At 36.3% G+C, this 72,089-nt stretch overlaps 4 protein-coding genes across 8 annotated transcripts; 3 read left to right on the top strand and 1 right to left on the bottom strand.

Annotated features, from left to right (window-relative positions):
- Positions 1-1,436: 1,436 nt before the first annotated feature.
- LOC138909280 (uncharacterized) lies at positions 1,437-3,531 on the bottom strand. Its single transcript, XM_070200465.1, has 7 exons — positions 3,358-3,531; positions 2,972-3,311; positions 2,784-2,866; positions 2,572-2,699; positions 2,277-2,514; positions 2,070-2,208; positions 1,437-1,891 (listed from the first exon to the last, which is right to left on the bottom strand). Exons 1-7 carry the CDS (start codon positions 3,529-3,531, stop codon positions 1,437-1,439), a joined length of 1,557 nt encoding a protein of 518 aa, XP_070056566.1.
- A 14,618-nt stretch (positions 3,532-18,149) lies between these two features.
- LOC104105302 (serine/threonine protein phosphatase 2A regulatory subunit B''beta-like) lies at positions 18,150-34,406 on the top strand. 3 transcript variants are annotated; one of them, XM_009613572.4, is made up of 13 exons: positions 18,150-18,651; positions 24,828-25,070; positions 25,162-25,267; positions 26,924-27,023; positions 27,887-27,992; positions 28,197-28,287; positions 29,324-29,465; positions 30,130-30,277; positions 30,407-30,516; positions 31,967-32,123; positions 32,789-32,914; positions 33,008-33,170; positions 33,886-34,406. In XM_009613572.4, the coding sequence occupies exons 1-12, from the start codon at positions 18,502-18,504 to the stop codon at positions 33,146-33,148; spliced, it is 1,620 nt and encodes a 539-aa protein (XP_009611867.1). In that variant the 5' UTR covers positions 18,150-18,501; the 3' UTR covers positions 33,149-33,170; positions 33,886-34,406. The 3 variants fall into 3 exon arrangements, with proteins under 3 accessions (XP_009611867.1, XP_009611875.1, XP_009611860.1); XM_009613580.4 differs by having other exon boundaries at positions 33,784-34,406; XM_009613565.4 differs by having other exon boundaries at positions 18,151-18,651; positions 33,882-34,406.
- Positions 34,407-35,208: 802 nt separating this feature from the next.
- On the top strand, positions 35,209-43,245 carry LOC104105323 (diphthine--ammonia ligase). 2 transcript variants are annotated; one of them, XM_033658471.2, is made up of 12 exons: positions 35,209-35,521; positions 35,675-35,746; positions 38,014-38,093; positions 38,396-38,633; positions 38,734-38,766; positions 39,816-39,898; positions 39,974-40,046; positions 40,488-40,833; positions 40,988-41,319; positions 41,508-41,845; positions 42,343-42,697; positions 42,876-43,245. In XM_033658471.2, exons 1-12 carry the CDS (start codon positions 35,444-35,446, stop codon positions 43,089-43,091), a joined length of 2,244 nt encoding a protein of 747 aa, XP_033514362.1. In that variant the 5' UTR covers positions 35,209-35,443; the 3' UTR covers positions 43,092-43,245. The 2 variants fall into 2 exon arrangements, with proteins under 2 accessions (XP_033514362.1, XP_009611889.1); XM_009613594.4 differs by having other exon boundaries at positions 35,213-35,521; positions 38,408-38,633.
- A 1,516-nt stretch (positions 43,246-44,761) lies between these two features.
- On the top strand, positions 44,762-47,699 carry LOC104105336 (transcription initiation factor TFIID subunit 9). 2 transcript variants are annotated; one of them, XM_009613601.4, is made up of 3 exons: positions 44,762-44,889; positions 45,495-45,809; positions 47,224-47,699. In XM_009613601.4, exons 2-3 carry the CDS (start codon positions 45,549-45,551, stop codon positions 47,512-47,514), a joined length of 552 nt encoding a protein of 183 aa, XP_009611896.1. In that variant the 5' UTR covers positions 44,762-44,889; positions 45,495-45,548; the 3' UTR covers positions 47,515-47,699. The 2 variants fall into 2 exon arrangements, with proteins under 2 accessions (XP_009611896.1, XP_070055671.1); XM_070199570.1 differs by having other exon boundaries at positions 44,766-44,889; positions 45,532-45,809.
- The last annotated feature ends 24,390 nt before the right edge of the window (positions 47,700-72,089 follow it).

Raw genomic sequence — 72,089 nt, 5'->3', positions numbered from 1 at the left:
TAAATTTTCGGGGGAAAATACAGATAATACACTACTTACACAGTTAAATAGTGGCTGAAATTGCTGCCTAAAAAATAGCACAAATGCTGAAATACTAAGTGGTAACACTAAAGAGATGAATCTGCCCAAAAAATTTCAATTCAAAACACATAGCATCATAGAGTAAAGGTGTTAATTATAGTCACCTAAAAGCAACCTGCCTTAACAAAAATATAGATTGACATCTTAACAGCATACCAAAATAATAGCAGTCTGCCTTAACAAAATAACAACATTCAATACACCACTTAACAGCAGTTCCAAAATAACCTAACAGCAGTTCAAAAATAACTTAACAGTCACAATAATAACATTCAACACATAACTACATATAGTTATTCTTGGATGGCTGGGATGATGAGCTTGCTTGACTTAGATTAGAATGAGATGCAGCAGTTCTGGAATGGGATGCAACAGTTCTTTCAAGTTGTCTTCTAGTAATGACTACTCTACCATTCCATTTTACTCCACTTGTTGGCTTGTAGGCACATTCATGAATATCTGTTGAGGAACTCTTTTTACCACCATGAGAAACCACTCTTGGTTTACCTCCACCAGACTGCCAAAACAACAAAGTGTTTAGTAAAGTAGTTAAATCAAACAAGACATAAACTTAAGTTTGAAGAACTTACAGAAAAACTTGTGAACCCACTGCTTGATTGAAACAGTCCAAACCCAGAACTTCTAGTTCCTCTTCCACTACTTTTACCAGTTCCTCTTCCTCTTTCAGGGGCAGAAGTAGTTGAAGTTGAAGGTGTATTACTTCCTCTATCTCTACCAGTTCCTCTTCCTCTGCCAGCAGTAGCAGGGGCAGAAATAGTTAAAGCTGAAGTGTATTTCTTCCTCTACCTCTACCAGTTCCTCTTCTCCTTCCTCCACTTCTTCCTCTATAAGAAGCATTTGCAGGAGTAGAATCTGCAGGCCTTGGTTTCTTGGGGCAACTCATTTTGTTGTGTCCATAGCCACCACAGTTTGAACATGTCATCTCCATACCCCTTCTTGAAAGCTTTCCAGACTTAGGATGCTCAGTTTCTTCTCTTCTTTTCTTCTTTGGTCTGCCAGGCATCTTTTTAATTGGCGGGGGTTCAATTGGTGGATTGGTAGATGTTGGCCACATCTGCATGTTTGGCACAGTCTGGATAAATGTTGAATATGCCTTCAGATAAGTGGATTTGTGGTACCAGTGGGATATGTAGTTAATTGGCTCAATGTTCTTGAAGTGCATAGAAGCAATTGCATGAACACAAGGGATACCCTTCAGCATCCATGACCTGCAGGTACAAGTCTGGACTTGCATATTCACACAGTGCTTCAATACCAATCTTAATAAGTTATCCTCAACCTCATAGCCATATTCACCATTTCATTTGATTGTACACCTCATAGACTGGGCCATGTTATCCTGGTACACTTTCATAGTAATTGGGTGATATATCACATATCCATGTATCTGCAAACTCCCTCAACTTTCCTATTCTCTCCATTATCTTCACTCTGATTTCCTCCAACATTGTGATGACTGTCTTGTGTCTAGCAGCAAGTATCCAAGCATTAAAGGTCTCACGTATATTACTGTCAATTATTTCACATTTCCTGTCATAGTTGAAGTATGCTTTGCACCAGGTTTCCTTGTTATACCTCAAGAGGCTCTCACATATCCCATTCCTAAGCATATTCATGTTGTCCAGGTGGAAATTCAATTCTGCCACACATGATGCTCTAGCACACCTCCAGAAGTTGTTTCTCCTCTCTAATCCTCTCCAATCTTTGGACCAGTTTGCTAATATATGTCTGGCACACCACCTATGTTCACTTTCAGGCAACACTTCTGATACAACTTTAAGCAATCCATCTAACATAAGAAGAATATATTAGTGGCCAACAAAAATAGAAATAAAAAAAATTAAATATTGACAGCAATGAAATCGCCTTTTGCATATCAGACATGATAGTGAGATCCCTTCCGTCTTGAAGCTCTAAGTCACGAGTCACACATTTCAGAGGCCATATCTAAGTGAAACTATTCTCACACTCTACAATGGCCCAAGCAATAGGGAACATCTGATTGTTGCCACCCTTTGATACTGCTACAAGCAGTTGACCCTTACAAATGCCTTTCAAAAAGCATCCATCAAGGCCAATTATCCTTCTACAACCTTCAGACCATCCCTTTTTATAGCATAGAAGCACACATAAAATGAATTGAAGACAAGATTGCCTTCACCTTGATCATCTACCTCCACAACACAAGTTATACCTGGATTTGTCTGTAACATAATATCTCTATAATCGTAGAGTCTTTTGAACTCAACATGCACATCACATATTATCTCCTTCAGAATTTTTGCTCTAGCTCTATGAAAAGTAGACCTACCAACATACATGTCCAGTTCATCCTTAATGAGTTTCTTCAGCTCCCAAACTTTCATATTTGGTTGAGACATAATCTTATCCCTGTAATGCTTTGCAAGGTATCTAGAGTTGCAAAACTTGTTTTTATTTGTTCTGTAACACTTGTGAACAGGTCAATACTTTTTTACCTTAAAATTATTGGATATGCCATCTTTGCTTGCAGCCAACAGCCATGGACATTTTGGGTGCATGCATTTTACCCTCACCCTACCAGGTTCATTAATATACTTTTCAAGTTGAACTCCTTTCTGAATTGCATACTTAGTAACAACCAACCTAAAATCATCAACACTCTAAAAAATCAGCCCCAACTCCCAGGTTATTTTCTTGACAGTTTGATCAAATATCAGGGCTTTTTTCCTCCTCTTGGCAGCCATTGTCTCATTATGTTCTTCATCAAATTCATCTTCAGCATCTGAAGGAAAGCTTTCAGCATCAGAAGACCCAAAATAAGGCTCATTTGTCCCTACTAAGCCTATGTACCTATTTTGCTTGCTACCAGTTCACAATTCATCAAAACCAATATCAACTCCTGTTTCACCTAGGTTATTATCACCCTTATCTTTTGGCCTTTCACTCTTTTTCCTCCTATATTTCCTCAGTTCATCCCTACACTCTACAAATTCTTCATGAACATCAGATCCATAATCATTATCATCAGGAACATGTAAGTCTACTCCATCACTCTCATCACTATCATGATTATCAAAGTCTGAATCATTCTCATTGTCATCCTCACCCTCATCGTAATCATCTGATTCACTATCTACGTCACTCTCTTGTTCTCTTGAAGGTGAAGGAGGAGGAGCAAGTGCATGAGCAGGAGCAAGAGCAGGGGGCAGGTTCACTATCTTCTTCTTCTAAGATTACTGTGTTCTTAAAAGCTCCACTATTACTCCCACCAACCCATTTACTAGCCTCATTTATGTCAACAACATTTAAAGGGACAACATGAGTTACATAAATATCTAAGGCATCCCCATCTTCCAGTTCATTACAAATGTCTAATATATCCTTGTCTATGAGAATATTTACCAATTTATCTGTCCTATCCATTGGACAAATATACAGCTTAGCCATATTTTCAAATTACATTAACTTAGTGTAGTTCATCAGTTCAATAAAAGACAACAAATCCATATCTACATCTAAAGTCAATATTTGACTACCCCTACATAACGAGCAAAGTTACCAGGAACTAAGACCCCGTCATGGTACCACTTGAGTATAATCAATTTAAAAGATATTTTTCTGCAAACAAACAAGGGGACAAATAAATCGACTGCCACATGCTACAACCAGTGAAAATAAAAAAAATATAGAAATATAAAAGTAGAGACAAAGACAAGAGCATATCACATTGTTCAAAGCAATGGTATTACAATAATCACTTAAACCCTAACTTTACACACGATTTACAAACACAAAGTAAGAGCCCGTTTGGATTAGCTGATTGTAAATAGCTGATAAGCTTGAAGTACTGGAAAAAAATTTTAAGTGCTGAAACTGATTTTTAAAATAAGCATTCACGTGTTTGGATAGAAGTGTTGAAACTGATAATAAGTAGTTAATGTGTTTGATAAAAAAATGATGATAAGCTATTCTTTTGTTAAAATATCTAAAATACCCTTGAATGTTTTTCAAAAGATTACAAATTAAAAAAAATTATAAAGAAAATAATTAACAAGAAATATGGAATGAAGAGAAAGTCAAGAAATTTATTTTGGAAAAAGTATTTTGTGAATTAGAAAATATTATTAAGAATAAATTAGTAAAAGTGTTGGTCAAACTAAAAAGTACTTATAAACTGAAAAGCCATAAGTTGGGGTGAGCAACTTATGACTTATGGCTGATTTTAGCTTATAAGCACTTGGCTTATAAGCACTTTGGATGTTTACCAAACGCGTAAATAAGCCAAAAGGTGCTTATAAGCCAATTTGACCGACTTATAAGCTTAGCCAAACACCCTCTAAATCTTTTTATAAAAAATTCTCTGTAAAGGCAACAACACGACAACTTCACAGAAATATCGACAATGACAAAAGATTCCTCTTTTAAAAAGTCCGAAAACCCTAAAGCAAATAGAAGCAATTTCCAAAAAAATATAGGTTCAACCCACCTACTGCTAAAACAAATGGGTAATGCAAAGAGAAGAAAATTACTAACCTAAAATCGCATAAATCCACCTCCCATACAAGATGAAAGCCTCGCTTGAGATAGTCTCAGGAATCGCCTTCACCAGAGCTCCTTCGAGATGTATCGAGAAATGAGAGTTAATTTGGGGTAAATTAGTTTTAACCTTTTTTTTAGCGAAGGGTAGTTGATTAATAAATATAAGGGGTTAAAAATAAGTGGGTCATGTTTATAAACTAGATTCAAACACGTGAAATACACGGATGAACTTTTAATGGGACCTGGTCAAAAGAGGTGTGTACTAGATACACTGTAGAAAGATTGCGTGTGTAATAATATTATCGTCCACAGAAAGTGTGTAAGGGGGATTTGGGGCACAGGTCAGGTGGCAACTTATGTATTTTGCCTTTTACATTTAATAAAGTCAAACTAGCCGCTACTAGTCATTATCTAGCCGTTTAAGCAATACCTATATAAACATGGTCTTTGAAGAGTTAATATGGAAGTACCGGTAACAAGGCCCCGGCTATACCTCAAAACACAGTATATGAGAAACAAAATATACATGACCTCGAAATGAAGTAGGGCTCACCAAGTCAGCTGAAGAAAGTGTACCGCTATCACAGATCAATGTCGCCTGATGTGGATCCACCTACATTCATTAAAGATGCAGCGCCCCCGGCAAAAGGGAGGCCCCCGGCAAAAGGGACATTAGTACTATCGAATAATACTAGTATGTAAAGCTAAAAGTCCTCTTTCAAAATAGAATGACCATATAAGAAAAGACAACACATAGAAACAGCAAGTCACAATCAACAATATCCAAATGTCCAGTTAAAACATAATAATTTTCAAAATACGAACTTCATATACAATTTTTGTTGGGAGATCATTAGCACCGATATACCACCGTCTTTGTTAGCACGAAGTCCGATCACGCCCGATCGGCTAGGCCATCTCCCCACGAACAATGTGGTTTGACGAGTGATGCAAAAGAAAGTTGCTACCAAGAGTAGTACCACCATGTGCGCAACATGGCGTCCGGTCTCCACCCTATCAGCTAGGCTGCCTTCCTACATATGTCGTGTGGGTTGACTTTTTCCAATCCACAATTATTACTAGTTTCATCCCAATTAAGGGGAATAATATCACAAATTTCATCCCAAATAAGGGGAATAATCATAATCTACCCCTACACCGGCACGTGTAGTTTCAGGTGTGGGCCTTATGACCTACCCTTCCTCAGTTTTGCTAATGATGCTCCCAAAAGGTGCTTATAAGCCAATTTGACCAACTTATAAGCTTAGCCAAACACCCTCTAAATCTTTTTATAAAAAATTCTCTGTAAAGGCAACAACACGACAACTTCACAGAAATATCGACAATGACAAAAGATTCCTCTTTTAAAAAGTCCGAAAACCCTAAAGCAAATAGAAGCAATTTCCAAAAAAACATAGGTTCAACCCACCTACTGCTAAAACAAACGGGTAATGCAAAGAGAAGAAAATTTCTAACCTAAAATCGCATAAATCCACCTTCCATACAAGATGAAAGCCTCGCTTGAGATAGTCTCAGGAATCGCCTTCACCAGAGCTCCTTCGAGATGTATCGAGAAATGAGAGTTAATTTGGGTAAATTAGTTTTAACCTTTTTTTTAGCGAAGGGTAGTTGATTAATAAATATAAAGGGGTTAAAAATAAGTGGGTCGTGTTTATAAACTAGATTCAAACACGTGAAATACACGGATGAACTTTTAATGGGACCTGGTCAAAAGAGGTGTGTACTAGATACACTTTAGAAAGATTGCGTGTGTAATAATATTATCGTCCACAGAAAGTGTGTAAGGGGGATTTGGGGCACAGGTCAGGTGGCAACTTATGTATTTTGCCTTTTACATTTAATAAAGTCAAACTAGCCGCCACTAGTCGTTATCTAGCCGTTTGAGCAACACCTATATAAACATGGTCTTTGAAGAGTTAAAGATACACTTTCTAATATAACTTTCTGAATCATCTTCTTCCTTCTATATGCTGGATTTCTTTCTTGAATTTTCTGCTAGTTATGTTCCCAATTTTATAACTGGAAGAGCTTGTTGAATCCTGGGGGATACGTCTAATTTTATTCATTATTGTATGGGCGAAATATCTTTAAATACAGTATCCTTGACACGCCTCAAGTTAACTCCTATTCTCCATAAAAAATTTTCCAACAATAACAACTATATAGTTCCTAGCTTAGAGGTGGCAAATGCAGTTGACAACATGAATAAGACATAGGCCCTCCAAATTGCAGTACATGAACCACACTAAAACGATCAATTTTCAAGGCAACTCGTTGCCACCCCTTGTCCCAAGCATTTGAGGACCAGTAAGAATTTTACACACCTACCATAAGAAGCACGAAAGACAACACCGATAGTCCCAACTAAAGTTCTCATTCGAAGCGTATACTAGAAGAAAAATGATTTATATACACTATATCAATTAGTTGATACTGTTATAAATAGTATTTTATTTATAGTGAATGTCTATATTTTGGAGAGATTTTAGGGTTGTTACTTGGTGGCTAAGTCACTCTTCCCCTATAAATAGAGGAGTTCTATTTCATTGTAAATTATCCCAAATCAATAAGAATTCTCTCTCCCTACTTTTCTCTACAATACTCTTCTTCTTCTTTTATTGTTTTATAATACGTTATCAGCACGAGACTCTAACCAATTGAGTAGAAGCTTTGGGATTGAGCATAATGATTATCAATTGTTCCATGAACTTTCTTCATGATTAAATTCTGGATTAAAGGTAAGTATTTTACTTTATTTTTCTCTTTTGAATTTTTGAAATTCTATAATTTGATTTTAAATACAAGCAAATACAATAAATTTTGATTATAACTCTAATAAAGTTTGTAAGAAATTATAACTACCAAAAGTGATAAAATTTCTATGTCTTGCCATGATCAAATTCATGTATGATTGTGAGCACAAGAAGTGGAAACCCGTCCCATTGAATTTGCTTCATTCTCATTCCCTTAAGAGAATGTGATAGCAGTATATGATATGATACGTCTGAAAGAAGATAAAATTATTACCATGAATGTATCAATGGATGCGGACGTGGCAATAGACGAAATTATAATCGTCATCATTGTGGTAATGAGAACAATAAGTACTCTCAAAATAATCCTTCACTATGTGAAAGTAATATTTGTCATCGATTTGACATGAGATTTTGTAAAGCACGTATAGATGATTATGGTCCATTCATGATGTAAATGTGATAACATGTGATTTATGAATACATATTCATTTTTGGAAGAATATGAGCGTGCTAGTGGTATATACCACACTCATCTCCAGAAGAAGGTTTGAGATGAAATAAGAAAATAATAATATTATTATAACATGAATGGTCATTGGTCACATACCTATTATACGCCAAAATATTTTGGCAATGTAATTATTAAAGGACAACAGTAATGCAAAAAATATATCTTGCATATAATTTGATCATGACCATAATGGTATAACTTTCTCTTTAAAAGATATTCACCATATAGATGTTGATAAATATATGGTTGTACAAAATTAATTGAGAGCTCTGAAAGAGCCAATTATTACTATTTTTTAGGAATACAATTGATTATCAATAAGGCATTGTGTTGTAGTAAGTCTCAAAGAAACTTATTGAGTTTCTAAAGTATTCACCAAAGCTGTTGGTTATATTGAGACTATAAATAATGAGAAGATTTAATATCTTTATATTACTACAATTGTAACAAGGTAATATGTATATAAAAATTACCCGCTTTATTGCCTGATTTGTACTACATAAATAAAAATATGGTGAAATTACATGACACAGTAAACTGGATATTTATTGATATAAGATACCCATGTCATAGTAAACTGGGAGTTTAATTAATAATTGCACATGTCATAATATAAACCTGAAGTTTACAGTAATTTTATCAAGCATGGCCTATTGAGCAATCTTGATTTAAGCATGATGTGAAAAATAAATGAGAATTCACATGAGTAAGTGTTGAAGAAGATTCTTCATGAATTCTCATATGTTGCTTATTCTCGCAATTATTATACCAACTAAAATTGAGATTGAATCCCTTGAATTCTAGAATTTATCAAAGGTGAATATGAGCCCATTCACCTGCTATGTATACCACATAAGATGCCTCTATGAGATGATTACATGTGCGATTATTATTAACCCGCAACCTGATGTTTGTAAGGTAACTTGCTCAGTAATTTAATTTAGAGCATAATTTCCAGATTTTCTATTCAAGACAATTTATCTTGATAAGTTAGTTTACATCACAGCTGGTTTAGCAAAATGATTTATTGAGTGCCTCCACTTAATAGTTAAACTATTGCTTATAAGAACAAAGTTATCTACATTAGTTTGATATACGTTATACACGAAAGTATATTACATTCTCCCCTCACAAGTGATTCAGGGTCGGGAACCAAATAATTTCATCTTATTATTATTGATGTGATAGCATCCTAGGAAGCTCAACTCTATTCAAGGACAAGGATGAAGCTTTGGAATCTCAAAGATGGCCTTTAACAAGATGTCAAGCTAAAGAATTGCAAAACAAGGTCATTAGACTTTAAGTGCAAATAAAGAAGTTGTTAATTGGGAGGAAGAGCTCAAGGATAAAAGATGTGAATTTGCTAGGTGATAGCATCAAGGACACATAGAGTTTTGGAAGCTCCAAGAAAACCATTTACGAGATCTCAAGCTAAAGAGTTGCAGAGTAAGGTTGGTGGACTTCAATGACAAATAAAAAAGCTTTTAATTGTAGAAGAAGAGCTCAAGCCCAAAGGAGATGAATTGTCCAAATTTTACAATTATTTGGTGGTCCATATTAAAGTCCAAGAGGAGGAAGATTGGGTCACTAAATCAGCCCTTGAAGTCCACCAAAAGGGCTCAAAATGAGCTTAAAAGAGGTCCAAAAGGGAGGGGGGAGGTTTCAAAAGGAGCCCAATTGGAGTCCAAACCAATGGCCCAAACTAGTAGTTTTAAGGTCCAAATCTGCCCCAAAGGGATTTGGCCGCCCCCACCTAATTTTAATGACTTTTCTTACTCCTTAGCAACCTCCCTACCTAATTGTAATGACGTTTTGATGCCTTAGCAGCCACCCTACCAAATTTTAAAGACTTTTTATGCCTTAGTACTCCTATAAATAAGGAGTTCTTCTCATTCATTGAGACACTTCATTATTGATTAAGTATATCATACTTTGAGAGTTCTTTTGAACCTTTGTTACTCGTGCTTTGAGATTTATCTTTCAACCTTTACTAGTTCATAGTTCAAGGTAGTAAGATTACTTCTCTATTATGATATCTTTGATTCTTTTGTGGTATTCTTAGAAGGCGACTAATACTAGTTATTAATTATTGTCTCAAGTTACTCGTAAAGCGGTCAAGATCCGAATCTATTAATTTGATTTGCTTTTAAGTAAAAGTGTTTGATTTCTTCAAAAAAATCAAGACATTGTTGCTTTGATCTTGTCAAGGCTATAGAACTTGCGTTCTTGAAAGTTCTTAGAATTCTTTCCTTAATTTTTCCCATATCCTTTATTTTCTGCCATTTAGTTATAGTTGTTCAATTCCTTATTGTTATTGCTTCCGCATTTACTTTTTAAATTCTTACTCTAGTTTGGATTTCTGACCTAGTCATTATCAAGTGGTATCAGAGCGGTTCTATCAAGATTTCGTTCTTGATAATTCTTGGGATTTCTTGAATACTAAGAGCGGAAAAAAAATCAGTTTAACAAAAAAGAATTGCTTGCTCTCCAGGAATCTTCTTTTGTATCTAATTTGTTTCCAAAAATTAACAAAGGAAACAAGAAAAGGAGATCCTAGATTTCAAAGATACGAATTTTTTTTAATTTTTCTTACTCTTTCTATAAATATATAATCCTTTCCTTTTTGTTCGTGTCTTGTTTCAACCGAGCCTAGTAGTTCTAGGATTTGGTTCTTCTTTCATTAGTTCCCAAAAACAATCTGAATTTTACTACTAAGAACTTCATACGAGTTGGGTTTAACTATAAATCTATAAAGTATTTTGTTCAAAGGTTATTTCGAGAGGAAAAAAAGGCAAAGAGATGTGAGAGCATTATAGAAAAAAAGCCAAATTTAAGAGATACATGTTTCCTTTAATCTATGTCAAGATGTCTCAAACAGGTAGTTACAGTGGAAGAAAGAGAGCTAAGACTCAACAACTTGAAAACTCGAACTTACAGTATACCGAATGGAAGGAAGACAATGGTAAATTTATTTTTCAAACAAGAGCTAAAGTGATGTCTTCAATTTATCTTAGAATTGATAAAACATTTGGCTATAACTTAATTAGCACTTATATGGTTGAGAAATTGAACTTGCCTTGTGTTGAACATATTGAACCCTACATGTTGAAAGGAGTAAAGGTAGATAAAAGAGTGTCATTGTAATTCTCTATTGGAAGGTATTAGGATGTGATTTGGTGTGATATCATTCCTATGAATAGTTTTCATATCTTGTTGGGAAGACCATGGTATGTCTATAGGAGTGTTTCACATAGTATGAAAAAAAAATAGATATTCTTTTGAGGCTAATGGGAAGAAACTCATTCTTGGGCCTTTGACTCCCTCACAAATTTGTGAAGATGAAAAGATTATTAAAGAGAATATAAAAAAATATAAGAGAGAAAAGAATGAGAGGAGTAAGGGAGTGCATGTTGACATTCCAAGAGAGGAAAAAGGAGAGGTTGTCTTGAGTGAAAAGAGTGGGATGTCAAGTGAGGTAAAAAGTGATCTTGAGAAAAAAGAAAAGAGAGAAGGCAATGAGATAACAAAAGTCTGTGGGGGTAGAGAGAGAAAATCAAGAGGGTTTGAGTGAAGAAAAGGAAAAAAACTTTAGTGAGAGAAAAGAGGCTAAGGGTGAGGAGAAAGTTAGTTTTGTGATAAAAGCCAAAGAGAGTGTAAGCAAAAAAAAGTTTTCTTTACTTCCTAACCCATTAACTCTTTCTTGTATTAGTTCTTGTGATTTTGTGCAGCCACATGTTAAAAGACCTTTTGAAATGGGAGGTAAGGCACACGAGATGGTGTCAAAGGATACATTTGGATTCCAACATGAATTTGGCGAAATAAATTCTTGTTGGATGGTGGAAGATAAAAGCTTGGTTAAATTCTTTGTTATTGATCCTTTTGACTATTTTGATCCTTATTTACAACTTTATGACATAGAGTTGCCTAAAAGCATTGCTAAGTTGGAGCCATTGAATAAAAGAATACAAGGTGATGATATTCCATTAGTAATTAAGTCCAAGTATGGTATGTATAATTGATTTATTTACATTCTTGGCCTTTCTAGAACACCTAAGATATTTTTGGAGGTAATGAATTATACTCTTATTTCTTATGTTGGTGACTTTATAATTTTTGTGGATGGTGATATTTTGATGCACATCAAGTCATTAACTGTAATATTTAAGTTAAAGTGCAAGAGTAATTTGCTTCCTTTTGAAATTGTGTATGACATAGATGATTATATATACCAACTTGGTAGAAAGAGGCATGAAATTTATGAGAAGAGGCTTGCGAATGAGTTAAATATTTCTTCTTCTCTTATTCAAGTGGCTAATGAGTTTTCATGTGATAAATTGCTAGAATGTGATTTTTGTTGTATGATGGGGAGTCATTCTTCAAGTCATGTTCATTGTGAGCTTGTAAAAGTGTTTGTTATTAGTAAAGAGGATATGTATGATTGTTATAACACTTGTGATCAAATACTCTTTCATGTAGAGGAATCCATGAGATTTGTAATTATAGATAGTTGGCTATGTCATGAAAGTATCTTCTTTGATACATGTGGTAGAGATACTTATATTAAATGGATGTGTGGTCAATCTTTTATAATTTCTTTGTCATGTATTCCTATGGACTACCTTACCAACAAGATCGAAATGCAAGTTCAATTGCATGGCGCATCTAAGAGAGGTTTTTATTGTATTGATCTAGGTAAGCATAAAGTTTATAGGGATGATGATGTCCATATGCTTTATAAGGGAGTATTTACACCTATTAGGATTAATTGGGTTAAATGGACACATAGTTACTATTTTATTTTATTCCTACTATTTTTTCAGATTAGTGAATGCCATTTACTAGTGCGTGTTTTCTTTTTCTTGCAAGGTCGAACATTTACTAGTGCGTGTTTTCTTTTTCTTGCAAGGTCGAAATTCGAGGACGAATTTTCTTCAAGAAGAGGGGAATGATAGCATCCTAGGAAGCTCAACTCTATTTAAGGACAAGGATGGAGCTTTGGAATCTCAAAGATGGCCTTTAACAATATGTCAAGCTAAAGAGTTGCAAAACAAGGCCATTAGACTTCAAGTGCAAATAAAGAAGTTGTTAATTGGGAGGAAGAGCTCAAGGATAAAAGATGTGAATTGGCTAGGTGATAGCATCAAGGACACATAGAGTTTTGGAAGCTCCAAGAAAGACATTTACGAGATCTCAAGCTAAAGAGTTGCAGAGTAAGGTTGGTGGACTTCAATGACAAATAAAGAAGCTTTTAATTGTAGAAGAAGAGCTCAAGCCCAAAGGAGATGAATTGTCCAAATTTTATAATTATTTGGTGGTCCATATTAAAGTCCAAGAGGAGGAAGATTGGGTCACTAAATCAGCCCTTGAAGTCCACCAAAAGGGCTCAAAATGAGCTTAAAAGAGGTCCAAAAGGGAGGGGAGGTTTCAAAAGGAGCCCAATTGGAGTCCAAACCAATGACCCAAACTAGTAGTTTTAAGGTCCAAATCTGCCCCAAAGGGATTTGGCCGCCCCCACCTAATTTTAATGACTTTTCTTACTCCTTAGCAACCTCCCTACCTAATTGTAATGACTTTTTGATGCTTTAACAGCCACCCTACCTAATTTTAAAGACTTTTTATGCCTTAGTACTCCTATAAATAAGGAGTTATTCTCATTCATTGAGACACTTCATTATTGATTAAGTATATCATACTTTGAGAGTTCTTTTGAACTTTTGTTACTCGTGCTTTAAGATTTATCTTTCAACCTTTACTAGTTCATAGTTCAAGGTAGTAAGATTACTTCTCTATTGTGATATCTTTAATTCCTTTGTGGTATTCTTAGAAAGCGATTAATACTAGTTATTAATTGTTATCTCAAATTACTCGTAAAGCGGTCAAGATCCGAATCTATTGTTTTGATTTGCTTTTAAGTAAAGGCATTTGATTTCTTCAATAAATCAAGACGTTGTTGCTTTGATCTTGTCAAGGCTATAGAATTTGCGTTCTTGGAATTTCTTGGAATTCTTTCCTTGAATTTTTCCCATATCCTTTATTTTCTGCCCTTTAGTTCTAGTTGTTCAATTCCTTATTGTTATTGCTTTCGCATTTTCTTTTCAAATTCTTACTCTAGTTTGCATTCCCGACCTAGTCGTTATCATGATGTGCGGTGTATATTTTGATTAATACCATAATGCACAAAGATGAGTTCCCAAAGTTGAGGAAGCAAGTTAGTTTTTCTAACATGAGGGGGGAGACAGGATAAATAGTTGAGAAAAAATTACGTGGAATGAATTATCATTTCTACATATAGATACTCGAATAAGATAATATGAACTTGAAGTTCATAAAAGATAATTTGCAAATCATGTCAGACACATTTGCTGATCCAAAGAAAGTAATTATATTCTCACTGAAAATGCTCCTATTAAGTCCTAGAAGGACAAAGTCTATGGTACGCTTAAAGCATATAGACAAATCAGTCTCAAATAAACTTCTTGATAAAGAAAACGAGCAAATGATCATAATAAAGGAGGCAAGTGATCTAGAAGATCACATGACATAACACTTCATAAAATCTCATGAGAGATTCAAGTACCTGAATATATGAATGAAGAGGTCTCTATGTTATGTCTTTATGAAAAATAAAGAGGTTGGAACCGATATAAAATGTTTGTCGACGACATCTATAATAACGCTAAATATATATAAGGATCTTAAGTCTGGAGAAACAATTCAAGTAGAATTTGGTTTCATATGAAAGACATGTAGTTTTGGATATATAGTTCAAACACTCGAAAGTATAAAGTCAATAGGTGTGTGCAATCACTTTCATGTATTTTATATGTCTAGCATGACATGAAAACTTGATATGCATCTGAAGTCTATTTATATGGCTTATTTGACTATACTTATATGATAATCCCTGAAGGATTTCAATTGCTTGAAGCATATACAATTCTTGATCTTGAAGTACCACATCCTCAGTGCAATTTATGCACAAATGTATCTTGCTATAACCATAAGCATGATAATGTGATAGCGAGAATTTTTTACCTCTATGGAGATATTGAAAAGGCCATTCCACGACAGTTTATGAAGACATTACATCTCTATCAAGAATGATGATTTCAAGGTACAACATATTCATTCAAGTTAATATGACTGGTTTGTTTATCAAATCTCTACCAACGATATTTTAAAGATGGTGCACAACATTGGAATGCGAAGGCCCAAGGATGTGAATTGATACTCTCATCGGGGGGAGTTAATACACGTTGTACTCTTTATTCCTTACAAGGTTTTGTTCCACTGGGTTTTTCTTGTAAGATTTTTAACGAGGCAACCAAAAGGCGTATTGTTAGATATGTGTACTCTTTTTCCTTCACTGTAATTTTTTTCCACTGGGTTTTATTTTAGTTAAGGTTTTAACGAGGCACATTATCTATTGAATAGACATTCAAGGGGGGGTGTTATAAATAGTATTTTATTTATGGTGAATGTCTATATTTTAGAGAGATTTTAGGGTTGTTACTTGATGGCTAAGTCACATTTTTCCTATAAATAGAGGGGTTCTATTTCATTGTAAATCATTCCAAAACAATAAGAATTCCCTCTCCCTACTTTTCTCTGCAATACTCTTCTTCTTCTTTTATTGTTTTATAACAGATACTACGTTTTAATAATATTTGTATGCTACTTAGAGTTTTTGCTTTTTTATGGTACTAGTAAATAGGAAAACTTCTAATAGTTTTTGTTTTTATTTTGTATAATATTTGACCGAGATGAATTTAAATGGAGGAACATGACCAACGGAGGCTGAGTTTGTTTAGACTTGACGTTTAATTGTTATTTTTGGGAGAGAAAGAAAAAAAATGTGCACCCAATGATGTAACTTGGTGGTCAATAAAGTGAGAGAAGAATCATAAATCTCGTGTTTAAATTCCAACAACGAAACAAATACTAAGTGATTTCTTCCTAGTTGTTTGTGTCTTAGTGGGTATAGTTTCCCGACACATATGTTGATGAGAAGTAGCAGGTATCCAGTGGAATAATTGAGGTATGCATACTAGTGGAAAGTAACAGGTACCCGGTAGAATAGTCGAGGTGTGCAGGCCACTATCGTCATAAAAAAAGAAAGAGAAAATCTGGTTGACATAGTTATGTGATATCTTTCCTAGCCAGGGGCGTATGTAGTGTATTAATGATGGGTTCAATTGAACCCATTACTTTTGACGCGAAGTAAAAATTTATTACAATTGCAAAAGTATTAGATATGAAATCCATAACTTTAAAAAATATAATGGATTCAATGCTAAAAAACTTAAAAGATGAACCCATAGAGTTTAAATTCTAGATTCGCCTCTGGTACTACCGTGAGGTAAGAAGTATCCGATGAAATAGTCGAGATGCTCACAAGCTGGCCCGGCCACTAGGGGTGTTCATGGTTCGGTTTGGATCGGTTTTTCCCTAAAATGAAACCAAACCAAGTAACTCAGTTTTTCAAATATTAAAACAAAACCAAACCAATTAAATCGGTTTTTTATCGATTTGGTTTTGGTCGGTTTTTCAAATTTTTTAGCTATTTATCAGTTATTTCTTAAATATGAGACATACACTATCAAATACATATTCCAGCGACTACATTTTCAACGTAACACTATCAAACCAAATACTCTTTAGAAAATCTATCATTTATCAAGATATATTGATGATAATTGAATCAAATATTGATGAATAATTTAAGGTCTCAATTAAAATTAAAATGGATTATTTTTAACATGAAATATATTCTTGTACTTAGCAAAAGAAAACTACCAATAAAACTAGAATGTGAAGGCAAAAAACTAGATTATTATAATAGCAAAGCACTAGAGTAAAAGTGCAAACGATTAACATGTATTATAAAATTTTGGAAACTTTATATGAACATATACATATATATATATATATATATATATATATATATATATATATATATATATATATATATATATATATATATATATATGTATATATATGCAATAATAAATTTAAAATAGCTACTTCTGTAGTCGGTTTGATTTGATTTTTTTCGGTTAGTTTTTGATAAAAACCCAAACCAAAATTAAACCAAATTTGATCGATTTTTAAAATTCAAAACCAAAATCAAACCGAACCAAACCAAAAAAGTATCGATTTTTTCGGTGGGTTTGGTTTGGTTATAGATTTGGTTCGATTTTTCGAATTTTTATGAACAACCCTACCAGCAACCATCATCATAAATAAAAAGAGAATGACAGAGTTACTCGATACTTGTGCTGATGTGAGATAACACGTATTCAAAATAGTTGAGGTGCGTGCACCGACAAGATATAACAAATATTCAATGGAATATCAAAGTGTGCATAGAGGATAATTGAGGTACGAATAAGCTGCTTGGACACCAACTTCATATCTATCTATATCTATACTATATTAAAAGCACGAAGGCCCTTAGCGAAATATCGTGCCTTTTTTACCCTTTAAGAGTATTTTTATATTGGACATAGTAGTAATTTTAGTTATTTTCCTAATACGTAGGAATAGTCATTATTTTTCTAATATTTAGGGACAATCATTTAATTAATAACCTAATGTTAGGACTTTGATATGGAAAATCATATAATTATCTTTTTGTTGTAAAACTTTTTGTGTAAGAGTCCTTGACGAGCTTTTTTTTTGTTAAAATGTTTTAGGTTTAGTATTGTTTATTTTTTTTCTTTTTTAGAGCTCATTTTCTTCGTATAATTTATGTAATTTGATTATATCATGAGATACAATAATTTATTCTTTTTCTACTTTATTGGAAATAATTCATATAATATTTATTATTAATTAAAAAATAAATAAATTGTATTTTATTCTTGAAAAAAAATGAACAAGGGAATAACTTTTCAAAAAAAGAAAAAAATAATTCTTAAGTTTTGACATATGTGATTGCTGAATTTGAAAAGAAGCATGATAACATATGAATTTAAAATAATTGAATAAAAAATTAAAATAAATTTTTAGTTGAATATATTGACTAATGATTGAGAACTTGTATGAAAATTTATTATTTTAGGAAAAATTAATTTTTATTTTATCACTCAATTATAATATTTTAATATATAATTTATATAATATTTTAAAATTGAGATAGTGTACACGAACAAATCATAACACTAGTATATAAGAAAAGAAGATAAAGAAGTTTCATCACTTGCTATTCACGTGATCGATAGACAATTGGATTTTGGAGTCGCCTTTCTTTGGTGCTTTCCTTTTTGTGGAGTGAGATTTCCGGGGAGAAAAAAGGTCCATATTATTATAATATCCCCATTACGTTACACTCTTCATCTTCTCGTTTTTCCTTAGCTTCGAGGGTTTCCGTTTCCTCTGTAAATTCTCCCCCCTCCGATCTCTCTCCGATTCAATATACAATCCTAGGGTTTCGCGAACTTTCTGTTCCCTCCGATTCGTAAATCTACAAAAAGATCCGTTGCATTTTTAACCCTAGTTTCAAATTGCGTGTGATGCGAAGACCAATTGTGCTTCTGAAGATCTTAAAGGATTTTGATTTGATTTGATTTAATTGATTTGGTTTTCGCGATGGATGTGGATTTCAATGGTGACGTAGCGAGTTTGGATGCTGACCTATTGCAGCTACCTGAGGTGTCACCTTTGGCTATTAAAGCTAACCCTTATGTTGCCGAGAAGCTATTCGATCAATGGTTTTCGCTCCCTGACACTGCCGCTTTGGTAATTTCCTCCTTGCTCAAATTTCGCTACAATTTAATGTTTTGTGCTGTAGTAGGATTTACCTTTAGAAATTCTAATTTGGATTAGCTCGGGGAGGTAGATTCATTGCCAATGTGATGGCACGCGTACAGTGTTGGAGTGTTTACTGTTTCATAAGTTAGGGCTCGTTTTAGTTTAGGCATTTTAATTTTTTTTAAAGCTTGGTGTAACACTCTGCACTACTAATAAAGTACTTGGTTTCAAATATAAACTCTGCATAAGTATTAGTGGATTACCGTCAAAACTTGCACGGGATTTTCTTGAATAAGGCACTTATACTAGAATTTATATGCTATTTTATGTGGGTGAAATATGGTAAGAATAGCTGTATTTTCAATGCTTGTATAAGAACGCATTAAATGTCGCAAATGCCGTTATAACTAACTATTGAGTTTGCTATTGCAATCCTACATAATGATATCTGTATTATTATCCTATCAGAGATGGTAATAACTAAAGGTGATTTCTTCCCATTTGGGTAAGCCTCGGTGGTTAGAGTTACTCGGTGCTTATCCGGTATAATAGTCGAGGGGTGCGCAAGCTAGCCAGACACAAGGGTGGATGTAGTGTATATGTTATTGGTTCAGATGAACTCGGTAGTTTTAGCTTAGACCCTATATATGTGTTAAAAATTTCACTAATTAGTTACGATAATAGATTATGACCTCAGTAAAATAAATGGGTTGTGGTAGAATCCCGAATTCAAACCCATAAAGTTCAAATCCTGGATTCACCTATGTTTGGACACCACCTTTACAAAAAATATTTTTATTATTATTCACGACATGATAATCTTTGCCTTCTAATGTGTGTTGCTCGAATCCTTGAAAACAGCAGGCACACTTGTGACAGATCCTTCAAAAATGGGCATTTTGGAGGATCAAGCGACATAGCTTATAATTGCTACAAACCAAACAATCATTAGTTTATTATATTGGGCAGTCTTTTGGCACATCTTTTATCTTTCTTGAACCCATTTTTACGCAAAATAGGTCTCCTGTAATGTGAAAATTGCATTAAGGTGACTGAAGTCTGTTGCTTTCTTGGGATGGTTTCAGCTTTCATAGTTAAATTTTATACCGAATTTTGTGGGTAACATCTTTTAATTACTAGTTTAAATGACTAGTCTAACCTTTGGGTACTGAAAAAGAATGTCACTTCTTTTAGAATGTTATCTACAATTGTCTAGCTCTGCCTAGAAAAATCGTGCTAGCAATGTATGAATTATATTCGCAAACAGACACAAAGTAGTGGCCTCAAAGCTGGGGCTCCGCTAAATTTGGCATTAGTCTTACTCCAAGAAAGGGATTGGACAGTTTGTCTTAGTATCGAGATAATTGAAAAGTGATCACAAGTGGAATCTTCAGCCATTATAAATTTTTACTCTGGTTGATGATGCTGTAGTGACCAGAATGTTTCTTCTGTCAAAAAAAACCCATAATCCTCTATCCAAATTCTCTAAATTATGCAAAAAAGAGTAGTCTTCCAATAAGGTCAGAGTTGCTTCCTTATTATTTGCCATCTTCAGCTAGTAACAGCTTTCTTCAAAGTCCTTGAATTGCTCATGTTTCTTCAAAGATATTAAGGATGAAACTCCATAACTGCGAAGGTGGAGAGTGGAGGGTAAGGCAGGAACAAATGGCTTATGGGCTTGGCAGACTTCTTGGACACTACTGCAAGTAATTACCATATTTCCTGCAGGTTATGGATAGTCATCCAACCAAACATACCACTTTAGTGGAGCTTTGTCCTTGGGAAAAAATAAATCCCCCTATGAGAAACTTTTAGTGGAGCTTTACTTTTCCACTACATTTTTCTATCACTACTACTCCTCTACATTTTCCGAGGCCATGATCCATTTGTTTTAGCCTTGAGAGTGTTTGCTTTAACCACAAACGCTCAAGGACTAAGAAACTAATCATAGTCCATGGGTAACTTGTTAACACTTTGGAACTTGCATTTTTGATGATGTAAATCTGGTATTTCAGTAGCTTACGATTAGCCATAGAATTTATTGGCTAATTTAGTGCTGAAACAATGGGAATAGGTAAAGCTTATCAGATGGGAAAAAAGTTAGAGAAAGTTTTGAGCTTCTAAAGGAAAAAGCAGGCAGTAAAGTTAGAAGTCTTAAAGGGACAAGAATTGTGCTATTAATGTAACTTGTTCACAACAAGAAATTTCAGAAAATCAAGAAGAAGAATACTGTATTTAAAAAGAAGAATTTTCTGTTATTTCCATCTTGAGATATCCAGGAATATTTGCCTAAGCACAACCTTACCTGACGACCATATATGTGAGCCTATAAGCTTTGCAAAAAGACTTTTAAGGCTCTACCTAATTTGGTAGATGTTTGTGGTTGAGCTCATGCTCACTTTATACATACTTCTAAGTTCTAACACTAACTCGTGTATGAATGATATATTTTAACATATAAAAAAAGAAAAAAGGATAAAAAGGCCATGTCTGTCATGCATCGAGTCCATAGCCTTTGTGTTATATGTGCCTCATTGGCCACAATTGCTCACCAATTGGGTTGAACAAACTGCCAAAAATACTTATGTGCAGAATAAAACCATCATAATTTTACTACTCACACTAATTCTCAACAAACAGCAACTCTCCTTTATTCAAACTTCGGAATGGTTATACTCTGCCAGCATGGATAGAAGTAGGATAGAATATTCCCACCTGAAGAAAGAAATTGTAGTATTTAAATAGGATTGTGATTTCGAAATGCAGATAACTCAAATATCTAGGTCAGTCTTCTAGGAAAATTACATTATTGATTAAGATGCAACACAAATGAAACTGGATAACTGAAATGAAGGTGTCTTTATCAAAAAATTTCCTTATAAAAAAAATTGAAATGAAGGTGTGCTAAGGAACATTGTGCGTAGGAATAAACATACCACAAAGAAAGGCAAGTTCTATAGAATGATTGTGAGACCAGTAAACTTATAATGGTGTGTGTGTGCTGGGTGTTAAGGTCTAATATATCCCCAAGATGAGTGTTGTACAACTGCAAATGTTGAAATGGTTTTGCCGCTATACAAGATTAGAGATGATGATAAAGTATGCAAATTACTTGCACATAGAGGATAAATAAAGATTGAGAAAGTCGGATGAGAGGGTTTCATCGTATTTTGCTGCTTAGACTTCCAAATGCATCATGCCAAATGGTGCAATATTATATGATGGTTGAGGGTGCTAAAAGTTGGCAAGATAAGACGCCAAATACTATAGTCTGTGTTGTAGAGATGCTGATTTTATATAAATATGTGGTCATAAGATTGCACAAGATTAGAAGTTATCATAGCCAATAAATGTTGCAAATAGTGCGCATAGAGGATGAAGCTGGCAAAGATTGTTTAATTGTCTGAGGTGTTTTGGTCATGCTGTACATATGCCTCCAAATGCATCAGTTGGCATATAGAGGAGAAAACCAATGAAGATCGTCTGGGATTGTTTGGTTATGTACTTATGTCCTTGTTCAAGAACCATCTCCGGCAGGTGAGGGTTAGGGTAATAGGACATCCAGAAAGGATCCCATCCTCGGTTGCTATTGAAACGGCAGATCTGGAATTTAATATTCCTATCTGTCTGGAGATTACCACCAAAGGTACATGCATTATCTTTGTCGGCAAGGTGGCAGATGGGGCTGGTCCAAGCAGCTGTGTAAAATTGACAGTCAATGAGCCAATGATGAAATGTGACATCGTGATAGCAAAGGTTGTGGGACGTGTTTGGCCCAGCTCTTATGCAGATTTCTCTTCCTTAAGTGATACTCTCTCTCTATCATGGCACACATAGAGCTCTTAAAGCATGCAAATAATGCACAAACCTGCCGTAATTGAGACATCAAAGGTGACCAAGTTGGTTTTGTTCGAAGCATGCAAAGCTTTTGGGGTTAGTATTGCGGGATTTGAACATGAAATCCTCGACATCATATTGAGAATAGAGCAAGAGAGGCAACTATGGCTACAACAGCAAAATTCAGTCAGCAGTCATAAAGAGAAACAAGAAGAAAAGGGGAAAGGAGCTGATATGTAAGGTGAATTACGATGATGAGGAAAAGAGAGATAGGGGCAGGTCCTACAAAGCCTTTTCAGGATGAAAATAAAAATTCTAAGCTGGAATATACAGGGGTCTAAACAACACCAAGAAGAGCACACTGAAATATTTGGTTCGCAAGTGGAGAGCAGACATCCTTTGTCCATAGGAGAGAAATTGAAAATGGTCAGGAAAATTGGTATGACTAGTTGGGGAACCGCTATGCTGACTGGGTTGAGCTCAAAGCATGCGGCAGCAGATGGGGTTATTATTATTCCTTCGGATAAATGACAGTGGAACTGTTTTGGTATTCAGCCATGCATGCTGGAAAGCCTACAAGATTTTTTTTTTTTTTGAGGATAAGGACCCACAAGATGACTTTAGGGTGGTGCTTTGCAGGGGATTATGGTCCTCACACCAATCCGGAAAGGAATGAACTTTGGCATGAGCTTGCAGCAATCATGGGTTTATGGAATGATCATTGGAGGAGATTTTAATATGTGCAGGGTCAAAAGAGAAAGGTATAGCTGTATTAGAAGATTAAAAGCAATGAAAAGTTTTCCTGAACTTATTCAGGATCTTGGCAACTATAGGAAGCATTCTACACTTGGTTTGGAGGGCGGGGGCGGGGGCGGGGGCGGGGGTTCCATTCAAGTTTCAAGAATTAATAGATGTTTAATCCCACCAGAATGGAATGACAGCTTCAAAGCAGTAAAACAGTTAGCAGCTCCAAACTGGGAAGTCAGATCCTTCTAATTTCAAATTCAAAAAGATGTGGTTTTGCAAAGTTACTTGGTGAGGGGGGGTCCAGACTTCATACTTATACGAAAGCCGGGGAGTCTCAGAAAGGACATTACTGATAGCAACAGAAAGCTGTATTTGGCAAGGTTGATGCAAAAATAAGAAAAGCACAGGATGAGCTGTTAGTATTAGAGCAGACGTTGTCTTACACAAGCTGAAAAAGATAAAAGACTGAATTGAAATTGAAGTTGCAACAACTTGCATTAGCTGAAGAACTGCCATGGAAATTAGTATTGAAAACAGAGCTGCCTACAAAAGTAGATCGTTTCATCTGGAAAACACTCAATGAGGCTTGTTTGACTCACACCCTTGGGGTACAGCACTTCCCGGGACCCCGCGTCAATACGGCATACTTTGTGCATTGGGCTGCCCTTTTTCTGAAGCTTGTTTGACTCAGGACCTTTGCAAAAGGAATATGCAGCCAATAAACAGATGCTACAGTATCTCTATGGTTGGTCGTTCTCTTGTTCAATGAAATACTTGCTTACCTGTTCAAAACAAAAAAAAACAGATGCTACATGTGTCACCAAAGTTCAGAAACCATCAGTCACCTCTTCCTTTGCTTTATAGTAGCTGCAGATCTATGGTACATGTTCTGCCAATTGTTGGACTCAGGTGGGTCATGCCGCAAAATATTAAAGATCCATATGAATGCTGGAGTTTATGGAAAGTTGGTAAAACCATCAAGAAAATCTTCAAAATGATCCCTGCAAGCATTTTTTGGTGTGTATGGACTGAAAGAAATGACAGATGTTTTGATGGAATCTCAACTCCAAACTACTCCTTAAAGGCTAGATGTCTTTGCTTAGTTGGAGCAACCTGGCCTCTGTAAATAACACTTTTTTTTTTTTTTTTTTGGGGTAATGGTAAAAACTTTAGATTTAAAAAAAGGTGCACTATACAAGCTGTGGAGTCACCAAAAGTTACATAGAGACAAGGAAAACAAAAAATTCTAGATGTATGCCATCTTACAAATAGTCTAGGACATCAAAAGTGGCTTCTGCATCTTCTAAGTGTCCCTGGTTACACCAAATAACGCTGATATTTTAGCTCCCTGATATTAGCGTAGTCTCACAGAGTGGAGTTAACACATCTTCTTTTGTACTTATTGCATCTTTTTGATTCCATTAATGAAACTTCTTACTTCATCCAAAAAAAAATAATCTTTTATGTATACCCTGTACCATTACAATCCTAAACCATGTTCTGTGCATCTTATTCCTTTTCTTGTTTCATTACTTTTAATCTCTGTAGATTGGTAATGATTTTTTTCCTTCTACATGCAGGTGAAATCTTTGCTTAAGAATGCCAAAAGTGGTGGTCCATTAAATGTGTCTGGTACATCTTCTGGCTCAAATGCCGCTGCAACTAATTCTTTGCCGTCCATGTTTCCTGCTGGAAGTACACCTCCACTTTCTCCAAGAAGTTCATCTGGTTCACCTCGAATCTCAAAGCACAGGGCTGGACCCTCTTCATTGGGGTCTCCTCTGAAATTAGTGAATGAGCCAGCGAAAGAACTGATACCACAGGTATGGAATACCTAATTCTGAGTGGTGCTTTTATTTGCAGACTGTTGAGATAGTAGTCATGATGTTTTCTCCAAAATGCTTATGATGGCAGTTTTACTTTCAAAATGGCCGTCCACCTCCAAATGAATTGAAGGAACGGTGCTTGTTTAGGATAAACCAATTTTTTTATGGTCACACAGATGGACTACAAATGAACGGTAAGTTTGTCTTTACGAATTGCTTTCTCTGAAGACTTTGAGATGATTATTGATTTGTTAATGTCCTTTCGGCTTGAGACTGAAAAACTTCTTGTTCTAGATTATTTTTTTGAGAGTGGACTTCTTGTTCTAGATTAAATCCACTCTAAACATTTTTTTTTTTGGGGGGACGGGGACGGTTGATCTGTGGTGGGATTTTATTCATGAAAAGCACCAACTAAGTGCTAGTTCAGTACTAAAATGCTAGAAATGACCAGTGTCCTTTTAACGGTGCAGCAAGCTTACAAGTCCATCATAGTATCTATATCATTTAAATTTTCAGATTACACAAAAAAGCTAATGATGGTAAATATTTGAGCTTCAAACGCTATAGTGCTTCATTTCTTTCTTCAGAGCAGCTGTGCATCCTTTCGTTCCATACTATCCACAAGATGCACTTTCGTATTCCAAAAGTCTCTAACTTGTCTTTGTAGTATCCTTCCTTTCCAGCTTCTGAGATTATTGTTCAATGAGTTAGGCACCCACTGAACTCCAAAAAGATTTAGAAATGTGTTTCAAATCTGCCTGACTTCAGTGCTTTGCAGAAAGTTTAGATCCTCACCCTCCTTCGCATACATGTAACATCTGCTGCAGTCAATCCGCGGTATGTTGACTGCATTGTGATCCAGCCAAAGCGTGCCACCTTTAGAGGTGCATTGCTCTTCCTAGCCCATTTTCTGTTTCCACTGTCAGGTTTGACATTATGTTGTGGCATGATGCACTGTAAAACTGCACCTACTCTACTTTCTTATCAGTGATTCTGGTTCAACATTAGCTCCTCCAATTTTCCAAGAAGTTGAGCCAATCTGTCTGCCTTCCGGTCCTGGCAGTTTTTTTGTTGCAGATATTTTCTGTTTTATATTGAGCTGGGGTGGCTTTAGCTGGTGAAAGTCAGGAGATTCACAAAGAATATTGTATACTTTAGATTGTAAGTGTCATGTTAGTCGAGAGAACAATAATGTTCTGTATTACCTGCAAAAAAAGTTAAGAATATTCTGTAGATTTTATGAACAATTATGCCATAGAGCCCTGAGAATTAGGGAACCTTATTCATGTAGATCAAAACTCCAATTAGGAGCCCTCTTATGTCGTTAACAAAGTCATTTCAAAAAGAGTTTTCGTTCTCTTTTCTCTTTTCATCAGCAAAATGATAACTCTTTTTCACATCCTTTTTACACCTTTTCTTGCCCAAAATTTCTGTTTACTATTTTCCTGTAAATGTTGCTTTAACTTTTCAGGTCCTTATCATATATTCTTCTTTTATCAACATTTTGATTTCATTGGAACCTTCGCCGTCGAGTGGTGTCTCATTCAAGTTAGCTCCCTGGATGAATATTATTGTTTGGTGTGAAGACTACTATGTGGGGGCACTACATAAAAAATTTAAAATAACTGCTGCATTTTTTGGAATTTTTGGAACTACGTACAGCTTAAGCCGTTAAGCGCAGATTGTTTAATGCATAATTTGCATGTGTTTGGGCTATATTGCTGGATGAAGTCCAAGTTAGGCTTAAGACTGAGTTAGATCATATATACATGTTTAAGGACCAGCTGTTATCTAGTCGTGCATCTGATTTTATAACTTAACACTAATTTAGTTTTCATTTGGGTTGTCAGAATTTAAACCAATTACGAAGGAAATATGCAAGCTTCCATCGTTCTTCTCCGCAGTCCTTTTTAAGAAGATTGATGTTGACAGCACTGGCGTCGTAACCAGGTACATGTCTTCCATCTTTCTGAGCATCAAGATGCTTCATCTACTTTCTGGATATTTCCTGAGGTCTGTGTGCCCCTTGTGATGAAAAGTTGATAACCTTTGGAACCTGAAAGACGCTGTTTTATTTGATAGATTAATCACTTTTGTATTGTTAAATATGTCCACTTCATATTTCTCTCTTGTTTACTCTATAGTTCTTGATGATTACTTTTGGAAGTCTGAATTGCATCTGTCATGAATGAGCGATTTGTCTTCAAATTCTATAAAGATGTGCACTTCTTTTCCGAGATATTTTCCCTTATTTAGATGTTTGAATTGTATTTGAACTGAAAGGCATACGCTGTTCTCAGGGAGAATTCAGGCTAGCTTTTAGACTAGTATATGTGAAGTTGGAATCTATACTCAGTGGAGGGTCTGTCAGGAGAGATGAGGAGATAGGAGGATCTTTACCATTCTTTCTTCTTTCAATATTCCCAGTTAGACAGCTTATCTTTTCCGCTTCTGTGACTAATCGGAACCAATATCACTGCTTTACGCTCGAACAGTTGAATGACCACAGTCCAGCAACTTCGGTGCATAGATATAGATTTATTGCTTGTACCTGGTCCAGCTTCGCAACCCTTTGGGATATCTTCTCTTTTTTCGGTCTCTGTAATTTTTTTCCTATATGCGTGTCACCTTCATGGCGTGTTATGTTAATTAGTGAATATTTAAGAGGAAAAAAGAAAAGAAGCCATGAAATGAAACCGAAATGTAGGAGAGTATTGCGCAATGTGCCTGAGGTTTTTGTTAATTGATGTGAAATATTTCTGAAGTGCTTGAGGAGTGTGTATTCAAATGCTATTTGCTTCACATGGCTGCAGGGATGCTTTTGTTGATTATTGGATCAACGGCAACATGTTAACAAAAGATATAGCAACTCAAATGTACACAATCTTGAAGCAGCCAGACCTTAGATACCTCGCGCAGGTGCTTTCTCTAGTTCCTGTTGATGTTTAAGTTGCTATCTGATTTATTCACAGTGTAGCTCCAGTCTCATACCTCAAAAGATCAAATGACTTTGTTCTGATTTTATGACTGTCTGAACACGATCTTTCTTTTAAAGCGCGCTATGGTTTTGTGGATTACTAGATTATCTTCTTCCTCCTATGAAATTAATCAAGTTGATTGCAGGATGACTTCAAACCCATTCTTCGGGAACTCTTGGCAACACATCCAGGGTTGGAGTTTTTACAGAGCACACCTGAATTTCAAGAGCGTTATGGTACCTTCTTGGTCACATGCTGCATTGTTTTTATATGATTTACTTCACTCATAATTTGCACGTGGACTTTTTGGCCTTCAAATTTATAATGTCTCCTAACTGTGTATTACTACTCTCAGAAGCTTTCAATAACGGTAGTTATGGTCGGTGCTTAATTAGTCCTTGAGGGTCACTTTGGGATCGAGAACTGGATCAGTTGAACTTGATTTGACTGTTTGTGTATCATGCTTCCCTGGATGAGAAGGTGATGAAAGATATAAGGTTCCTTTTTCTCTTTGAAATTCATAATGGTGGTGTCTGGTCCATCTTGCATGTATCTCGGCCATTCCACCGGGTACTGCTACCACTCACCAACATAGGTACCGAAAGGCTTAGGTAAATGGAAAGAAATTACCTTGTGTTTTTGCCTCAACTGCGAGGTACCCTGGTCTCTTATCCTTGACATATTGGAGAACGAGGGGTGGGGTTCTACTACCTTTCTTTAGCACTGATAAAACTGCTTTTGGCAGATTCATTTATATTTCTCTTGTTTTCCAAATGTTTCTATCTATGTGTACTCTTGTTTCTGATGCCTCTATCTTTTTATGTCATTTGTTGCTTACATCATAAACGAATTTTGATATGGGTAGCACTTACAACACAGTTGCTTGAGCTGGAAAAGTTGTAAATTGTCCAAGACGTATTTAGAAGTTCTTTATGATAATTCCTTTTCAATATAAGTATTCTATAATACCCTCCGTTAATGTTTCCATTAAAGTCCTTGAGGTTTCCTATACTTGCTCCCACTAAAAGAATCCTCTTCCAATTAAATTTAGCTAACCTTTTCTGCCTTCACTTCTCTCCCCCCCTCCCCTCCCCCCCCCCTCTGGATATTTGCCTTCACTTTTCTCTCTGGAGCGTCTTACTGTACGAGTAGGACTGGAATAGATAGTCTATTTTCATTGCAGGAATGGTCCTCTGTTCACTTGATTGTAGTGAAAGAGGTTCATATTACTGCAGTGTCTTAACAGTTAATTTTTTTTTTTGCATTTGCCAGCTGAAACTGTAGTCTACAGAATATTTTACTATGTGAATCGATCGGGTAATGGTCGTCTTACCCTCAGGGAGCTGAGGCGTTCTGACCTTATTGCTGCAATGCAGCATGCAGATGAAGAAGATGATATCAACAAGGTCCTGAGGTATATATGCTTGCTGCAGTATTGGCTTAATATTTGTTTGTGGGAAGTTTAAGAGATTCAGTTTACATCATTTCATATTATCCATTCAATATAGTTTCACCTTGTAATTATCCTAATGTCTTTGCCACTTAGTTTAATTACAAGCATGTTTATGAGACACAGTGGTTGTAGGAAATCATACTTCATAGGATGTGTCAAAAAAAGATATACCAAAAATGCATTATCTGTCACTAATATAGCAAATTCTATTAGCCCCCAAGGTTTTGGTCTAGTGGTGAGAGCCGCAACACGTGATGTATGGGTTAGGCGCATGTCACGGGTTCAAGCCGTGTCGGAGATAAAAGTCTGGTATTTAATGGGTAGACGGGTGGACTCATTATCCAACGAGCTTTGAACCATGCTCCATTGGCACTCGGGATATCTTGGTTATAAAAGAAAAATAGCAAAGTGCTATTTTGAAAAATGGGCACTAGAAAACTACATCAACTATGTTTTTGTAGATTTCTTTTAAGTTATTGGATTTTTGCAGCAACTGAGGCTGATATTGTATGCATTCATTTATCTTCTGGAATTTGACACACTAAAAGTACACACTGATATTGGATTCATTCAAGTTTGACATTCTTCTCAATGTAAGTTCTTGAGCACTCTATTTTTGCTACAGGTACTTCTCATACGAACACTTTTATGTGATATATTGCAAGTTCTGGGAGCTTGACACCGATCATGATTTTCTCATTGATAAAGAGAACCTCATTCGATACGGCAACCATGCCCTTACATACAGGATTGTTGATAGAATATTTTCTCAGGTCTGAGTGTTCCATGTGCTCTTTGGCTTTTGCAGTTTTATCTTGCCTGTTATGAGTTTTTAATTGGTGTATTATTAAGAATGCTTGCTTATCACTTCTTAAGGAGTTTATGATTTAATTTGCTATCAGGTTCCAAGGAAGTTCACCAGTAAAGTTGAAGGGAAGATGGGTTACGAAGATTTTGTTTACTTTATATTGTCAGAGGAGGATAAATCATCAGAGCCTAGTCTTGAATACTGGTAAGTTTCAGAAGTGACATTTATCTTTCTTGCAGTCCTTGCATATTTGTGTACTTTTAGTGTGACTCAAGAGTTTGGTTTCTGCTGAGTGGAGATTATGTTACTGAAGAAGATTCTTTATGAAAAAGTGATTTGTTTCCCTTCTGAATTGTGCTCACTAATTCATTGTGAGTGAAAGAGAAGACAAGATATGCTGGTGGAAAGTTACTTAAAAAGAAAATTTTCCCTAGTATATACAATTGGCCATTATTTGGTATTGGGAAACACATGAAGGGGTTAGGTGATGGACTAAGATATCCTGAAGGTTCATAAGATTTTCCTTGCAAATTGCATGCGTGTGGTCTATTATTTGTTTATTTAGATTCTGAGATGCAGGGAATGATCCTTATAGTGCGCAAGACTGAACTATAATTGAAGCACATTTATGGAGCCGATTGTGTTATAACTTGCATATGACAATCCAATCAATTTTTGTTTTAGAAAATACTAGTGGGGATCTGAAGTTTTGCTAATATTGAGACATGGAACAATGTTTTATGAATTTTTTTGCTATTTATGGAATTTATAATGTATAAAAAGTAGTAATTTCTCTATAATAGAATTTTCTTTCCGGTTCATTAATGTATATAATATCACTAAATTATGTACTTTTTTATATTTTTCCCTTCTAAAAAAATAAGTACTCCCTCCATCCCAATTTATGTGGCATACTTCCTTTTTTAGTTTGTCCCATAAAGAATGACACCTTTATATATACCCATAAAAATAAAAAAAAATTTACCCATCAAAAAAAGAATGACACCTTTACATATTTGAAAACAATTTAGCTTTAAACTTTCTATTTTACCCTTCATAAGATGATTTATATCCACACAATTGTCCATGGCTTGTTCAAGACCACAAGTTTCAAAACTTTTCCTTTCTCTCCTAAACTCGTGTCCAGTCAAATCCGCCACATAATTTGGGACGGAGGGAGTGTTTTATTTCTTTGATATTATATACATTAATGAACCGGGGAGTAGCAGTGCAGCACTGAGAACTTTGAAGCATAACATTTGATTATCAAGTAGGACATTCTATTTGTGGGTTACACTGAAGGCATTGGTGCACGCTCTCTTGTTTGTCCATTGTTGGTTTACAATATGAATTGGTTGAATGCACTGTAGTCAAATCGCTGGTTCTGTGCTTGATAAATTTTAGGCATTTCCTTGTACAAGTATTCCGACCATCAGGCAAAGGCTGTTTAGTGGAGAGTTGCAGTAGCATTGGTATTTTTTTGTTGTTGCTTTTTTTCGTTTCAACCAAGATTTGTGTTAGGCTGAGTAAAGTTGTTACAGATCGATCAGTTAACTCCGGTGAATTAGTTTTTGTGAAGCGTATTGTTTTGTGACATGGACACGTACACAGTTGACACTGCATTGTTTTCTTTCTCATTTTCTTTCTGGATCAGGTTCAAATGCATAGATATGGATGGAAATGGGGTTATAACTAGGAATGAAATGCAATTCTTTTATGAGGAGCAGTTACATAGAATGGAATGCATGGCCCAAGAGCCAGTGCTTTTTGAGGATATTTTGTGTCAGATAGTTGACATGATTAGTCCAGAGGTAATTTAGAACTTGTCGTATTTCCTATTCTTTGTTATCTTGTGTCCTCTTAAGGTTTTAGTTATTGTACCATAATCATCTGTTCTTGAAGATCACTTATAATGATCGACCATTTTTCATGCCCAAGTTAAATATGTTGAGTAAGATTTCTCTTTAGTTTTCTCTTTTGGATGTGGTGGTTAGTTAGAGGTTCTTTTAATTTTGTTGAGATATATGTTGTGATTATGATTTGTATTAAGGCTTTGTCTTGTTGATACCCTCACTTTAGTTCTGGGTGTTTAGTATATGCTTTCTAGTTTGCTTAGAGAATTTGTATGTTTACAAATGTAGAGAATCAAACTTTCTAGTATTAGGGCACCCCGAATTGGTTTTAAAAGACAAATTATTGACTGTTGGAATCGAATGAGGTCCATATAGAGCAGAAAGAATTTTGAGGATTCATGTAGCCAACTCCAACTAGTTGAAACTGAGGCATAGTTGTTATTGTTGCATCCAGATGTATGTTGTATTTTTTTTAAAAAAATAATGAGATGTATGTTGTTCTTACTTGAACTTATTATGTTGTTTGACTAGGTGCATTTCCGTGATAGAGACTTGTAGTTTGTATCATCTGTTTTTGTAACCTGAGTACGATAATGTGTGTAATTAAAGTTTCTTTCTTGCAGAATGAAAGCTATTTTACATTACGTGATTTGAAGGGAAGCAAGCTCTCTGGTAGTGTTTTTAACATACTCTTTAACCTCAATAAGTTCATGGCATTTGAAACCCGCGATCCCTTCCTAATTCGTCAGGTAATTGAAAGGATAATGTATGGTTGATAATGCAGTTCTGTGTCGCTTGGTCGTTGTTACCAGTGCTTGACATGAGTTTTTTCTTGTTGCCAGGAGCGTGAGAACCCGAATCTGACTGAATGGGATCGCTTCGCACACAGGGAATATATTAGGCTGTCAATGGAGGAAGATGCAGAAGATGCCTCCAATGGAAGTGCAGATGTCTGGGATGAATCACTCGAGGCTCCCTTCTGAGTTCTAGTCTTGAGATAGAATGGTATGGATAATGCAGTTACATAGATCATTTAAGCCTGCATCTACATAAGTCAATAATTCTGCCAACCATGATTTCTTCGCATGCCATGTCGCTGGTGTTTGCGCTGTAAAACATTATGTCCACTCTTGACGCATAATATCTGGAAGAAAGTCTAATTGTTGACTAGAATCAACTTCTCACTGACAATTACCTGGAGAGAAACTTTCTTAACAGATATACAGCCATTGCTATATATGCACATTAGTTGGGTTGCATATAATGTTAAAGCAAAGCTGTCATCCAATGATGTGCCGTACCTTGGAACTTAACGTATATGCTTTTGCTAAATTACTTGAATATATAGGAGAAAAATACATACCCCTTACCGAGCATCAATATCAGATGTAGTAATTCATGAAAAAGAATTGATTATCACACCAAGTTATTGCAAATCCACTTTTAAAAGATTTTAGGTGGCAAAGTCATGTAAAATATGCACAATTTCTTGATTTCATGTCAAGACAGAGCCTATCTTTTTCATGTCATATATGTGGCTGTAGATATTTTACGTCTTTGGCCCCCTCCTGCTTGTAGTGTATTACCACCTTTTCTTATTTGATGTGTTGAGTTGTAGTTGGCAAATGGACAAGGTAGACATTATGTGGATATATTGCTTCTCCATTTTTCAAGCCACCTGACCTCATGTTCTTAAAAGCTGCGTTCTTTCGACAGCCAGGTGTGCCTATAGAAATCTTATTTCAAGCTGGCTATTGAGTCACAAAGAGCTAATTTGCACGGGAGCAGTCAAGTGGGACGAGCTTATCCGTGTGTTTCATCAAAGATGTTTTTAAGAGATTAGCCAGGGAGGAATGTTTTGTTTGATCTGCACAGAGCATGCTCTCATGAATTATAAGGACATGCTAGTGTGGAATCTTCTGACTCGAAATATCAAGGGCTTTGCAAGTGCGCTATTGGTGATAGATGATTAATCCAAAACTAGATGCTGGTAGTTCAGACCTTCTCGCACTTGTTCTCTCTTTAGCTGTAAGAAGTCAATATTCTTATTTATTTGTTCTGGTGCCGATTTTTGGTGGTTGCAAATACAGAAGTTTTTCAAGAGGTTTAGTATGGCGAGTCCCACAGTCCATGTGATCCGCTTTTTTGCTCCTTTTATTATTCTTTTGTGGATTAGACTCCTTTAGTGGCATGTGAATCATGGTAGTTCTGTATTGACTGTGTAATGATATGGCTTCTCTACTCCCGTCTGCCTTTCTAGTTTCTAGTCCGATGTTGATGTCGAATATGATAACTTTTGTTGGCTAATCTTACTAGCGTCTTAACGAGGTTGAAGTAAAATTTTCAAGTATATAGTAATTCCATGTAGTTGGGTAGGGGTGCCAAACGGGAAGATTTGAGTTAAATCCGGATGGTTTACAGCGCTCAACTCAACTCAAGTTGGCTTATTCAATGCGTTCAACTCAACTCAAGTTGGCTCATTGGGTTAAAATGGGTGCTTCCATTTGAGCAATTCAGTGCGTTCAACTCAAAATCATTTTCATTTGTTTGTTTATTCTTTTATAATTTGTTTAATTGCAAATCAAACTAACCAAAGCTTTCTCTTTAGCTTATCATGACAACATCTAACCAAGCAAATTTTGAGAAATGCTTTTTTCCATTGTTATGTAACAATGGATTTGTCTGTATAATGTTTATGAAATGTAATCAAATGTATAATTTGAGAAAACCTTGGTGGAAAATTTTCAGCAGATTTACAATATTTAAATGAAGAGAAAATTCCCTGCATATAAGATAGAGGAGAGATTATGCCATTGGTTTAGCCTCTAGTAAGTTTTTTAAGCTTGCTAATTAAGCTTCACGCTAACTTTCCTAAATCCTAATCACATGTCAAGAGGTGAAATGCGAAATCTTGCTCCATAACAGTCAGACTACTTAATTGAGATTTAGTTAACTTGAACTAATTTAATTGAAGTTTAGTTAACTTTTATGTGGAAAAAGGAAAAGCAATGGTAAGTTGGTAACTTTATTTTCCTTGGGTAAATTCCTCAAAATTCATTACACTGTCTTAAATCCTTGCAAAAATTGTAAGAGCCCAACAAAACGTACGAATCACAGAACCCAAAAAAATCCACGCATAAAAGACCACAGAACTGAAGTCAAACAAAGACAAACAACAGCGTAAAATCACCGTTATTTCAAAAACCCTACTTCGCCGGCGCCATCATTTCTCGGCGACAGGTCGGAAACAGTGCCAGTTCTCGTCGCCGGTTAACAATATGAAAGTCGTGGCTTTAGTCAGTGGCGGCAAAGACAGTTGCTTTGCCATGATGAAATGTATTCAATATGGTCACGAGGTACTCAATTATAATCTCTTTACCTTTGTGTTTGTTAAATTTACATGCTTTTCACATTATTATTCTATTATTATTATTATTATTATTATTATTATTATTATTATTATTATTATTATTATTATTATTATTATTATTATTGTGGTAATTTTTCAGATTGTTGCGTTGGCTAATTTGATTCCCGCGGATGATGCAACCGATGAGCTTGATAGCTACATGTATCAAACTGTGAGCTTCTGTTTCTTCTTCTCTTTGTTACATAGTGATAATGCGGTTAGCTTTGTAATTCTCAGTCAATCAACACGTTCTATTACTCCCTCCTTCCCAATTTATGTGATCTTATTTGACTGAGCACAATTTATACTCCCTCCATTTCAAAATATATGAACTTGTTTTCTTTTTAGTCCGTGCAAAAAAGAATGACATCTTTTCATATTTGGAAACAATTTACTTTTATGCAATGATATATAGCCACCCAAAATATATGTGCCTTATCGTACGCCACAAGTTCAAAAGTCATTCTCTTTTTTCTTAAACTTCGTGTACAATCAAATAGGTTCACATAAATTGAAACGGAGTGAGTATGTGTTTGTTTGACTGAGCACATAGTTTAAGAAAGAAAGACGGACTTTTGAAACTTGTGGCTCTCATTAAGGGTAAAATGTAAAGTGTATAGTTAAACTGTTTCTAAATACAAAAATGTGTCATTCTTTTTGGTATAAGTTAGAAAGTAATACTCCCACCGTTCCAATTTATGTGGCGTTGTTTGACTCGTTACAAAGTTTAAGATAGAAAGAAAGACTTTTGAAACAACAACAACAACAACATACCCAGTATAATCCCACAAGTGGGGTCTGGGGAGGATAACGTGTACGCAGACCTTACCCCTACCTGGAGAGGTAGAGAGGCTGTTTCCGATAGACCCTCGGCTCAAGATAAGGTGTTAAAAAAAGGGGAAAAAGAAGAAAGAAGAAGAAAGAGGGGGAGAAAGAAAGGCGAGGGAGACAAAAGACAATAAGGAAAAAGAGACGAAAAAGTAGCATCAGATAGTAACAATTAGAGCAGTAAAAGGGAGAAATAGTAGCATCAAATAGTAAGAATCAGGGAGCAACAATTTCCAGTAGCAATTTTCAAAAACAATGGGCGTGGTTGCTAAGTACCAGAAATAATAACAAACTGAAAGGAAGGAACTTTCAACCAACAATGTGAGGCTATAAATCAATCTCATTAACGGTAAAATGAGAAGTTTAAAGTTAAATTATTTCTAAATATGGAAAAGTATCATTATTTATGGACAAACTAAAAAAGAAAAGAATATTACATAAATTGGGATGGAGGGAGTACTTGAAGTCCACCATATGAATTCTCTCTATGCATAATATAGAGAGGATTTCTCATAGCTTGATTGTTTTTATTGAAGAGGTGTTGAAGCAGAGAAATTCATTTTAGATATATGTGAAAATGGCACTGACGCTCAAGGGAAACAACCTTAACGTGCAAATTCAATCTGATTATAGCTTTATAAACCATGTATTTTGATCTTTTGGGTAGTTATAGGCTGCTAATTTCTTAAAGTGGTTGAATTTTGTTTTCCTTTTCTTTCTTTCTTTTTTACTTGTGATTGGAGGAGATCTCGTTTGTTGCTTGGAGATTCTAATTAAAAAAGCAGTAACTTTCTCTACTTAATTTTTATCCCAAGAAAATATCTCGACACGAATAGAATAGCTGTGAGAGCAGCGATGCTTTGAATGTTGGGACTGTAAAGCCTACACTTACACGAGAGGAAATGCCATAGAAGTTCAGATATTAAGACGGATACGCGGTTATACAAGATTCAAGAAGTAAATAATCACATCTCATAGAGAGTACAAGGGGTACGACGTAGGGGATAATATGATGATTAAAGATGCAGCGGTTAGTAGGTGCAACAATATGATGATTAAAGATGCTAAAAGGAATGATATAGACCTAAAATCACATGGAGGTAAGTTTTTTCAAAGGACCAAATATCTCTGAGAGTCGGTGCAGACTTAGCTATAAGCATAATGCAGTAAAATTAGTTGATGTTACACTTACATTATGTTCTGTGTTTGTTAGTATTCCTTTTATTCTAGTTAGACGGTTATGTACATATAAAGATAAATATGAGACCTAGTGAATCCATAATTTGCATAAAAGACAGATTATTTAGTATTGGAACGACGGAGACCTGAATACATCTAAATGGATACAGAGGATTCATATGGCCAAAGCCGAAGTAATTTCAGATTGAGGTATAGTTCATTGATTGTTTAGATTGCAGGAGAAGTTAATTAATAATGAGTATGGTTGATCCACTTCTTAATATCTCCTATTGTATTTGAGGATATCTCCTCTTTTTTTAATTAATGAGTAGAATTGTGATTATAAGTTTTGCTAAATAAGAATGAAATTGGATATTCTTCTCCTCTCCTTGATACCATTTCATTTAGAATGTTTGCTAACTTTATCTGCAGGTTGGGCACCAGATAGTTGTTAGCTATGCAAAATGCATGGGACTTCCATTATTCCGGAGGCGAATTCAAGGATCCACAAGGCAAGCCCTTTTGCAGGAAATCTTTTGTGCAACCAACTGCCTAATTTTGAAAATTTTAGTACTTGGGTTGAGAACTGGACAGTTGAAGTTTATTTCTTGTCAGAAGGATGGAGATGTGAAATTGTCTTAGTTTTGGTTTGCTTTATTCTATTTAAAAAGGCAGCAAATAATTGTTTCTCTAATACTGCTGCCTGAATAATCTCTGTAAGCTGTTAAAAATGTAATTGTTAACTTGAATAAGACATAGATGTTGGAAGAAGCTAACATACCTGCAGCTTAATATCTGTTTGTAACTTTTCTAGTTTGATTCACAGACATCATGACCTAAGCTACAGGATGACTCCTGGTGATGAAGTAGAAGATATGTTTATATTGTTGAATGAGGTAAAAAGACAGATACCTTCTGTTGCTGCAGTATCTTCTGGTGCAATTGCATCTGACTACCAGAGATTACGAGTGGAAAGTGTATGTTCAAGGTTAGGGCTTGTTTCGTTGGCATACCTATGGAAGCAAGATCAATCATTTCTTCTACAGGAAATGGTAAATTTGTGATAGAACAAGAAATATGGAAATCAATCATTGCAGTTCCAAGTTTGATCTGAAGTTCTCTTCTTTTCCTTTTGTCCCCCCACCCCCGCAGATAAGAAGTGGAATTATTGCAATAATTGTGAAGGTTGGGATCTCTAAGCTCTTCCTATTTGAGGTTTCTCATGTAATCATTATACTTGTGGGGGTTTGTGATTGCGTCTTTTGGGATGGAGTCCTCTCTGTCACTCTGCCCTTTTCTTGAGGAACAGAGTAATCTGTGGATGACTTGAGATTTGAGGGAAGCAACTAAATTTTGGATTGACAATGCCTTCAAAATGTTAGTTATATAGGATGAGAAAATGTGGAGACTTGTTCTTGTTAACCAAACTGATTAAGCTTAAAAGTTTATTGTAGGAGAAAGAGTAGAAGTAAACTCCTACTTTTCCATAAAATTAATATCTATGAATAAAGAAACCAAAGATGTTTGGGACTTTCTATAGTAGAAGCTGAGTAAGATGCTGATACACCAGTTGTTAGCTGAAGCTGTCTTTTGACTCGCATATAAAAGTTTATCTTGTTCTTTCGACAGTTTTCTTGACAAGGTACACGACCAAGTCAGTGCATGTACATGAGAACGCACATACATTTATCTTGTGTTATGAACAAAATTATCATCTCTAAAACCTGAAATTCACCTTTGCCCCCCTTCTTACAAACAGATGTGCAATAAATCCATTTTCTTTGCTCCAGAACCTAAGCTAGAAACGGAGATACTAATTCTTTGAATTTCGTTTATTTCCTAGAAGTGAGAGTTGAGAATTTTATGTTTCTATATATTCCAACTAAGAAATACGATATTTGACATTGGCTGAGCATAGAAATATAATTTAAGAAAAGCATTCATCTTTCAGATGTGTCAGATCTCTGCACAATCGATTGGTTTACATGCTCATAACTCCATATTAGATTTAAAAAGAAAACTAATGATCTTTTCAGTGACAGAGATGACAGAGCCAAAAAGTTGTTTTCAGCTTTAGGGCATTGTGTGTGGCACAAGTGACTCCTTGCAATTGTTTAAGTGTTCTCTTATTATAAATGCACCTCAGGATAGACGTTTCTCTCAACTTTTTGTAAATTGGATGAGAAGTGATGCTTTTTCTCTTTGTTTAGTTGCTGTACTTTTGAATCTTTTAGGTTGCTGCTATTGGATTGGACCCCTCAAAACACTTGGGAAAAGAGCTAGTATATCTGGAGTCCCATCTCCACAAGCTAAAAGAGTATGATACAGTTAGCAAATATTTGGGCATTATTTTACTTCAGTTTTCCCGCATTTTTATGTCTGTTTTTGGCAGGTTATATGGAATAAATGTCTGTGGTGAAGGTGGAGAATATGAATCATTAACCCTTGATTGCCCTCTGTTTAAAGCAAGTATTTCATCTCTCTCTCTCTCTCTCTCTTTCTCCCCCCCCCCCCCCAGGCAGGAAGCATATGGTTGCACTATATGGTCTCAAAAAGAAATCTAGCGTTATTAATATAGTATTACCAGTGCTTTGGGGAACATTCTACTCCATCTGTTCCATGATTTTTGTTTAGGTTTCATTTCATAAATCAAATTGAATATTGATAATGTGATTGTACATATTTATGCATTTAGTTATGTATCTTTTGTGGGGGTCTATTATTCATTTTTATTTTTGGTGGGCGGAATTGCGTTTGCAAAGTCCAAGAAACGGCTTTGATCATAGCTCAATTTGACCTTCAAAAGTCAAATGAAGTAAAAATGATGTGACAGATTATGATTTAGTGTTTAAAAGTTACGTCCCTTTTCTTGCTTTCTCACATGTCTTATTTTTTAACTCTCGCAGAATGCGCGGATTATGCTGGATGAATTTCAAATTGTCTTGCATTCTTCAGATGCCATAGCCCCTGTTGGCATCGTCCATCCCCTAGCATTCCATCTCGAAAAGAAGATGGAGTCAAAATCTTCAAATGCCATTGATGAAGTCAGCAATGTCTTCCAGGGGAACGTGGATAAAGTATTTGAAGTGCAAGGAGATGCCCACCAAGAAGGTGAAGCAGTTGACGAATTTGTTGCTATAAGCTCTAAGCAACCAGATGTCAGTAAGGAGGAGCTCAAATTTTCAAAAACAATGAAGGATGATATCTTTTCTATTTCTTGCTGGCTTCAAGATTCGTGTAAAAATTCAGCAGGTAAAAACATACGAGTTACTATAGAAGGTTAATGTTGTAGGTGGAATCGTATCTGGTATTGTGCTATATGTTGAATTCTCTCTCTGATCTAGTTCCTCTCATATCTCCTCTGTATCTTTGTAGTTTTCAATGCTTTTAGCCTTGTGATTGCCAGATTTATGGGAAGATCTGGAGGTTGTTCTAATGAGAATTGAAGCTCTGCTCGTGGAAAATGGTTCCTCCTGGGAAAATGTACTGTACATCCATCTTTATATTGCCAACATGGATGAGTTTGCAGTGGCAAATGAAACCTATGTCAGATATATCACTCAGGAGAAGTGTCGTTTTGGTGTACCATCACGGTCTACCATTGAGCTCCCTCTGTTGCTAGTTGGTTTAGGGAGGGCATATATTGAAGTTTTAGTGGCAAATGATCTTACTAAAAAGGTCTTGCATGTACAAAGCATTTCTTGCTGGGCCCCTAGCTGTATCGGTCCGTACAGTCAGGTACTGATTTTTTAAATACTGTACCATTCATATCATTCCTGCAATAACGCGGTTATCATTTTTAGTGTCTTGATTCTTACTTGGGTCTAAAGCATATAACTAAAAAGATAGTTCTAGTTTCAATTGCTATCAGGAGAATCATCTTGAAAATATGCTTCTGATTGATTTACCACATCACTATGTTGCAGGCAACTTTGCACAATGACATATTACACATGGCAGGACAGCTGGGGCTTGACCCAGCAACAATGGTGCTTTGTGAAGGAGGTCCGGTTGATGAACTTGAACAGGCACTGGAAAACAGCGAAGCAGTGGCTAGCAGCTTTAATTGTTCAATATCTACATCAGCCATAGTGTTTGTCATATATTGTTCAGCATCCATGGACACGTCAGAAAGAGTTGTTGTTCAGAACAAGACAAAAGCACTTCTTAATCAAATGAAGTCGGTCCATGCTGAGGGCGCAAAGAAGTCCATAGTCCTAGATCCAATTTTCCTCTATATTCTTGTTCCTGATCTGCCAAAAAGGTAGTTTGTGTTGGGGGTGCTCCATAGACCATAGTATAAAATGACACTCTAATGTTAGCGCTTCCAAGAACCGTGATGCGGATAGTTAGCTGTAATGTAGTCGAGTATCTGCCATAGTTGTTTTATTTCCCTCTGTAATGTAGTCGAGTATCTGATAAGAGTGGGTTGCTCTAGTGGTAAGCACCCTCCACTTCCAACCAAGAGGTTGTGAGTTCGAGTCACCCCAAGAGCAAGGTGGGGAGTTCTTGGAGGGAGGGAGCCGAGGGTCTATCGGAAACAGCCTCTCTACCCCAGGGTAGGGGTAAGGTCTCCGTACACACTACCCTCCCCAGACCCCACTAGTGGCATTATACTGAATTGTTGTTGTTGTTGTATTTGTGCTGCTTATTATGGTTATGTTGTCTTTCTTCCCGTCAGTATGACCTGAGAACAAAATGACCTGTTATTTATCTGTGTTTCTCGTCAAACATTTTATTGAGTACAGTTCCTCTATGTAGAGCGCTGGTTGAAGTGAAGCCCATGCTTTACACTGGGGAGTATATGTCGGCTCCAAGTGACCATGCCATGCAATATCAATCCATGGAACAAGGTTATTGGGGCTTTGAGTATGAAACATGGCATGACGTTTGCCTTCAGAAATGTGTTGCTTATGGGAAAGTGTGCACAGCAATTCTTTCAGTTACTGAAGAGCTTGCATGGAAGATCTGCTCCAACGCCAATGTTGCAGGTCTTGCCGATCTTAAGTCTAATGGTCCTGTTGAAGAGGAACAAGTCATATTGATCGCTAGATTTTGCATTTACCGTCTGGATAAAATCCTGTTGGAGTATAATTTCACTTGGGACGATGTACTGGTTAGTTTCTTTTCCCTGACCTATCTGTTTTATTTCACAAATTTTCACAACATGAAGATCTTTCTTTTACAGTTTGCTCTTTTCTAGACCCCTTCCCTCCTCTACCTTTTCTTGTTCTGTTATTCCCTTAACCTGATAAAGTATTCTAGCCCTCTGACAAAGGTCTCTACTTTTGCAGAATTTCAGGCTCTACTTTGCAAGTAGTCTTAATATCCCTCATAGAACATTGTCTCGAATCTTCACTGATGTGTTTAATGAATTTGCTCAGATGAGTCAGAGAGTTAGCGTAAATGCCGAGCCTATCTTAAATATCGTTCCAGTCTTGGGTGCTGGGAGGTCTTTATCGACCTTGGATGATATATTCACGTGTGAATTCATCGCTAGGAAATGTTAGATCTCATTTAAATTAGGGAATTATATATTAAATGTTGAGAAAAAGAGAGTTTTGAACTTGAACAAATTCTTATAATGTTATTGCCAACCCAATTGTTGCAAATTACACTTAGCTTTACAGGAAATGAATATATGAAGTGCATCTCATTTCTGCAGTACTTTGTAAAGTTGCTTCATTTCTCTGCAGCTTCACTTGTGTCGATGCTTTGTATGATTGCAGTACTCATAGTTGTCTCACACTGTACTGTCCAAGAGAAAAAGAGATGAACTCGTGAAAGAAACTAAGGGTCATTTGGTTGGGAAACAAGTTCCCATGATTAATTATCCCGGGATTAGTTATCTCACCTTCTCATGGGGATAAAAAAAAATACTACAATCCCGGGATAACTAATCCCGGAATTAATTACCCCTTATCCCTCGTACCAAATGATCCCTAAAGGTAGTGTTTCGTCTCAAATTGAAGAGATGGAACTTTCAGTTTTGGAAGAAACATTTCAAATTACTTTCCGTTTTAATGCTTAAGCTTGTGTAACTCTTTTGGTTTCATATCAAATTTTCAAGCCAAGTGGAATGTAGCTTCTGCTGCAAGTAGAAGTTAGCTGCAGTGGCTTCTTTTAAAGTGGTTTTTAGTGCGCTGCTTCAATCATTTACCATAATTGTTCTTTAAAACATAAAACATGTCATATTTGATGGATATTAGCAATGTATTTACACCTAAATTCAGTGCACTGCTTTAGGCACTGAATTGTTAAAATGACTGTTGATGACTTCCTTTTAGCATTTTCTAAGTACTAAAATCCAATTGCTCTGGGAAACCTCTCCTATTACATATTTAAGGTAGTCAAATTGAAAAAAACGAGACTCCGTTTTCTAAATAAATTCTTAATGACTTTTTTTTTTGGGCTCCATTAGCTAGAGCCTAGAGGCATGAGTCCTATTTGAATGGTAAAAATAAGAATTCATTCTTTAGCACATATTGATGGGCGAAGTACACCAATAGTCACTTTTAAGCTCGTTATTTAAAATATATTATTTAAAGATAAGCCAATTTGTCCAAATTTTAAGACGAAGTATCCTGAATTTTTGAGCTGCTAATTTGAAATCCAAGATTTAGTGTCCTAAATTTTTAAGCTGCTAATTTTTAAGTGTCCTGAATTTCTCAACTGCTAATGTGAAATTCAGGGCTAACTATCCTGAATTTTTGAACTGATAATTTAAAATTCAGGACATAAGATTTGAATTTTTGGACATAATTTTTGAACTTTAAGATGCGATGTCCTGAAGTTTGAATCTAAAGGTTTAAACTTCAGGACGTCGTGTCCTGAAGTTTGAACGAATTGGCTAATTTTTAAATACATTATAAATTATGAATATATTTTAAATATCATGCTCAAAAGTAGCTACCTGGTGTCATTTCCACCATATTAATATGTCGCATAAATAATTTAACTTTAAATTTATTTATTTTTACTCTTATAGATATGATATATATATATATATATATATATATATATATATATATATATATATATATAAATGTTATTGCAGGTTTATGATCGAAATTTTTCAAAATTATCTCCTTTTTTCTGTAAATTTTAAATTCAATTAACGAGTTTGATAATTAAAATTTTAAAATCGGGTCAAATTAAAAAAAAAATGGGTCTCAAATTCCTCCAATTGTTAAACCCGTCAAAACTAGTAGGAGTAGTATTTTCCGAATCCCCAAATCGAAATCTCTTCCAGTTCGCTCAAGCCGTTGCCCTCTTCCGTCAATCCCAGCACCGTCGGCGACTTCTCCGGTGAGTTCCCTTTCCACCGGCGACACACACACACACTCTCTCTTTCTCTTTCAAATTTCTCTTTCATTAAAGAGTAACCTAGTCTCTTTTGCTGCAATCTCTTCTGCTCAGTCTAGAGTATATACGCAAATAAGAAAAAAACAAATGGTTGTAAAAGTTTTGCTTTCAAGTTTGAGTATTTTGTACACCTTGATTTGTGAGCATTTTGTCTAAACCTTCGTGGTCAGAGTTATCCGGTCGAGCATAAAAAGAAGAGTTGTAATTCTTTAGTAAACCTAATTTAGTGCTTACTTTAGCTGGTGTATATGAAATACTCTTACAACAATAATGCTTCAATCCCAAGCTGATCGGTTTGTTGTATAGAATTCTCTTACTTATAAAAAAAATAGTAGACTGGATTTTATAACAGGTGCTGGTTCTTTTCCAGGTATACTAATAACTAAAATAAGTGGTTTTGCTCTTCTTGTCATTTGCTTGATCAAGCTTTTTGGTATTTGATGATTAGTAGCACATTTTTGGGCCAGTTGTGAGCTAGATTCCTGAATCCACAGTAGGTTGTTTCTGCTATTCTTTGTTAGCACTAAAGAGGCATTACTGACGTGTAGGAAACGACTCTGAAGTTGAATTTTGGCTCTATGTAAGGTTGAACCTTCAAAGAAATGGCTGAAGGCGGAGAAGAGGACTTGCCAAGGGATGCAAAGATTGTGAAAACGTTGCTAAAATCAATGGGTGTTGATGATTTTGAGCCTCGAGTTGTTCATCAATTCTTAGAACTGTGGTATCGGTATGTTGTTGATGTACTCTCAGATGCTCAGGTCTACTCAGAGCATGCAGGGAAAGCTGCCATTAACTCTGATGATATCAAACTTGCCATTCAGTCGAAAGTTAATTTCAGCTTCTCACAACCCCCGCCGCGGGAGGTACTAAATCTTATCAGATCCTTTCTTGTTGTGCTGATAATTCATTATTCCGAGGTGTAAGATTCGTACCTTTCTTAGAGACCTCTTAGGTGTGTGGTGAAATTGATAATATTTAGCCTTCTCTTATCTAGGAAGGAAAAGTAAAAACAAGACACCGAAACGAAGGATTATATAGTAGCTAATATGATAGGCTTGCAGTAAATATGGTTCCTTTGTGACACTTGTAGATTTCACTGGAACCCAAAACAAAAAAGAGATTTCACTGGAGAGATGAAAAAATATCAACTATTACAACCTATATTTCTAGGTCATAATTTGGTGCAATGGTATGTGGTTAATTACCATGGCTTTCAGGAATTGATGAGGAGCGATTGGTGGCTGAATGTTGGGTTAGTTGTGTGGAAAATTTTCAGCTTTATGAAGAACAGAAGATGCTGTAAGTTCTGCAAAACTTTAAGGGGTGAATGGGTTCTGGCAATTTGAGGTCTGAAAAATTTTGCTCGTCTGGATCATTTTTGTGATGCTTAGCTGGCTAACCTTTTTATCCTTCATAGTATTATCAGGAGATTGATTAAAAGACAACAAGAAGAAAAGTAGAAAAATAACATTTAATCCCGCCTTGAGAATTTCCTAGGATAATCACAAAAAGAAGGCTGCATAGACCAGAATAAACAACGACGATTTGACCAAATCAAACTGAATACGTGTAGAGTACTCCAGTTAAATGAAGTTAGACCATTAGCTATCATAAATCAAAAGATATTCAAAAATCAAGTTACATATTTAGGTATTATTTTCTTCCGAAACTACCTTGTTCTTAGCTATTTACTTGAGTACTCTAGTACTTATTGGGTATGACTCCTTTCATACAGAGTTGAGAAAGATTTGGTTAAATACTTCTTATATAAAAACATTTCCAGCTATGAATTATGTTTTAATTTTTGTTATTCATTCTTATCGACTCTATTTCACAAGCGACTGGCAGTACTATGCCCGACTTCTCTAGCTATCTGACAGAACTAGCTTCATTTTCCACATGTGACACTTTCTGCCTCATAATACTTATAGATACCTCTTGTTGGATGAATTAAAAATTTTAATTTAATTATTAACCAACATGCACTTGGTATTGGATGTTTAATTTGCCCTGCATATATGTATTTTTTCCCTTCTTTTTTTTGTGGGGGGGTGGGGGAGGGATGATAAGGTAGACCAAACCCAGCCACCCCCCAAAAAAGCCCCATTTTCTAGGAGTCAATGGTGGCCCTTTCCGACTTTGCTTCATTGGTAACTCTAACTCCCAATGTTTTGGTTGGGACGGAAGTACTCTTTCTAGTTTCTACTTGAGCAACCTCACTCGTCCTCTGCTCAAATTCTTACTCTTCAGAAATTATGATAATCTCTCGCTTATCAGGTCCTACTGGAGCTGGCTAGGAACAGAAACAAGATCCCATTGCCGAAATCAATTGCTGGGCCTGGAGTATCACTCCCTCCTGAACAAGATACATTGATCAACCCAAACTATCAGCTAGCTATTGCAAAGAAGCAAATTAGCCAATCAGAAGAAACGGAGGAGGATGAAGAAAGTGCTGATCCCAACCCAGCCCCAACCCAAAATCCAAGTGTTTCTCATGAAAAGGCAGATGTGCCTCAAGGTACTCCTCAGCGAGTATCCTTTCCCCTTGGCGCTAAACGTCCAAGATGATGTATGTACTCTAGGACATTGTATAATGGTTGTTTAAACATTATGAAATTTTAAGATCTTTTTTAACAGTGTATTAGTTCAATGGCCCTCCTTGCAGCATTTATAGACACAATTAGAAGGGAGTTGAGACAAGCTATGAGACCAAGAATTATTTTGGCATTATCAATACGTTTCCATTATATTCATCTGATAAATGTCATTCTGTAGGATATGCTTTAATTACGTGTTTATTTGCTACTAAGACTGTAACAGGGAAACTATACTTAATATATTGCTGACCTTGCCTAATCTAATGGAAACTGCATCGTTAGAGCCAAGATACTCAAAAACATTTTCCTTAAATTTCCTACAGAATTTGTATTACACCTTTACTGCTCACATAACATGGGCTAAATCTGCTTCAGATGTGCAGCAGAGAATTTTGAATTATTGTGCCAAATTGTGCGTGGATACTCTGATATCAGATGTTCTTACTTCTTAGGATATGGGAAAGTTTTCAGAAATATTAAAGTTAAATTTTGTGGATTAAATTTGACATATCTTGATTTCATACATGTCCCTACACTCTATCGAGTAGGACCTAGTGAAGGGCATACAAGCATAGGTGAAGTTAGGAATTTCGCTATAGTGTTTCATATATACAAGGACAGATCGGTACAAAGCATCGTATATTCACGCTGGATTTGGGAGAGGGCCAGATTGTTCCATATATATGTATGAAAAATAATATAACCTATATATAATAAAAAATTTCAAAGGGTGTTTAATATATATGTAAAAAATGTAACATTCAACTTATATACACTATAATTTTTCTCAAAGGGTGCCAATCGATCACCCTTTGCCAGCTACAGCTCCGCCTATAAAAATTGTGGAAGGTTTATTATTTCCCAACGGACAATGTACTTTTTTACTAGTTATAATATTGTGTATATTCCATGAGTTTATAAAAATTTTGAGATGATCTGTTTGTGAATATTCTAAGAGTTTATGGGATTTTCGAGATTCAACATTACTATTAGTTTTACCTTTCTTTCTTGTCATTCATTTTACCTTTCTTCTTCTTTGTCTTCAAACCCTAGTCTGAAATTGAGCTCCACCATAACTTAACTTAATACCTGAAAGTCTGAATTTTTAAAAAAACAAAGTTCAAATTTAAACCTTCTTGTTTGGAGTTGGGCTCCGCCAAAACCTAATTTTTAAGCTTCAAGTTTGAATTTGGAAACTTAGGCCCCTGATTTTCAGCTTCAGACGTTAACTTTAACACAACTGAATTATAAACTTTTGTAAACTTCAACTATTCTTATTGGGTGGGGGAGGGGGTTGTCGGGGTGGGGGCAGAGACCGATGTAGTATTTGAACTCTATGAGTTCAACCTTCAATCTTCTTAGCATTAAATCAATTGTATTTTTAAAGTTATGAGTTCATATCTACTAGTTTTTTGTACTTTTATTGATTTTTACACATAAATTTATGTTCCGCGTCGAAAGTAGCGATTCAGTTGAACCCGATACTCCTACGCTGCATCCGCCCGGGGGGGGGGGGGGGCTAAAAACTGCTATTTGTGCAACTTTGCGTCCACTTCAACAAACTGGGCCAAGCCTCAAATCCAAAAGTAGAGATCCATCATCCGCATGCAAACCCTAAGGTACAATACAAGTCTTCTTACCACATTGACCAATCAATCAATTGGCTAAAGAGACGAGAAAATATAATTAATGCAGAGAAGATTGAAAAAAACAAAGGGATGGAATTAGCAAGCGTAAAATGTTGCGCAACCAAACAGGCCAAGCTTAAAGACCGTGCGTGCTTCCCCATAACTCTTCATCTTCTATCTAAATATACCATTAGAAATCTCGGACCCCTGTAATCTTCATCCCCCACTAAAATACCAGAACCCCCCTCCCCGCGCTAAGCAGGGCGGAGCAAATCATAATCGATTTGCGAGTTCGGCTCAACCAATAACTTTGTTCTAAATCCTATATTTGTTTTAAAAAATGCAATGAATATGTACAAATTATTAATTTAGAACTCAGTAACATAAACGAGCTAGAATTAACCTTGAACCCACAAACTTTAAATCTTGACTCTGACTCTAGCGCTAAGAGCTAAATGCTTTAATGATGAAGGAACAACATAGAAGTCGACCTTATTTAGAGCTTTATCCAATCCAAGAGAAGCATCTACTTTTGGCTTGAACCAGAGCTCAAACGATAATCTCGACTTGGCTGGGTTTGGACAGTGGTTTCACGTGTTAAAGCAGTTGTTTAATGGTGAAGTTTCAGCTTATTTTTGTGGTATTTTTCAGCTGGTTTTGGGTGGTGTTTAGGGTGAGTTGTGACTACTTTTTCATGGTGTGGTAGGCATTTAAATTTTATTGAATTTAAATCGATAAAATAATATGTATTATATTTTAAATTCAAGATATTTTAGTCCAAATAAATTTATTGGGCTAATATAATTGGATTAATTATGTAAGTACAATATATACGGACTTAGAGAGTGTTTGGCTAAGCTTATAAGCAGGTCAAACTAGTTTCTAAGCACTTTTTGGCTTATCTACGCGTTTAGTAAAATTAAAAGTGCTTATAAACCAAGTGCTTATAAGTCAAAAATAAGCCAAAAGCCATGAGGTAGTCACCCCAACTTATGAATTTATAGCTTATAAGCACTTTAATTTTTGACTAATATTTTTACTATTTTATCCTTAAAATATTCCTTTTTAGAATAAAACTCCTACATCGATACTCACTTCCTCAAGTATTTTTTCAACCTAACCCCCCCCCCCCTTCCCCCCACATCCCCTTTTCAAGTCTGCAATTCTCATTGACTATTTAAGATAAGTAAATTCTTTATTCCTTTGCATATTTATATCTATGTGATTGCGTATTAATCTTTGAACTGTATGTAATAAATGAGGACATACCAAACTTTTGGTATATCACTTTCTAAGTGTTGTGGTGATGAAGACAATGTCTGTCTCTCCTCAAATCTTTTGTCCTATTTAGGTTTATTTTTTACTAAGAAACTTTTGTCAATTTATTAATTATTATAACTTATGATTATATGCTTATCATAAAAAATTATCTTATCTAAGCACAGTTGTATTTAAAATAAAATGAGAAATAGAATATTTTGTATTTGAATCGATCCGGAATCTAAAATTTTAAAGAAATTAGGCCCTTATAAGTGTAAACAATTCTAAGGTTATTTAAGTCATTTTAACAGAAAAAAGCTTATCAGCACTTTTTTATCAAATACTACAGCAACTTATTATCAAGCACTTGTACCCAAACACGTAACTACTTATTTATTAAATCAGTTCCAGCACTTAAAAGTGCTTTTCAGCACCTAATGCTTATCAGCTACTTCAAATCAACTAATCCAAACGGGCTCTTAATAAATTAGTCCAAGTTCATTGGGCTACAACTGATGAGTCCACTTTCTTATGCCCAATATGTCATTTTCTTAAAGGCCCAGTTTGGTGTCACGTGCCAAATGACGTGGCACACCAAGTCAAATAGAAGAGCCAATAGGATCATGCCATGTGTCAAAATGACAAGTCATGCCAAGTCAAATTAAAAGGCCGATGAAATTATGCCACATGTACAAGTGACATGTTCTGGCCAATCAAATACGACCTTGTCACTCTTCAATTTGATTGGTCGGAAAGAGTTTGTTCTCATCATAATTCTTCCCTTTCACAACTATAAATAGGGGTATTCATAAAATATCAAAAGATATAGCAAGAAGACATAAGGGAGCTCATGGAACAAAGGCCACAAATTCTCTTCTAACTGCAAGTGTTCAAGCATTCGAGCACTTCAACATAAATTTCAAGTATTCAAGATCAAGAACGAAGTCAAATCAAATACAAGGTGTTCAAGATCAAGGCTACTTGTTCGTGATAAAATTCGTGGCAACAATCAAAGTGTTCTTAAACGGATAAATCAAATTCAAGATCAAACTCAAAGGCCCTTGAATTTATATTAGAAAAGTAAAAATCAGGGGATTTATAGAGATTGTAATACTCAAACTATTTGAAATCAAATACTACGATTGTTGCAATATTTTTCGGTCTCGATTATTTTCTTGACGCAAATTTATTGTCTACAAATTCAGGCACACCCGGTGGGACAATTTCTACCTCTCATCTCAACTTTTCAATCACCAAGGTTCAAGAACATCGAAATGGCTTCAAAGAAAATCAACTCCAGATCAACTTCCACCAAGGCTGCTAATTACAGGTTCTATGCTGATGTGGAAAGCATCCTCGATGTTACCTTTGGAAGCTTTGGACCAGTTATGAGGAGCAAAGCAAGCTCTTTAGGACAACAAGCACTCCAAGTGCCATCCGCATCAACCCCTGTTTTCGGATCTTCATCCTCAAAAGGAGTAAGATCTTCCACAAATACACCCGAAAGAGGAAGCGATGTTGCTAAAAATTCAGAAAACTCTTGCTCTGCTTGACCTCTCCGGATCCAAGAACTCTGTTGTGAAGGAAGATGATGATGCTTCAAGTGATAGATCCTCCCCACTTACACCACATGATGCGAGCCAATCAAGGATCAATCTATGTGATAATCCATGCTACTCCCTATCATCTACAACAATCATGCAAGCCATGGTGACAAACGCTTCATTGGTGGAGGAGCATTTGGCAAACTTGACGGAATCAATCGCAAGCTTGACCAAATGCATGCAAAATCAAGATGCTAGAATTGACAAGCTAACAGACAGTGTGGGAATCTTGATAGTAGAAGAATCCACCCATGCACCTGGCAAGCTCCCAGAAGTTCAAGAGATTGATCCTCCCCCACAACAAGTTGCATCCATTAAGGAAATTCCAGTCTCTTCGGAAGGGATGATTCTAATCAATCAACTAAAGGAGTTCATTGGAGGGACTATAAAAAATAAATATGAAGTTGCTTCCAAGTCCTCCCTTATCTACGCAAAGTCGTACACTTCAAGGATCGATATGTTGAAGATGCCTGGTGGCTATCAACCTCCAAAATTTTAACAGTTTGATGGAAAAAGCAATCCAAAGCAATATGTGGCGCACTTCGTTAAGACGTGCAACAATGTTGGTACATATGGAGATTACCTCGTCAAGCAGTTTGTCCGCTCACTAAAAGGAAATACTTTTTATTGGTACACAGACCTCGAGGCTGGATCTATTGATAGTTGGGATCAACTAGAGCAAGAGTTCCTCGTTCGGTTTTATAGCACGAAACGTACTGTGAGTATGATAGAACTTACAAATACCCGTCAACGAAAGGGTGAACCAGTTATCGACTTTATCAATCGTTGGAGGAATGCAAGCCTCAACTGAAAAGACAGGCTTAGTGAAGCTTCTGGCACAGAAATGTGCATCCAAGGCATGCATTTGGGGCTGTGCTATATCTTGCAAGGTATCAAGCCTAGCACATTTGAAGAACTTGCGACTTGTGCCCATGACATGGAGTTGAGCTTGACCTCCCCTGGAAATGAAATGTTGCCCATCTATGAGTCTCGTAAAGGGAACGATAAGCAAGAAGTCAGGAAATGGAGCAAGTTTGTACCCAAGTCTGAAAACAAAGAAGATATGAATGTCAACACATCACTAGTGAAGTTCACAATGAATATGAGCAAGAAGCAGAGTATGAAATCCACATCTTTTCAAGATAAGCCAAGTGAAAAGTTGACTCTAAAAGAAATGCAAGAGAAGGAGTACCCATTTTTGGATTTCGATATGCTAGCAATTTTTGAAGAAATCCTCGAGTTAAAGCTTATTGAGCTTTCGGAGATGAAGCGGCCGAATGGAGCTGGGAAAACGAATGACCCAAATTACTGCAAATACCATAGACTTGTAAGCCACCCTCTGGAGAAGTGCTTTGTCTTCAAGGACAAAGTTATGAATTTGGCTCGTAAAAAGAGGATTGTGTTTGAAGATGAGAAAGCAAGTGCAAACCAAAGTCTCTTTCACCTTTGGCTCATTCAATCCAGATGAATTATGTAGTTTCAAAGAAAGTAAAGATGAAGAATTACTGGAGAACAACAAAGTTGAAGTTGATCAGCCTTATGATGATGAAGGTTGGACGTTGGTGACTCGTCGAAGGTGCCACAAAATAAGCCCACAAAAATAATCAAAAGAACAACCAACAAGCAAAATGACGGTAAAAATACCAAGGAAACAGATTCCAGTTAGGCGTTTGAAGAAAGCGAAAGTGGAGGTGCACTACCCTCAAAAGCCACGACATCTAGTGACCTTGGAGGATTTCTTTCCATGTTGGTTCCACATGAAGATTTCCCGTGATGGTATTGAGGCCTCTTGTTGCAATGCTGATAAAGGGGAAGAAAAGAGTGATGACCTACCGTTGGCACCATCTTCAGAAAAGCTCATCGAGTCTATTCCTCAAGAAGTTAATGCTTGCAAGGAAAAAATTATGTTCATAAATGACGATCTTCTACTAGGTGACACTCCTCATAACCGCCAGTTATACCTGGTTGGCTATATGCACGATGAAAGGGTAAATCGAATTTTGGTTGATGGAGGATCCTCAGTGAACATCTTGCCAATTCGCACTGTGAAAGAACTTGGTATTCCCATGACCGAACTCTCGGAAAGTTATGTGATGATTCAAGGAATCAACCAACGAGGGCAAAGAGCCATATGTGCGATCAGGTTGGGAATCACCATTGAAGATATGTAATCAAGTGCATGGCTGCATGTGATCGATGCAAAGACTTCATACAACGTCTTTCTTGAAAGGCCTTGGATACATGAGAATAAAGTAGTTCCATCTACCAACCATCAATGTTTGAAATACTATGAGGGTGAAGTCGAGAAGAGGATAGTTGCTGATGACGAGCCATTCACCGAGGCTGAGTCACACTTTGCCGATGCAAAGTTCTACTTGAAGAACCGCATTGTGAAGGAGCTAAAAGCTGATGATGTCATGAATGAAAATAATGACGAGTCCACGACTAAGAGAGCTGAGGTGGTTACTGACAAAACGAAGGTTGTGGTTGAGGAGGTATACCATACCCTAACTCAAATAAATCTCATGGAGGGAACACTGTGTCTTATGGAGAGAAAGTAACTCCTGCGCTCCTCTATGTCCCTAAAAAAAAGCTGGATATAATCCCAATGAGCCATCAAAATTAGGGAATCTCCCATCAGAAGTTGATACGAGGCAACCACGTGAAGGTTTGGGATACAAGCAACCGTCACCAGTGCTCATCTCCATAAAAAAGGCGAGCAACAATTATATCACTGTGGAAGAGGAATCTGCCGCTTCTAACAAGCCTTCTGTCTTTGATCGACTTGGAAAATCAACTGTGAGGATTTTTGTATTTTAGAGATTGGTCCATTAAAGAAGGGGAACAAGTTACAGAGAAATTATCAAAGCATAAGAACACCCGCTTCGCCCAGAATCTAGAAGATCTCTAAGGATTTCCAAAGTTTGGTTCATTCTAGAATGTGGAGACAAACAAAACTTGTGGTTTTATGTAAAGAAATATTGAAGGTAAAGCCATATATTGTGGTCTACACTAGGGAACGTGACAAAGACGAAGAAAGTGTGGGTTCTTCGTATCATGTCGCAGCACAAAGCGAGCATGGTGTTTCATCTCTAATGGAGGATGACGAGAAATTTGAGGACGTTTCACCGTGTTATAACATATGATTCAATGATGGGGACCCTCAAGAAGATGAAGATTCAAAGGATGCTCCGCCTGAACTTGAAGAAAGGGTAAAGCCAACAGTGGACGCTTTGAAAGAAGTAAACCTTGGCACTGATGAAGAACCAAGGCCCACTTATCTAAGTGCTTTACTAGAAGCCGATGAAGAAAGAACTTATATGAAGTTACTCAAGGAGTTTAAGGATGTCTTTGCTTGGAGTTACAAATAGATGCCTGGCTTGGACCCTAAAGTAGCAATCCATCACCTTGCAGTCAAGAATGACGCTCGACGTGTTAAGCAAGCTGAAAGGTGCTTTAGGCCAGACTTAGTTCCCTTGATTGGAAGTGAAGTTAACAAACTCATTGAAGCTAGATTTATTAGTGAAATTAAATACCCAACATGGGTCTCAAGTATTGTCCTTGTAAAGAAGAAGAATGGCTAGATTCGTGTGTGTGTTGACTTCAGGGATCATAACAATCTATGTCCCAAAGATGAATTCTTGCTTCCTATTCCAGAGCTGATGATCGATGTTACTAATGGTTATGAGGCAATGTCTTTCATAGACGGTTCGTCGGGCTAAAACCAAATTCACATGGCACCAAAAGATGAAGAGCTTACTGCATTCCGCACCCCCAAAGGTATTTATTGCTACAAGGTAATGCCTTTTGGATTGAAGAACGCTGGTGCTACTTACCAAAGGGCTATGCAGAATATCTTTGATGACCTTCTCCACAAGAATGTCAAATGCTATATGGATGACTTGGTGGTAAAATCAATCAAGAGGGGCGACCACTTGAAAGACTTGAGAATGGTGTTTTAATTGCTCTGGAGGTACCAACATAGGATGAATCCATTGAAATGCGCCTTTGGAGTTACTTCTGGAAAGTTCCTTGGTTTCATTGTCCGACATCAAGGGATCGAAATTGATCAAGCCAAAGTGGATGCCATTTTGAAAATGCTCGAGCCTCGCAATATTCATGAATTGAAAAGTCTGCAAGGAAAGCTAGCATATCTTAGGAGATTCATCTCGAATTTATCTAGGAGATGCCAACCATTCAATCGCCTTATGAATAAAGGTGTCCCTTTCAAGTGGGGACCAAGCGTGTAGCAATGCCTTTGAGAGCATTAAATCCTACTTGATGAAGCCTTCAGTTTTAGCAGCCCCTATACGTGGAAAGCCATTAATACTATACATTGCGGCACAAGAAAGGTCTGTTGGAGCACAGTTGGCCCAAGAAAATAGTGAGGGGAAAGAAAACTCTCTTTACTACTTGAGCAGGATGATGACACCAAACGAGCCGAATTATTCACCAATCAAAAAATTGTGTTTGGCGCTAGTCTTCTCAATTCAAAAGTTGAAGTACTACTTTCAAGCTCATGTTGTTCGTCTTATTTCTAAAGCAAATCCCATCGAATTCGTGATGTCAAAACCTGCTCTTAGTGATCGACTAGCGAGATGGCACCTCCAATTTCAACAATTCAAGTTATGTACGCCCCTCAAAAGGCTGTAAAAGGACAAATATTTGCAGACTTCTTGGCAGATCATATGATACCTGATGACTGGGAACTAACTGATGAACTACCTGATGAAGACGCAATGGTCGTTGAAGTACAACCTCCATAGAAGATATACTTTGATGATGATGCACATCGTGGAGGAGCTGGTGTTGGCGTAGTATTTGTCACTTCTTAAGGGAAAGTTCTGCCCTACTCCTTCACTTTGACATAACTCTGTTTCAACAATGTTGCTGAGTATCAAGCATTAATACTTGGGCTTGAAATGGCTGTTGATATGAAGCAGTTGCAATTGCAAATCTTTGGTGACTCCCAGTTAGTGGTAAATTAGCTTTTAGGTAGTTACGAGGTCAAGAAACCTAAACTACGCCCTTATCATAATTATGCTAAAAATTGATGGGATGGGTAGATGATGTGACTATTCAGCCTGTACCTAGGAAAGAAAACAAGAAGGCTGATGCTTTAGCTTTCCTAGCTTCATCGTTAACCCTGCCTGATTAAGCGCAAGTTACTATCTGCCAAAAATAAGTAGTACCTCCGCCAAATGAGGGTGAAAGTGAAGAAAACGAACTCGAGCATCTTGTCGTTGTTTCTGAAGCTGAGAAGGAAGAATTGCGACAACCCATTATCGATAACTTGAGTTACGGGATACTTCCAAAAAATCCGAGGAGAAGAACTAAAATCTGTCGTCGTGCACTTCGCTTCTTTTACTACAAAGATACCTTATACATGAGATCATTCGAGGGAGTACTCTTGCGATGCTTAGGGGAAGATGAAGCACTCCAAGATTTGTAAGAAGCACATTCTGGGGTATGTGGATCACATCAATCTGGGCCAAAGCTCCACTTCTACATAAAAAGGATGGGATATTATTGGCCGGCAATGGTAAACGATTGCTAGGACTACGCTCGAAGATGCAAGGCTTGCCAATTCCATACATATTTTATTCATCACCCCCCCCCCCCCCAAGTATTGCACCCGACTGTTGCATCCTGGCCGTTTGGCGCTTGGGGATTGGATGTTGGACCACTACCAAAGTCCTTTGGTAATTAGCTGGTTTTAATGGTAGGTATGTGGTGATTTTTTGGTTGTTTTATGGTGGAGTTAGCAACGTTTCTGAGCTATTTTTTGGGGGGTTGCTTTTTAGGTGGTTAAAGTTTTATTTTTGGTGGAGAATGGTTGTTTTTGGTAGTGGTGGAGTTGCTGGTTCTGCAATTATTTTAATGGAGTTGCTATGGCTTCCATGGTGGAGATGAAGCATGAGTTTATGGGAGGAGTAGGGGTGGCAAACGGACGGGTCGGGTCGGATATGGACGGGGCGAAAATATATAATGTAAAAATGGATAAATTATCCGACCCGACCCATATTTAATATAGATAGAAAAACGGGTTAACTGGAGAATAATATGGATATCCATATTATCCATGATTTCTTGAATATAATTATTTTTGGGAGAATTTCTAGTCTCCCAAACTTGAGGAATACCCTATTTGGGTCTTTACAAATGTAAAAGTTAAACTCATTAGTTATCCATTGGTTATCTATTTTCTAAATGGATAATATAATTCTTATCCATACTTGAACCGTTTTTTAAAATTTCATTATCCAACCCATTTTTTAATGGATAATATGGATGGATAACTATTTTCTTTTAACCATTTTGCCACCACTAGGGAGGAGGCAGAAAGGTTTAGTGTAGTTGCCTTCAATCCGAAAAATTCTGGGGCGAGTCTAAATAATAGAGTGGGTATAATTCAATCTGTTATGGGGTGTCACGTGAGCAATAAAATGATACCACTATATTAAAAAGGGACCATACAATATTCCATTGTCATAACGGTATTATAGATCGAAAATAAATATTGTCTGTAATTTTGGACCAAAAGATGAACATGTAAACTATTTAACAAACGATAAGGGTATTTTGGCCTTTTTACATATAAATTTTAAAGCATAGAAAAACAATGCAATTGTCAAATCATTCAAAACTTTAAGTATATTACCCTGAGTAATATACTCTTAAGGGTCGTTTGGTATGAGGTATTAGAAAAAATAATGCAAGCATTAGCTCTATGCATTACTAATATCTTGTTTGGTATATTTTTTCAACCTGTGTATAATTAATACTTGTATTAGTTATACATCATACTTGGCATTATCCTATGCATAAGTAATGCACAAAAAAATATGACATTAGTAATACCAAGGTTATTAATGCATGCATTAGCATGGTTAAAGATGAAATTGTCCTTAAAGTCCCTTAAAAGTAGAGAATATGGAGGGCATTTTTGCAAACAATTATTTTTCTTAAAAATTATGCAATGCACTATAATTTTAATACACCACACCAAACAATAGATAAGAAATAATATCTGTATAGTTAATGCTTGCATTACTAACCCATGCATTACTAATATACCTTATTCTGCACTATTCTTATACACCCTACCAAACGACTCCTTATAGTCTAACGAGTAAGAAATAGGAAATCTTACAAAAATGTCCCAAATAAGTCCCGATTTACTAACCTCTAGTCATTAATCATAAACTTATCAAAACTAGCCAAACATATATAAAAATTAAAAAGCCAAATAAATAAGGTTCTTTCTCTCCAAGAATTACACGCAAAGATCTCCTTCCATATTTTTAAGCGTGATCAACAACTTTAGATGTAAGACGGAAAGGAAATTTCATGGATGAGGTAGCAAACAAGGTGATGAAATACAAAAAAAAAAAAAAAAAAAAAAATATATATATATATATATATATATATATATATATATATATATATATATATATATATATATATACAAGATTCCAAAACTCTAAGGAAAAAGGGATCTTTTTCAATGGGTATAGTTGAAATTCATTGAAAATATATAGATGAGTATATACAAAATTTGAGGAAGATTGGATGTGATTTGGACTGATTTGGTATCAAAATTCATAGTTAAAATCGAGTTCAAAAAATTCTTCTGCGATACATGTCTCAAACATGTATCACGTATGTATCTCACGCACAGGTATACATGGATATACATGTGATACACATTTGATACAATTATGATATATATATGATACACAGTGTGATACGCACATTCATCTTTTTCATGTTCATCTTCTACTTCGAATTTTCAATTCAAACCACCTCAAAACTCCACCAAATCATCCAAAAACTAAGATTCAAGTTCCTTAAGATGTATCCAATTTATTCTACTAACACCCACTCAAAAGAAAGCAAACATTTGACCTTTTTTGGCTACAACTAACTAATTGGCTAATATTAGTAATATTTTATTAATTGACTATTTTTTATAATGAACTATTTATAAATGGACATAGCCGGTAGTTTACCAATAATAAATACCTTAAGGAAATATTCCTAGCTATTATAAAATAAAAGCAGTTTAGTAAAACATGAATAAAAAATATTGTTATGAAATAAAAGCAATTTAGTAAAACATTAATAAGAAATGGAGATAGAGAGAAAGAAAAGATTTTCTTCTTCAATTGTGTGTATTTTCCTATCTATTACAAGGCCTTTATATAGGCATGAAAAGTGAAGAAAAATATGTCATTAAGCATAGAAATATGTCATTGAATATGTCATTAATCATTTGAGAAGATCATGGAGGAAGAGTAGACATCCACCATAATTTGATTTTTCTTATAACACTCCCACTTGGATGTCCATAGATAATGTGCCTCGTTAAAACCTTATTAGGAAAAAACCCTATGGGAAAAAAATCCTAGTGAAGGAAAAAGAGTACACATGTTTAGAAATAAGCCTTTTGGTTGCCTCGTTAAAAACCTTGCAAGGAAAACCCAGTGGTACAAAACCTTGTAAGGGAAAAAGAGTACAACGCGTATTAACTCCCCCTGATGAGAGAATCAATTCACATCCTTGAGTCTTCGCATCCCAATTTTGTACACTAGTTTCTTGAAAGTTGACGTCGGTAGAGATTTGGTAAACAAATCAGCGATATTATCACTTGAACGGATCTGTTGCACATTGATATCACCATTATTTTGAAGATCATGTGTGAAAAATAACTTTGGTGAAATGTGCTTTGTCATATCTCCTTTTATGAATCCTCCCTTCAACTGGGCTATGCATGTTGCATTGTCTTCATACAAAATTGTGGGTAGTTTGTCACACTTCAAACCACATTTGTCTCGAATAAGGTGTATTATAGACCTCAACCATACACATTCTCGACTTGCTTCATGAATAGCAATTATCTCAGCATGATTAGATAAAGTAGCCACGGTTGATTACTTAGTCGATCGCTAAGATATGGTAGTGCCTCCATATGTATACACATAGCCTGTTTGAGATCGAACCTTTTATGGGTCATATAGATACCCAGCATCGGCATAACCAACAAGATCAAGACTGCAATCATTGCCATAAAATAATCTCAAATTGGTAATCTTTTTTAGATACCGCAATATGTGTTTGATTCCATTCCAATATCTCCTTATAGGAGCAAAGCTATATCTTGTTAAGACATTAACTGAAAAAGTTATGTCAGACATTGTAATGTTAGAAAGATACATTAGTGCACCAATTGCACTAAGATATGGTACTTTGGGACCAAGAAGCTCTTCATTATTTTCATGAGGTCGGAATGGATCTTTATTTATATCGAGTGATCTCACAACCATCGAGGTACTCAATGAATGTGCTTTATCCATATAGAATCGCTTTAAAATCTTTTTAGTGTATGCTGATTGATGGACAAAAATTCCATCTTTCATATACTCAATTTGTAGACCAAGACAAAATTTTGTCTTTTCAAGATCTTTCATTTCAAATTCCTTATTTAAATAGGCTACTGCTTTAGGAAGTTCCCTAGGAGTTCCAATGATATTTAAATCATCAACATACACGACGATTATAACAAATTTAGATCCAGATCTTTTTATAAAGACATAAGGACAAATTGAATCATTATTGTACCCTTCTTTCAACAGGAACTTACTCGGGCGATTATACCACATGTGCCCTGATTGTTTCAATCGGTATAAGGATTTTTGAAGCTTTATTTAATAAATTTTTTGGAAACCTTAATATGCTTCAGAACAATTTAAATCCTTCAATGATTTCCATTATACTCGTATCACATTTTTCTTGTATTGTCAGATTAAAACCTGAAATGGCGATATCCACCACAGGAGATCATATCTATATATAATCAATGCGAGGATATTTACAAATCTTCTTGTGATACAAGTCGTCTTTATGTCTATCGTCTTGACCTTTGTTTTTTCGCACAAGAACACATTTATACCTCCACTGGCTTTATATTTTCAGGTGTTAGGACTATCCATCCAACTTCATATTTTTCAGGTGAAATCAATTTTTATTGCGTATTTTTCATTTGGCCAATCATTTATCTGTCCAAATTTCATGACAGATTTGAGCTCAAGATCCTCATCAATATTAATAATATTGAGCACTACATTATATTAACAATATCGTCGACGATCATTTTATATCGGTTCTATTATTACCCAATAAAGACATAACTTATTGAGATCTCTTTATCTTACTATTTTCAGGTACCTGAGCCTCTCCCATGAGGTCTTATGAAGTGTTATGTCGTAGTGCTCTTCTAGAGCACTTGCCTCCTTATTATGACAATCTTGAACATTTGCTCCTCTCCTTCTTCAAGGAGTTTTATCTTTGGAACCGATTAGTCTATTATGATTGATGCATGCCATAGACTCTATTCATTATTAACTCTATTTTATTTGGAGCATTAGCGGCTGAATATGACATTTAGCTTTGGGTCAGCAAATATGTCTGGCAATATTTTGCAAATGAATTATCACTTGAATTTCAAGTTCACATTTTCTCGTACGAGGATCTGGATGTACTCATAATAATTCATTACATGCATTACTTTTTCAGCTGCCTATTTTCTCCCCATATTGTTGGGATCACCAACACATATCCCTAGCCTTATTTGGGATCCATCTTTGTGTATTGTGGTGGAATAATTAAATCATATAGCACATTCTTATTTCTAGATGGAAATTATTTGGTTCCTGACCATGAACCGATTGTGATAGGGAGAACTTATCATAACTTGGCTAGATGCGTATAAGTGCTGTTGTATATTAAATAATACATCAAATACCAAATTTTATTTTGGCAGTTTTGTTCTCATAACCAATGGTTTAGATATAATTGGAAGCATACAAGTTCAGCTAAACCAACTTGGATTTAAACCAGTATTATCAAGATAAATTATCATAATTTATATTCTAGAATTGTGCTCTAATAATTTGAGCAATCAATCTTGCAAAAGCCAAACTGCAAGTTGATAACAAATGCACATGTGACCATAGAATAGATGCATCTATTAAAATCATATAATAGTAAACGGTCCACATGGCAGGTGAGTGGGCCCATATATTTATCACCTTTTATTCATTCCAGAAATCAAGGGATTCAATTCCAACCTTAACTGGTATATCATGAGAGTAAACAGCACAAGAGAATTCTTGAAGAATCTTTTATTTCTTCAATATATGCCAATGTAATTCTCCCTTAATTTTTTGCATCATAATTAAACCGGGATGGTCAACCGGTCATGCCAACTAGTATTTATTTCAGTAAACCTCTAGTTTACTTGTGACATATGATTTCATCATCATGCTTATATTTGTGTAGTATAAATAGAAAAGAAATCGGGTAACGTTTCATATTTACCCATTATAATTATAGAAATATGAAGATATTCAATATTCCTTTCATTTATAGTCTCAATATGCCAACCACGTTGACTTATATATTTGAAACTCAAAAAGTTTCTTTTGAGACTTTACAATATCAATGTCGTGAATAATTTTATTCATCTGGGTAGTAACAAATTAATTTTTCCAGAGCTCTTAATAATTTTTGTACTACAAGATCTTTTGTCACACCATTCATATGGTAAATGTCTCCTTCACGGAGAAAATTACATCATAATAAATTATCATGGTCAAAATCATCATAAGCAAAATCATTTCTTGCTTTAATTTTTCCAAAAATCACTTTTATAATGCATGCCAAAATCTTTTGGCGTATCACATGTACGCGATCAATGACATATTCATGTAACCACACAATAATATTAATTCTCTTTATTTCACTCAAACATCCCTTAGAGGTGAGTTGTGCGGTATTCATCCAATTATGCATTACATGTCTTTATTCATTACTTTTATCACATATTGCCGCATTCGCCTTCATGAATGGGTCTGCATTCTCAATGTTTATCACAAGTCACATTCTCTTCAAAGAATGGAGTATAGTCATACCGACGTGCTTTATTATTTTTCTATACAAATTTGATGGTAAACATTGCCTTCACCTTTTGAAGGATATATTTTGAGAACCATTATTGTTCTCTCATTTTATAATTACCATAATGATGACTATTATTATTTTTTTCATTTGTCACACCAATGTTCATTCGTCAACCACTTGTCTTCATTTAAACTTATTATGCATTGCTATCACATTCACTTCAAGAATGGAACAAATCAAGTGTGACAAGCTTCATGCTTTTTCATGAAAAATACATTATCTTATTTAGTCATCATTATATCATCAATGTGGTGCATTGAGACTTAAACCCAATGTCTTACCTATATAAAAGCACGTTAGACCATAATGAGTTAGGACTCAAACCCAACTCTTATCATCATGGTGCACCAGGACTTAAACCCAATGTCTTATTCTCATGGTGCGTTGGGACTTGAACCCACCGCCTTACCCTCATATAATATTTATCACTAATTATCTCATTCACTTTTAGGAATGGAACATAATTTTATTGTAATAACCCAATCAGTCATTTTAACTTTTAGAAACCCGTTCCCTAAAATAAAACTCCACGAATATACTTTTATTAATTTACGACTCGCGGGGATGGTTGGTTCGGGATTTGGAAGTGTTTGGGTTGAAATCGGAACACTTGGTTCCTTAAGTTGGCTTTAAATGACCAAGTTTGACTTCGATCAATATTTTAAGAAAACGATCCCAGAATCGGGATTTGACGGTTCCAATAGGTTCGTATGATGGTTTTGGACTTGGGCGTATGTCCGAATCGGGTTTTGGATAACCCGGGAGCATTTTGACGCTTAATAGTAAAAATCAACTATTTGAAGATTTAAAATTCTTTAAATTTGGTTTGGAGTAGGTTTTTGAGTAATTGAAGTCCGTTTGGAATTTCGAGTTTGGGAATAGTTCCGTATAGTGATTTAAGACTTGCACGCAAAATTTTCGTGTCATTCTGAGTCGTTTAAGTATATTTCGGCGCATTGGAAGTAAATTGAAGAACTTGAAATATGTAAGTTAGAATCAATTTGGTTTAGGGTATGATTCTTAGATTTGATGTTGTTTTACACGTTCGGAGAGTTCGAGCGAGTCCGTTTTATGATTTTAAACTTATTGGTATGTTCGGGCGGGGTCCCGGGGGCCCCGAGTGTCAATCGGACAAAGCTCGGACCAAGTTGGAAGTTGGGAGCCAAAACTGAAGCTCCCAGCTACTGTCAGAATCGCACCTGCGCTTGGCCAGTCGCAGGTGCGACATTCGCAGATGCAACAGAAGCTCGCAAGAGTGACACTCGCAGATGCGAGATTTCTTCGCAGAAGCGGAAAAGGAATGGGAGGCCTGCCATCGCAAGTGCGAAATATTGGGCACACCTGCGAACGCGCAGGTGCGAGGCTAGACGAGAAGATGCGAGGATTGGTCAGGCAAGTGGAACTCGCACCTGCGAGGATTTTTCCGCAGGTGCGAAGCCGCAGGTAACCTCCGCAGGTGCGAAAGGCCTGTTTGGCAAAAACCTTAAAAGAACGGGAATCCACCATTTTTGCCCGTTTTCTCTCCACATTTGGGCGATTTCAGAGCTTTTGAGAGGGGAGTTTCAACTAGCAATTTAAAGGTAAGTTAATTCTACACCCCTTGAGTTAAATACATAGATTGTGGGTAGATTACAACTAGTAAATCTTAGAAATCAAAGGTTTAGGTAAAAAAACCTAAATTTTTATAAAAATGAGATTTTAACCACGAAAATGGTTATGGAATTGGATAAAAATTATATATTTAAGTTCTTGAGATTATGGGTAACGTTTTCATCTAAAAATTTTCAGAATCCGAGCACGTGGGCCCGGGGGTGAATTTTAGAAATTTTACCATTTTGGATAAGATAATTTATTTAATAGATAAATTTCGAATCATTTAGCATATATTAATTATTTTGTATAATATTTGGATAGTTTCAGATTTTTTCGGTGTCAAATCGAGAATTCAACGCGACATGGTAATCGGAAAGTGGACTTTGAGACGAGGTAAGTCTCTTGTCTAATCTTGTGAGGGAAAAATTACCCCATAGGGATTAAATTAAATAATTGTTACTAATCGCGGGGGCTACGTATGTACGAGGTGACGAGAGTCCGTGCGTAGCTACTATTAATGCTAAAGTCCAGGTAATTTAGGACTCAAAGCATGAATTACTTGTGTAAATTATATTATTTATTAATTAAATTATTCGATGTGTGTTTTGTGAATTGTTATGAAAGGTAGTAAAAGATGAAATTTTTATATGCTTAATTTTGTCTAGATTAATTAATTGTTAAAAGAAATTATTCATCCTCTCGAATTTATCTTATAATAAACATACTCTCATTCCCGGAGGTACATAAGAAAAATATCCTCCTTTCTTGTGGAGCGGGCCGAACGCCTCGGCAGGATAGATGCATCTATGGATCGTGTCGCACGTCCCTCGGCAGTGTACACGACACTTTGGATCGGGTTGTACGTCCTCGGTAGAAATCGTGCTTAATAATAATAATTACACGATACTTTAATAGTTTATTTCAGCTTGCGAAGCTAATTGATAAATTGGAGAATCCTTGGAATTTAATGAGTTATTATTCCTGCTTGTTAAGAAATTAGTTGTTATTCCTGTAAATGAGATTAATTGATAAATTAGAAATTATTTGAATTGAAGGAATTTAATTAATATATTGAGAATTGTTGCATTTGAAGGAATTTGATTATTTCTGCTGGTTAAATAAACTATTGTAAATTCTGTGAATCATGCTCATTTAGATATTCTAGTTGCATTTCAATTATTATTATTGACCCATAGTGAGTGTCAAAGTCGGTCATCTCGTCTCTACCACTTCGAGATTAGGCTTGACACTTACTGGGTACACGTTGTTTACGTACTCATACTACACTTGTTGTACTTTTTTGTGCAGGACCTGAGGCAAGTACTAGTGGGGGACCTATCGTCTTACACCCACGTTATCTAAGGGCATAGTGGTGAGCTACTTTTTTCATTCTGTCTATTTTTATTTCAGACAGTATTAGAGGTTTTGTATAATCTACTAGATGCTCATACACTTGTGACATCAGGTCTTGGCACACACATTGGTAGAATTTGGTGTTTATATTTTTCTTGGATTTAAATTTTATCGATATATGTCTAATTTATTAGTTGGCTTGCCTAGCTATAGTGTTGGGAGCCATCACAACCTATAGGTGAAATTGGGTCGTGACAACATGGTATCCTAGCACTAGGTTCACGTAGGTCTCACAAGTTATGAGCAGGCCTAATAGAATCGTACGGATCGGTACGGAGACGTATGTACCTATCTTCGAGAGGCTATAGGGTGTTAGGAAACTACCTTTCTTCATATTCCATCGTTCAATTAATGTAGTACTAAATATCCTTCTCTTATTCTCTCACAGATGGGGAGAACGCGCTCGAATGAGGTTCCAGACCAGGGAAGAGCTACTCCCCTAGTTGCTAGAGGCAGAGGCAGAGGGAGGGCTCCAGCCCGTGGTAGAGGGCGAGGACGTCCCAGGACTGTTCCAGTTATGCCGCTAGTGGGTCCAACAGAGAATTCCATTATTGAGGAATAGGGTGAGGTGCTTGTGGCAGAGCCAGCTCCGGTGGATTTCACATCTGCACCAGGATTTCAGGATGTCATGGGTCGTATGCTGCGGTTCATGGACAATATGACTCAGGCTGGTTTATTTCCGACAGACCCAGCCACATCCTAAGCGGGCGGGGGAGCACAAACCCCTACCGCACAGGCTTATGGACATGCAACTGCTATATATTAGACCCAGGGTGCACTACCCGTGGGTGGAGCCTAGTCAGTGGCAGTAGCTATACCTGAGTTCAGGCCAGCTGCAACCGCTGACCCACAAAAACTATTGGACCGATGGACTAGACTACATCTTCCTGTCTTTGGGGGTGAGCTACATGAGGATCCACAGGACTTCACTGATCGTTGCAGGGATAGACTGTACAACATGAGGATATTCGAATCTCATGGGGTTGACTTCGCTACTTTTCAGCGAGAGGGCAATGCCCGTAAATGGTGGCAGTCTTATGTTCTTGGTAGACCAGCAGATTCTCCTCCTATGACTTGGGATAGGTTCACCCGTATCTTCCTGGACAGGTATATTCCACCCTCCCAAAGGGAAGAGTTGAGGTTTCAGTTTGAGCAGCTCCAACATGGTCAGATATCAGTGACTGATTATGAGGCGAGGTTCTCTGAATTATCTCGCCATGCACTTATGATACTCCCTATTGAGGCGGATAGTGTACGGAGGTTTGTAGCTGGTTTACATACCGGCATTCGAGCCACTATGGCTCGAGAGGTTGAGATGGGAACTTCTTATGAGCTAGTCGTGGAGATAGCCTGCAGGATTGAGGGTGTACGTCAGCGTAGCCGAGAGCAGGTTACTAGAGATAAGCGGTTTAGGTATTTTGGAGAGTTCAGAGGTGCTCTGTCTGGGGGCAGAGGTCAGTTCGTGAGAGGGCAGTCCAGCAGGCCCCCATATCCAGCACCACCACCTCCTCGAGGTGCTCCAGTGCGACCTTATCTCAGTGCTATACCAGAGAATTCTTACCGCCCACCAGCTATTCAGGGTTCTTCTAGTGGGTATTCAGGTCCCCAGGGCCAGACTCTTAGTCAGCATTCCATCGCACCGAAGGGTTGTTACGAGTGCGGGGATCCTAGTCACATGCGGAGATTTTGCCCCAGGCTTCGGTGTAGACCAGTATAGCAGGGTCAGCAGCCTATGCTTACCGGACCAGTTTCTCCACCAGTAGTCCGACCACCAAGAGGTGGAGGACAGGTGGGTAGGGGTCGTCCTAGAGGTGGAGGTCAGCCAGGCGGAGGTCAGCTAGTTAGCGCTCCAGCTCGGTTCTATACTTTTCCGGCTAGACCAGATGTAGAGGCCTCAGATGTTGTGATTACAGGTATTATTTTTGTTTGCGGCAAGGATGTCTCAGTATTATTTGATCCAAGATCCACGTATTCATATGTCTCATCTCTATTTGCTCCATTCCTGGGTGTTTCTCGTGAGTCCTTGAGTACTCCTGTTTATGTGTCCACTTCTGTAGGCGATTCTGTTATTGTGAACCGGATCTACCGGTATTGTATTATTACATTATGTGGTTATGAAACTAGAGCAGATCTCTTATTGCTCGAGATGACCGATTTTGAAATTATTCTGGGTATGGACTGGTTATCTTCATATCATGCTATTCTAGATTGTCATGCCAAAACTGTTACCTTGGCTATTCCATATTTTCCTAGGTTGGAGTGGAAGGGTTCGTCGGTTAGTTCATTTAATCGGGTTATTTCTTTTATAAAGGCTCAACACATGGTTGAGAAGGGTTGTTTAGCTTATCTAGCTTATGTTCGGGATACCACTACAGAGACTCCGGCTATTGATTCAGTGCCTGTAGTTCGGGAGTTCTCCGATGTATTTCCTTCAGATCTTTCAGGTATTCCACCTGATCATGATATTGATTTTTGTATTGACTTGGCTCCAGATACTCAGCCTATATCTATTCCACCGTTGTCACGACCCAAAATCTCACCTGTCGTGATGGCGCCTATCTCAATACTAGGCAAGCCAAAAATCTCAATAAACCACCATTTTTTTTAAATTTGAAAATGAAATAATTAATTCAGCAGAAGAAATCTCAAAATTTCAAATATATCACTCCCAAAACCCGGTGTCACTGAGTACATGAGCATCTAATATGAATAGAATGTCTGACTGATAAAAAGCCAATGTCTGAAAGTATAGAACAGTACAATAACTGAAGGAAAGAGAGACAAGGTCAGAGGACGGCAAACAGCTACCTTGATAGTCTCCAACTGATAGTACTCTGAAATCTAACAATCTCCGTGTCCAAAAGCACCTGGATCTGCAAACGAGGTGCAGAGTGTAGTATGAGTACAACTAACTCAATAAGTAACAAGACTAACCTCTAGGTTGAAAGAAATAATGAGCTCCGCAGGTACAGTCCAATAAAAATAATGGTACAGAAATATAGGCATGCTTTCAAGTTCAACAGTAAACTCAGTACAAGTGAAATAGATCAATACTGCATGATATGAGGCATATGACATCTCAGTAAAAAGACCTCATGTAAATATTGGTCACACATATATATATATATATATATATATATATATATATATATATATATATATATATATATATATAGCAGAAAGTAAGGCAAGTCCATGCCCAGGGAAGTCCATCCCGAATATCGATGATCATCTACGCTCACTGGGGGTGTGTACAGACTCGGGAGGGGCTTCTTCAGCCCAAGCATAGTACAAAGCGAATGTGGCCTGCTGTAGGCGGGCAACCCCGATCCGTATAACAAAGCCTATAAGGCCTGCTGCAGGTGGGCAGCCCCGATCCATAAAATAGTAAAGCCAATAAGGCCTGCTGCACGCGGGCAGCCCCAGTCCAGAACAATAATAATGTATAAAGCCATTCTGGCCTGCTGCAGGCGGGCATCCCCGATCCATTTAATAATAACATATATAAAGGCAAATGGCCTGCTGCGTTGCGCAGCTCAATCCCATAAATATCCTCAAAATGGACAGTTGTTACTGAGTGTGAAATGTATATTTTAGAACAATTAATTCAACAGCATCACGACCCCATGGGCCATAAAATATCGGCACATAGCGTAAACATGATCTTTATTACTAGCCTCTGCTTAATTCCTCTAACACGTGCCACATGCTCAGATAATAACATAAATCTTTAATTTTACTACTTTACAGGATTTATTCAAGATACACTTTTTGTGGTGCACGTCTATATGTTCATCACCTATCGTGTGTGTCACCTCCAAACAATTCATATCATACCAAATTCGGGGATTCATGCCCTCAGAACCAAGTTTAGAAGTGTTAGTTACCTCAAACCATGTAATTCTATCCACAATTCATTTGATTCAGTCAATAAAATTTATTGGAATTAATTCCATAAGAAAATACTAATTTTCCATAAAAATCCGAAATTTAGCTCAAACCCGCCCCCCAGGCCCACGTCTCGAAACCAGTAAAAAAAATGGCAGAATAACAAACCTCGTCCTCACCCGAGTCCAACCATATAAATTTCATCAAATTCCGACATCAACTCGACCCTCAAATCTTCAATTAAAGTCTTTGAAGATTTCTACCATTTTCAACCCAATCTATACCCATTTGAACTCAACAATCTTCCCGTAAACCTTATTGATATGTATAAATGATACTATTACACCCAAGGATCATATATTTAATCACTCATCTTTACCCAAACTCGAAATTGAAGACTAGGGGTTAGAACCTTACCTCTTGGGTAAAGATCTTGTGATATTTCCTTGTTGGATTTCAAAGCTTGAATATGATCTTGATGAACAAAGCACTTGAGCTTCTTCTTCTCTCTAGAATACTCTCCCTTCTCTCTAAAAATGTTCGATTTTTGCTCCTAAATGAGTCCCAAAGCCTATTTATTAAAATGGGTTCGGGTTATGAAAATAGAAAAATTAACCCTCCGAAAGTAGGTCTGCGGTCATATAATGGACCGCAAAATAGGTATGCGGGCCACAAAATCGATCGCAAAATCGGTGCCCAAATCTGGGCCCTTCTGGTCCATTCTGCGGCCAGTTTTGCGGTCACAGAAGCAGTTTTGCGATTGCATAATTGGTCGCAGAATTGCATTTTTCTAACTTTTGGTAATTTGGTCATAACTTCTTGTAGGAATGTCCAAATGACAAACGGTTTAAAGCGTTAGAATCTAGACTCAAAGATCTTTCATTTTATAGGTAATACACCATATAAAGCTTCGTGTCCTGATAGTTATGCTCATTTGAAGTTAGGTCTTGTGCGAACTCACTTGAAATCTTAGTTTTATGAAATTTCCAACTTCTACATTCGATGCCGAAACCTATCGAATCAAGTCCGATTGACCTCAAATTTTGCACACAAGTCATAAATGACATAATTAATCTATTCCAATTTCCATAATCAGATTCCGACCTCGATATCAAAAAGTCAACTCCCCGGTCAAACTT

Source organism: Nicotiana tomentosiformis, chromosome 4, assembly GCF_000390325.3.
Source record: "Nicotiana tomentosiformis chromosome 4, ASM39032v3, whole genome shotgun sequence".
In the NCBI taxonomy this organism is placed as follows: domain Eukaryota; kingdom Viridiplantae; phylum Streptophyta; class Magnoliopsida; order Solanales; family Solanaceae; genus Nicotiana; species Nicotiana tomentosiformis.
This window is presented reverse-complemented; position numbering and strand designations above follow the sequence as displayed.

Excerpts from the sequence above, each read along its gene's own strand:
- LOC104105336 (XM_009613601.4), top strand. The coding sequence starts at position 45,549 with ATGGCTGAAGGCGGAGAAGAGGACTTGCCAAGGGATGCAAAGATTGTG. Across the intron at positions 45,810-47,223 it reads CACAACCCCCGCCGCGGGAG|GTCCTACTGGAGCTGGCTAG; the intron begins GTACTAAATCTT and ends CTCGCTTATCAG.
- LOC138909280 (XM_070200465.1), bottom strand. The coding sequence starts at position 3,531 with ATGGCTAAGCTGTATATTTGTCCAATGGATAGGACAGATAAATTGGTA. Across the intron at positions 2,209-2,276 it reads GTATAACTTGTGTTGTGGAG|GGATGGTCTGAAGGTTGTAG; the intron begins GTAGATGATCAA and ends TGCTATAAAAAG. Across the intron at positions 1,892-2,069 it reads TGCTTGGGCCATTGTAGAGT|ATGGATTGCTTAAAGTTGTA; the intron begins GTGAGAATAGTT and ends TTCTTATGTTAG.
- LOC104105302 (XM_009613572.4), top strand. The coding sequence starts at position 18,502 with ATGGATGTGGATTTCAATGGTGACGTAGCGAGTTTGGATGCTGACCTA. Across the intron at positions 32,124-32,788 it reads TTGACATGATTAGTCCAGAG|AATGAAAGCTATTTTACATT; the intron begins GTAATTTAGAAC and ends TCTTTCTTGCAG. Across the intron at positions 32,915-33,007 it reads ATCCCTTCCTAATTCGTCAG|GAGCGTGAGAACCCGAATCT; the intron begins GTAATTGAAAGG and ends TCTTGTTGCCAG.
- LOC104105323 (XM_033658471.2), top strand. The coding sequence starts at position 35,444 with ATGAAAGTCGTGGCTTTAGTCAGTGGCGGCAAAGACAGTTGCTTTGCC. Across the intron at positions 35,747-38,013 it reads ATAGCTACATGTATCAAACT|GTTGGGCACCAGATAGTTGT; the intron begins GTGAGCTTCTGT and ends CTTTATCTGCAG. Across the intron at positions 42,698-42,875 it reads TCACTTGGGACGATGTACTG|AATTTCAGGCTCTACTTTGC; the intron begins GTTAGTTTCTTT and ends CTACTTTTGCAG.